At 39.7% G+C, this 72,089-nt stretch overlaps 2 protein-coding genes, 1 long non-coding RNA gene and 1 pseudogene across 3 annotated transcripts; 2 read left to right on the top strand and 2 right to left on the bottom strand.

Moving 5' to 3' along the window:
- The first annotated feature begins 4,900 nt into the window (after positions 1–4,900).
- On the top strand, positions 4,901–30,339 carry LOC109168323. Its single transcript, XM_019317336.1, has 12 exons — positions 4,901–5,356; positions 23,478–23,657; positions 26,634–26,744; positions 26,833–27,123; positions 27,435–27,617; positions 27,833–28,108; positions 28,210–28,332; positions 28,487–28,690; positions 28,796–29,049; positions 29,185–29,389; positions 29,548–29,832; positions 29,968–30,339. Exons 1-12 carry the CDS (start codon positions 5,168–5,170, stop codon positions 30,286–30,288), a joined length of 2,622 nt encoding a protein of 873 aa, XP_019172881.1. The 5' UTR covers positions 4,901–5,167; the 3' UTR covers positions 30,289–30,339.
- A 9,109-nt stretch (positions 30,340–39,448) lies between these two features.
- On the bottom strand, positions 39,449–40,324 carry LOC109168303 (annotated as a pseudogene).
- A 500-nt stretch (positions 40,325–40,824) lies between these two features.
- Positions 40,825–41,857, bottom strand: LOC109168325. The gene is made up of 3 exons (XR_002052072.1): positions 41,812–41,857; positions 41,545–41,721; positions 40,825–40,909 (listed from the first exon to the last, which is right to left on the bottom strand). It is a non-coding gene; the product is annotated as an uncharacterized LOC109168325 (long non-coding RNA).
- An 18,149-nt stretch (positions 41,858–60,006) lies between these two features.
- LOC109168322 lies at positions 60,007–68,250 on the top strand. The gene is made up of 12 exons (XM_019317335.1): positions 60,007–60,419; positions 63,959–64,138; positions 64,230–64,340; positions 64,405–64,740; positions 64,824–65,000; positions 65,104–65,385; positions 65,461–65,583; positions 65,662–65,862; positions 65,979–66,235; positions 66,298–66,502; positions 66,940–67,242; positions 67,798–68,250. Exons 1-12 carry the CDS (start codon positions 60,228–60,230, stop codon positions 68,107–68,109), a joined length of 2,679 nt encoding a protein of 892 aa, XP_019172880.1. The 5' UTR covers positions 60,007–60,227; the 3' UTR covers positions 68,110–68,250.
- Positions 68,251–72,089: the final 3,839 nt, after the last annotated feature.

Below are 72,089 nucleotides of genomic sequence, written 5' to 3' on the forward strand. Positions count from 1 at the left end.
GTACTTCTTTCTTTCCATAGATGCTTGATCTTCAAAATAACTTCATGCAATTTAGTTTGCTTCTCGTTTCTTCATATGAGATTCATCAGTATGACTTTTTCTTGAGTTGGGGCGTGTGGGCTTATTTAAGTATACATATCATATGCATACATCTCCTTCTTCTTCTTCTTCGTATTTTTCCCTTTCTCTATATTTGTTAATTTTCCTTTCATGGTCTATGACACGCCTAGACTTAATAAATAAAATTGGGGACTCTAAAATACAATTTGGCATATCAAAAACTATTACAATATATTCCTAACAATAATTAATGTTGTTGCCTAAGTGTGTAATAGGATGAGTAGCTTAGTTGGTAAGGAGGGTGTTAATCCTAAGATTAAGTTAGGGTTTGAATCCCCTTAGAAACAATTAATGTTTAATAGCTTGTTTTAACAATTGGCGTTGGTTTTTGGTTAGATAAGCGAATGAGGTAAGCCATGCTCTATAAAATCTATTTTGCCTACCTATATAATGATTTATTGGATTCTACATGTGATTTTGCTATGAAATGTGAGTGTTGATGCATTGTCTTGTGAAAATGCATATCTAGAGCTTGTTATTAGGGTTCATGTGTGCCATTGCTTGGCTATTCCTTTGATTCAAGTCATTTTGTTGTATTTGGTGAGATTTGGCATGTTTTGGACTTGAATTTGTGGTGTTGAAAATTCCCGAAGGGAATTTTTGGTTCAGGGTTTTGTACCCGCGGGCGGAACGACGGGTAGAGCTCCACCCCCCGCCCCACCTGCGGGGTACATGGCTGGTGGGAGTAGGTTCTCGCGGGCGGAACCACGGGTGGGGGTCCACCCGTGGCCCCACCCGCGGGGTACATGTGTGGCTTGGGCGGGGATTTGTTCCCCGTGATTCTTTTGACTCGGTATTTGGTCCTTTGACTTCCCGATGTTCTTTTGTGGAACTATTTGAGTGTCTTCTTGATGTTTTGTATGTCTAGAACTATATGGTAGGATTTCATGTAGGTTTTGGTGTCGTGAATCGTGCTAAGTGTTCAACCTTGTGATTCGTTGAACCATGATAAGTCTTGTGTGTTCTTCGAAACGATGTTTAGTTTACCCGTTTGATAAGCATGCTAGTTCGGTGTTTAAATGCTAGCATGTGTGGTTTGTCCTTTCCTATGGTGGATGATGACTTGTGTTAATCATCGTTGTTGTCGGATTGTGATCCATTCCTTTTTTTTGAATGGTTTCATATCTTCGTTGTGATCCATTGATTGCTTCCTATTGTGGTGTGGTGTGTGTGGTTGTACCTGGATTGCACGATTAATGGTATGGGACATTAGTCACCAAGGTACGGCAGTGGTCCTCGTGGTGGCCATGACGTGATTATGGAGGATGTGACCCGAGTGATGGGTTCACGTATTTTCTTGGGAGGCATGTGTTGCCATGCGTGTGATCGGTACCCTCGTGTACTATGAATTGGTGGAAATTCGTTGGTGGTTTGTTGGTGGATGGGGACGACGGGCCTCGGAGGGAAAAGGTTGGACTTGTTGTACAGGGGTCCTGGAGGTAAAGGTTGGAACTAGACATAAGGTGGGGGGTAGCCATAAGGTTGGAACCGGGCATAAGGAAGGCATCTCAATTCGTGATGGGTGATGTCACGAAGGCATGTGTTGCCATTGTTGAGTAATTCTCTATTCGTGACAAGTGATGTCGCGAAGGCATGTATTGCCAATGTGTGTCTCTTGTTATCTTGTGTTGTGCATGTCGAGTGTTTTTCTACTTAGTGATGTTAGAATACATCTTGAGCCGTTCTTGTGTGTCATTGTACTTCTTGTGGTCTTGGGATGTGTTCCCTTGTCTTCGTTGTGTGTGTATTGAGTCTTGTGATTGACTTCTACTCTTGGCTTTGAACTTATATATACTATATTCTGTTTCGCAAATGATTTTGTATATATATCTTATCTATGTATGATATTTCACATGTATTGGTGGGTTACCAGCATCATTCGCTGACCGGGCGTCGTCCCATATATTTATGTGTTTCTTTCAGGTTCCGAGTAGAAGAGAGCGCGGTCTAGTGGTGAATAGCATAGATCCCTCTGACCTTGTAGTTGTTTTGGCCTATGTGCCCTATGTTGGATTTAGACTTGTTGTGGTTAACCTTGTTCCTTTGTAGACAGATTATGTTGATGTTGTTTACGCCTGTGCGTTCACCATAGTGTGGACGTGGCATAACACTCTACGTTTTCCATCTATTTCATATCTAGACTTCCGCTGTTTATGCTTTTATGGTTAGATTATCTGCTAGATTAAGTTTTAAATCGGTATGGAAATCGGGGGTGTTACATTAGGCCTTGCGTCAACACTACTTACCATATGTGAACTCCACACCTATGTATAAATATCCCGCTGGGATCAACATGTAAAGGACTTTTGGTTGGCACTTTGAGGGCCAAACCCTAGAGAAATAACACCGCATTATTCTCTCTATATCGATTCATCTTTATTTTCACTATCTCATAAAAGATCTCTACTTTCTTTACGATAGTGTTGGCCTGCCGAGCAGCCATCGAGGTTGTACAAAACCAACAGTTATAATACAAAATAATATTATATATTTATTTATCAAGTATTTTATTAATACCATGAAAAAAAATAGTTTGAAGCCAATCATATTAACTACTTGGGGGATTTGTTGACAAAGAGAGTATTCAAATAACCCAACAAATTGAAGTGAGAAACTATCTTGTAATATCTTTGGACTACATCATATTTAAAATGTTCAAATTTCAACTACTTTATCTAATCTTATTCCTTAAACTATGGATTTCTTTATCCACAATAACTCATTCAACAATAATGGTTAAACCAAATGAACCCTGAGCAGAACACCTAAAGGAGTGGTATGCTTTTATAGTGATAATAATATGTAAATGTTAATTATATCATTATCTTACGTAGCTACATTTAAAACTCATTATTAAAATTGTTAATGTAGGGCAATAGAACATCGTAACACACTTGATGCATTGAAAATATGCCGAGACTACAACAATACTACAATCAATTTGGCAAACCTAGAACATTAAGAAATTTCAAAATGGCTACTGCTGATTCATTCATTTATCCTATATGTAAAATACTTATTGTGCATTTATTAAATATATTAGAACTAATATAAATTTACAATTCATTTCATCTTCTAGACTCAACCTACTTACAAGCAAAATGATCAACATCAACCTTCACAACAAAAATACTTGGTATATAGGATGTACTTACTATTTAAAAAAAAAAAAAAAAAAAAAGATTATGCACAAAGTGGAAAACAATTTAAATCGAAGGTTAATATCAATTCAATAAATAAAATTTAAAAAAAAAAAAAAGAAAAAAACACACACACACACACAAAATCAAGTACTACACTCATTCATACTAATTCTAAAAATATGAACTTGAAAATGAATAGGTGCAAAATGGATGTGAAAATTATTGATGAAACTGGACATGTTGCAGCATCAATATTCAGACTACCCGCAGAGTTATTGTTGTTACTATCAAGTAAACAAGTTATGAAAATAGAACAAAAGGTACTACTCATGAACCTTATACAAATATGATAAATATTAATATTTTATTCAATACTTCCACATGAAACATGTAGGGGAACGAACTTTCACTTCAAAATATCAAGAGGCGATTGCAAGATCAAGAGTTCATAGTATAACTAAGATCCAATTATATACAAAACAAGGAAAATCCACAACTTCCTACAGCATAATCTCATTGCATGACGTTGTCATCTATCCCACCAACAGTAACCCAATTGTAAATAACACACTACCAAGAAAAAGGAAGAGGACAAATAGTGAAGATGAAGACAATGACAATGTTATTCAAAAGAGAATTAGGAAGTTTTCAAAAAAAAAAAAAATTTAAAAAAAAAAAAAGAATACTTAGAAAAATTCAAATCAAAAGTAGTATTTATTTAGACTATATCGTTTTTAGACCAAGTATTTAGACTGTCGATTTTGCAAAGTTGCAAACATTTATTTTAGTGATAATTATAATGAATTTCCTATATTATTTTGCGTTCATATACTTTGAGTTACATATTTAAATGAACAAATTCGACATTCAATTATCTATGTATGAACTTCTCCTATACAATATTGAATTGATATACTTTCAAATATTTATTTAAATATAAACATGGGACATTTACCTTTTCGTGCAATGCGCGTGTAAAACTAGTAATAACAATAAGTATGGAGGTGGTTGTGTGGTGATGATATTTGTAGTGGTTATGGTGGTGATAGTGGTAATAATAAACCGAAAACTATCTTGAAAAGAGATAAGAGAGAAGATAAATACAAGAAAATAAGAAATTCATAAAATATCTTTCCACTAAAATTTTAATAAGACATTTTTTTTTTACTAAATTGAGTCTTTTTCTTCATCGACCAGAATAAATAATATTTTTTATTTTATTTTCCTTAAATACCAAATACGAAAAAAAATTCTAAAAAATATCTTTCGAAAGTCATTTTTCGAATTTACAAACTTACCTAAAACATGTATTAAAAAAAATTTACTCTTTTCACTTGTGAGTACACTTACCAATCTTACCATATTAGAGCATTAAATAAAATTGTATCATCATACATATTAAACAAATTTTATAACTTAAGTTGACGTTTTCATTGTATTAAAAAAAAAAAAACAATATTAATAATTTTATTACTTAAAATTCTCTTCAAAAAACAATTTAAAATACTAAAACATTTATTACTTATAGGCAAAAGTAAGATTACGTCTATCACATCATTAATGCGTTAAATTTACTTAATTTGTTTCTACGACCAAAACAGAAGATTTTTTTTTTTTTTTGGTCCCAAACATTCCTTTATATTTCTTTTTTCTCCCAAACTAACCATAATTCCCGATTTGTTTTTTCTTTTTGAAATATGAGAGGAAGGAATATAATTCGAAAACAATTCCTATATATGTATATGTAATATTTCTAAGTTCACCACAGGCTACCCTCAACTTTCTGTCTGGCTAAGAAATTTCATACCACATTCAGAGTAATAGCGATTGTAGGCTTTCTCCAAATCAAAGGAAGTTTGTAACCTTCAAAAAAATTGGTATCATTTTTTAGTGTTTTTGTGAATATGAGATTCCTGAATAGAGAGAAGATGGTGTTGCAGAGATTTGTGTTGATGGTTGTGGCGGCGGCAGGGGTGATGGGCTGTGTGGAGTGTCTTCCTCACCGGATTCTGTTGGATACCGATGCCGACACCGATGATTTATTTGCGCTCTTGTATCTGTTGAAGCTTAACAAATCAGAATTTGATTTGAAGGTATATAAACCATACTCTCTTTTAATCAGAATTCTATATTTCTTTTGGGAAAAAATAATTTCTGTCTAAACACTCTTTTCTCTGACGATATCTTATCTACTTGTGATAGGATCAACACATTCACAAATAATGAATAAATACAAATAATTTTCTTTTCTAAAGTATATAATATATGACGTGGCATTTATTGCATTATAAATAATTATTAAATGGTAGTGAGAAAATCAATATGTTTGACCTTCAATTACTTTTTGGTCCTTAGCTTTCAATTTCAACCAATTTAATATTCGAATTGTTTAAAATGTTGTCAATTAAACCCTTTCATTGACCAATTAGACAATATTTTATACAAGTTGATGATCAAATTAGTTGAAATTCAAAATTAAAAACTATACTGATACTTAAGAAACAATTGAGGAACCAAAATGATGACTAACTCGGGTAATTTTAGGGTGAAAACAACATTCGTTTAACAAGTAAATTATATATGTGATTTACAGTAACTTTATTATAATACATTATACATGTATATGCACATAATAACCTGTCGTTTTAATTACATATAAAAATAGATACTTTAGAGTATTCATAATTTTTTTACCTAATTATCATCGAATGAATATAAATTTATCCCTTTCCATAAAATTGATATATTCTTTCTTTAGTGTATCTTTTATTTCTAAATAATATTTAGACATTAATATACTATATTGCATAGCATTCGGACATGAGGATACACATTGCATATTGACTATGAATGTGATACCATATAGTTAGGGATGTCAATGAGGTTAGGCAATGCGGCATAGCCCCTGCCCACTGTTTCTACCTTAAGTCATTCCACGCACCTCTAAAAGTTAATTACCGATTTAGTCCCTCCATTTTATCACTTTAATCCTCGACTTTTAAAATTGACCAATTTAGTCCCCAACTATGAAAACATTAACCAAAATGGTCCTCAATTTATTTTACCGTCAAAATGCAAGGGTAAAATAGGAATTCTAATAATCTTCATCTTCAAGTCGACGAACGAGAGAGGCCCGGCTGTACCGCCGAAAGGAACCGTCGCTGCCACCTGCGCCCAGAAACTGAGATCGCCGAAAAATGGAGGGGAGAAGACCTCGCTCAGCTACTGCCCAGCTTCTCCTCCGCCATCGCCGCTCCGATGAAGACGATGTTAAAGGCGACAACGATGAAGGCAACGATGCCGAGTTGGAGTCCTAAGACTGGAGTCGGAATTGAAGAATACTGAACCGGGACCATGTTGAAGATGAAGACGATGATTTCCTCGAACCCAGAAACCTGTTCTCCTCCGCTGTCCCAGATAACTTGGAGTCCTCAGGATCGAACGAGGATTTCGAGGATGCCTGCCTCTTGTTTAGAACCGTCGTCTACACATCCGCTCGACCCTCCATCTCCCTCAACAATTTTGTCAACGGTGGCTAGGCGACGACCGCCGCTGCCACCAGAACTCGCTCTGCCTTGAATCCTTCACCAGCCGTTGCCACATCCGCTGACATGTGGATAGCCGAAACAGTAGTAACCATGAGCGCATTCTCTCTGTCATTTGCAGAGCAAATGTTTGTGAAAATGTGATTGTCAATGCAAATTAGATAGGTTCTAGAATCATATACCCCAATCTCGTCCCCCTTCACCTGAAATTGCAGCCGCTCAGGGCTTCTCCGGCAATCCGCCCTCTTCTCCGCCACACCTTCCACTCCACCACAATCCCCATCGTTTCCTCCACCTCGGCCCCCCTTCTCCGTCGATCCGCCCTCATCTCCGCCACAGCTTCCGCTTCCAACACAATCCCCGTCGTTTCCTCCACCTTGACCCCCTTCTTCGCCCCTCAAGGCTTTTTCGCCGATCCGCCCTCATCTCCGCCACAATTGTAACACCCCAGATTTTCAAGACATTTTAAGCTTATATAATAAAGGTAATATCTCATTACATCCCAAAGTATATCATAAGTGTACGGGGTGCTATGCCACACCTGGGCTAGAGAACCCAGGTGCACAGGCTGTCTAACTAATACCCATTGAAACATAATGCATAATATGGCACGCAGGCCGAAAGGGAAACTACTCTACTTCTACGCTCCAGTTCTAGCGCGCTCCAGTGCTCTAGTCCTCTGTGCCTGAAAGCCAAATATATCTGTTCAGCGAGAGATGCTGGTAACCCACTCCAACGCGTTGAAATACAATACATATAGAGATATATATAGATATACGAAAACCATTTTGAGCATGAAGATATATCCTACGAACACTAGCTTTAAAACCGGGAATGACTCGACAGATAAGGCCAGACACAAGCATAGTTATAACGAGCATATGCAGTTTACAACAGATAAGGCAGATAAGGCAAAGCATAAACAATGATCATAACCCAACATGAACAATCCCCAATATAGATCACATAGTCACATCCCCCAAGACACTCATGATCACAACTCGCCCATGTCACAACACATAACACACTTTGTTGGCGCCACAGGACCAATCGCATGCCCATACATGAGGGTCAGCGCATATGGCTCTGACACGGCCCCGCAGCACCCTGCCCCGCATCGCAACACGGAGGGGTCGATCGCAACCGACCGATGAACCGCAGCTCATCATAGTGTTTGATCGCAACCAAACAGTGGACCGCAGCCCAAGAGAATGTCATCTGACCGCAGCCAGGAAAAAGGACGAACCGCAGCTCGTATAGAAACGTTTGATCGCAACCAAACGGTGGACCGCAGCCCAAGAGTATCAATCTGACCGCAGCCAGCTTCTGAACCGCAGCTCAGGATAACCAATCCGATCGCAACCGAATTGGGGTAACACCCACATAACACATAGCAAGCACATGCAACCCATATTACACATTAGGAAGGGGGAGAAAACGTATAACAAAACCTATGCGTGATCCATCACTTACTAAGAATAGTCCTAAGGGGTTCATGCTTCTTCCACCTAGGTCAACGGGATACCAATTCAACTAGCATGCAATATAATAGACTCATAAACCTACGAACGGTACCCGAAACATCAAACTAGACATAGGCACGATAAACGGAGTCCGTTGGGCCACCACGGGGAACGGGGAACATCAAACGGGGAAGCCGGGATCCCAAGTTGGGATGAATTTCCAGCGGGTAGCCGGTGGGTGGGGGGCCACCCGTCGACTGCCCGCCGGTTTTACTGTTCCGGGCAGCAGGTCGCCGGCGGGCAGCTGCCCGCCCGCCGGCCACTCGCTGCCAGGCGGTGATTCTCGGCACCGGGTAGGTGGCGGGTCCCCTACCCCCCACTGACTCTTTTTCATCAATTGCGCCCCGGGAACCGTTGTGGAACCCGAAACCATGCTTAGACACTTTGCAACGCAATTAACGATTAACACGTAGACAATTAACGGATCAAATACGAGAAACGTACGGCACATAACCTATCATGCTTTTCTAAACATAATCGACACCCGAACATGCGATTTCCCCACCCGATACACCAAGAATAATATCATACGATACAACCTAGGGTTCTAATCACTTTTATATCAATAAGTATACGGTTCGTCTTCTAATTGCAAGATTCGGTATGAATAACACATAAACATCAAGATCATCACACAATCATCAAGAACAACACATAATCACCAAGAACTCTATATAATCATCAAGAATTCCATAATCATCAAGAATCTCCCAATATCAAGATCATCAAGATCCCTCATGGGATCATCACATCAAACATCAATAATAATATCACAATTCATCAATATACAATAATATGGGGAAATCATAGCTTTGAAAATAGGTTTTGTTGAGACATGGGTTACCTCTTAGCCTTAATTAATTCCTTGGCTATGAAGGGTCTTTCTCTAAGCTTCCTTGCTTTCTTGATTTCTCCTAAGGGGATTCTTGGAGCTCTTTTGGTGGTGGGGCGTTTTTCTTGTGGGAAGTTCTAGGTGCCTCCTAAGTCCCCTATTTATATATTTAGGAGTCCTAATTAGGAACTAATATTATAGGCTCGCTAATTCTATTCCTTTTGGAACTAAGGATTGGGTTTAGGGGTTGGGTTTATATATGAGGGCCCATGGACTATGGTGGGCCTTTTTCCCTAATTAATCATTATGATTTATTCTTTCTCTTGGGCTATTGATTAATTAATTAAATGGTTTTAGGGGCCGTAACACGGGGTGTTACACTCTCCCCCCCTTACAAGGGGCTTCGTCCCCGAAGCCCGGTGTTATAGTCCATCCTTTCACCCCTAGACACCTCGTAGCTCGGCCTCCTGATTAGGGTTGCGGCCTTACGTTTGTCTTGGCTTGGGGTAGGCTGAACTTTTGATGGTGTGGTGATAGAGAATTTTTCGGTTGTACCTCGGTTTCCTGCGCTGGAACTGGATGCACCGCGAGTGCCCAAGGCGGCCTCGATCGCTGCTACCCTTTGATCGAGTGCGCGTGTGGTGCGAATCTAGGATGAGAACCCTTCTTCCATGATTTGATTCTGCCGGTCGAGCTGAGCGAGTATGCGTTCGTTGACCGAACCCTCATTTTGTCCCCTCGGGTTCCCTCCTGGTTGTGGGTGCACTGACGGGTTAGGCCCGTCTTCCTCTTCTTGTCCCTCATTTCCCTCCGTACCTCCGCAATCTTGCATGGCTCGCTTGAGCTTTTTCTTGGAGATGTCCAATCGATCAACCAATTCCCTACGTTCCTCCTCGGGTTTTTGGCAAATTTCTTCGAGGGTGAGATAGTGTCCTCCCTCGGTGTAGTAGATGTCGTTGCGGCGGAGGTTTTGGGCATTGAAAACCATGCCGTTGGCGGTTTTGACCTCGGTGTGGCTTAGGTCCACCCCCTTTTTCTCCATGATCCAACTTAGGATCATCCCGTAGGGTAGGCTAAGCCGGTTGTTTGTTTTGCAGAACTCTATGTGCTTTAGCATGAGTGCCGGCAGGTTGAACTTGATTTTATGTTTTAGGAGATACGCAAAGGTGCACTCCAAGCTCCCCACATCCTTGCTCTTGTTATTGGTTGGCAAGAGGCTATCGGTTACAATCATAACCAATATCTTTTGCTCTGCCGATAGCCACTTTCGGTTTGGTCGAGTGGCCGAGGTGAACCCGTCCTCTTTCCCGAGTAAGTACCCAAGATAGTCCTTGTATCCCGTGGTTTGGGTATCAATCCACCCCTTTCGGTCATAGTCAGACACACCCGTGGTGGTCAATTTCAAGAGCTTGGCCAACCGGCCCTCGGAAAGCACAATTTCCTTGCCACGGACCTTGGTGGTAATTTCTACTTTGTCACCTCGTTTGGTGGCTACAAGGTGTTGGTAGAATTCTTTTACCAAGTCGGGGTATGTGTCCCCTTTGATGGCAAGGTAAGTGTCTAAGAGCCCTTGATGTCTAAGCATGTCAACCAATTCCGGAGAGAATTGGTCGGGTTCGAGTGCTTTACCTCCGATTACGGTGTAATCGGCATTGCTCCACTCCGGGGTGCGGATTCCGAGAGGTTTCTTTGGCATGATGATGATCGTTTGTTGGTGACGTTTCCCGGCGACTCCTTTTTCCGGCACGGCGGCGACGGCGATTTTCCGGCGAGCTTTCCGGCGGGTTTCCGGCGGTGGTTCGAGCTGCTACAAGGTGGCGATGGTGGGGCAGAGCTCGGCAATTTTCCGGCGGGGCGGTGGAGGCCTACGGTCGCGTGGGCGATGGTGGCAGCGGGCGAGGCTTGGGTGGATGGCGGGTGGCGTCGCTGGCGGGTAGGGAGGCAGCGGGTCGCCGCTGGGTGTTCTCCGGGCGGTGGGCGAGGTCGGCTGGGACGGCGGCGCGGCGGTGGTGCGTGGTCGTCGGTTCTGCTGGGGTGGGGCGGCGAGGTGTGTGAGGTGGGGAAAGAGTGGGGAAGAGGAGGAAGAAGAAGAAGGGTTTTTGATTTGGGGGTTTTGTGGGTTTTAGGGACTTGGAGGGATTTAACAAGGGGTCATCCCCCTTAAGGTTTCAAGAAACACTCATGGCTTAGTGGTTGGGACTTGGACTTGCAAATGTGAGGTCTAGTGTTCAATTCCTAATGGTGACATTGGGCATTTCTTGGTGGTGTGGTCCTCCTTTGTCTTTTTCCTTATTTTGTCCTTTAGTGGGGGAAGGGTTGGGTTGATGATATCACTTGTGCTTTATTTTCGTAGTGGAAATTGAAGTTTGACCAAAGATCCTTATTCATAATACTAGACATAATGTTTTCGAAGTATTTAAGCTAAATAGGTGGTCCATACGATACAAGGGGTGTGATGGTTTATCCTAGACAGAATTCGTTTTCTGGGTTTTCTTCGGTGGGATCCGTATGGTCCTCGTCTTCCGGGGTTGGGTTTTCCCCTTCTAGGTCTTCTTCGTTTCCGAGGTTGGCTTGAGTGTGGCTCATAACGAATACCTTTCCGGGAGCACCGTAACTTCCTTGATGACCGGTGCCCCCGTGTTGGCCTATGGTGGCGGGGCGTGGTCTTTGGGGTCGAGTGCACTGGAAGGCCTTGTGCCCCTCCTCTCCGCAGTTGAAGCATGGGGTTGCCTGCGCAATCCTTGCCCCTATGGCTTTTGTTGCATCTCGGACAAGGGAAGCTTCTTGGATTAGCTTCGTTGTTTCCCAGGGTCGGTCTTTGGTTGGTCGGGTTGTTCGTCCTTGTGCCGGTGTCGTTTCTCGTTCTTTTCACTGGCGGTGCCCCACTTCCGGTGTTTCTTCTTCGTATTTGTTCCTGAACTCCGCGTTGGAGTAGTTGGATCCGATAGAGATTCGCGGCACTGGAGTAAGCCTCGTTGAGGGTCCGAGGTCTGCTTACCACTAGCGCCTTTCGAGCTTCGAAGTTGAGGCCCGACACGAATCTCTCTATCTTGGTTACCTCGGTGGGGACTAGCTCTGGCGCGAAGCGTGCCAGCTCGAGGAATCGTTTATGGTACTCTACGACGGTGGTCGTTCCTTGTTTTAGATGAAGGAACTCTTTGTACATGGATGCCTTCACGTGGGTTGGATAGAATCTCTCTCGTAGTCGTGTCTTGAGGTCCCCCCAATTGAACCCCGGTTCTTGTTGATAGGTGGGTCCCTCGTGGATCCACCAGAGGTCGGCCTCGTGCCCGAAGTAGAACGAGGCTATCTCTACGCGGCGTTCCTCTGGGCATTCCACTACTCCAAAAATCTTATCAAGCGTCCGGATCCATTCTTCTAGGACCGCGGGATCCTCTTCTCCCGAAAACGTGGGTGGTCGGTGATTTGAGACTTGTCGGGCGACGTCCGAGTTTGCGTTTGATGGAGGCGGTGGGGGCCTGTTGTTGCGAAGGGCCGCGTCACTTAGTGCCTGTGCGACCCGTGTTAGTTGCTGTAGAGTTTGGGTCAAGGGGTCATTAGTGGCGGGTTCCGGAGTCCTTGATTGCCTTCTGTTCGGTGCCATGCTATCGTCTTTCTGGTCAGTGTTTATAAGAATGTTAAGTTAGAGTTCGATGCACTTCTGGTGAAGTGATAAGGGGGGAAGGGTTTTAGAATGGGGAAGGGCAACGTGTCGGGAAGTTATGTGTAGGTTTCACAATCTCACCGCGCGTCCTTAAGATTCCTGAGTCCTATGTTCCTAGGTACTTAGAGTTCAAGCCTAACGTCCTAAAGTCCGGTCTTAAGAGTCTTTTCCTAGGGTCAAACTTAGGCTCTGATACCAACTGTAACACCCCAGATTTTCAAGACATTTTAAGCTTATATAATAAAGGTAATATCTCATTACATCCCAAAGTATATCATAAGTGTACGGGGTGCTATGCCACACCTGGGCTAGAGAACCCAGGTGCACAGGCTGTCTAACTAATACCCATTGAAACATAATGCATAATATGGAACGCAGGCCGAAAGGGAAACTACTCTACTTCTACGCTCCAGTTCTAGCGCGCTCCAGTGCTCTAGTCCTCTGTGCCTGAAAGCCAAATATATCTGTTCAGCGAGAGATGCTGGTAACCCACTCCAACGCGTTGAAATACAATACATATAGAGATATATATAGATATACGAAAACCATTTTGAGCATGAAGATATATCCTACGAACACTAGCTTTAAAACCGGGAATGACTCGACAGATAAGGCCAGACACAAGCACAGTTATAACGAGCATATGCAGTTTACAACAGATAAGGCAGATAAGGCAAAGCATAAACAATGATCATAACCCAACATGAACAATCCCCAATATAGATCCCATAGTCACATCCCCCAAGACACTCATGATCACAACTCGCCCATGTCACAACACATAACACACTTTGTTGGCGCCACAGGACCAATCGCATGCCCATACATGAGGGTCAGCGCATATAGCTCTGACACGGCCCCGCAGCACCCTGCCCCGCATCGCAACACGGAGGGGTCGATCGCAACCGACCGATGAACCGCAGCTCATCATAGTGTTTGATCGCAACCAAACAGTGGACCGCAGCCCAAGAGAATGTCATCTGACCGCAGCCAGGAAAAATGACGAACCGCAGCTCGTATAGAAACGTTTGATCGCAACCAAACGATGGACCGCAGCCCAAGAGTACCAATCCGATCGCAACCGAATTGGGGTAACACCCACATAACACATAGCAAGCACATGCAACCCATATTACACATTAGGAAGGGGGAGAAAACGTATAACAAAACCTATGCGTGATCCATCACTTACTAAGAATAGTCCTAAGGGGTTCATGCTTCTTCCACCTAGGTCAACGGGATACCAATTCAACTAGCATGCAATATAATAGACTCATAAACCTACGAACGGTACCCGAAACATCAAACTAGACATAGGCACGATAAACGGAGTCCGTTGGGACACCACGGGGAACGGGGAACATCAAACGGGGAAGCCGGGATCCCAAGTTGGGATGAATTTCCAGCGGGTAGCCGGTGGGTGGGGGGCCACCCATCGACTGCCCGCCGGTTTTACTGTTCCGGGCAGCGGGTCGCCCGCGGGCAGCTGCCCGCCCGCCGGCCACCCGCTGCCAGGCGGTGATTCTAGGCACCGGGTAGGTGGCGGGTTCCCTACCCCCCACTGACTCTTTTTCATCAATTGCGCCCCGGGAACCGTTGTGGAACCCGAAACCATGCTTAGACACTTTGCAACGCAATTAACGATTAACACGTAGACAATTAACGGATCAAATACGAGAAACGTACGGCACATAACCTATCATGCTTTTCTAAACATAATCGACACCCGAACATGCGATTTCCCCACCCGATACACCAAGAATAATATCATACGATACAACCTAGGGTTCTAATCACTTTTATATCAATAAGTATACGGTTCGTCTTCTAATTGCAAGATTTGGTAAGAATAACACATAAACATCAAGAGCATCACACAATCATCAAGAACAACACATAATCACCAAGAACTCTATATAATCATCAAAAATTCCATAATCACCAAGAATCTCCCAATATCAAGATCATCAAGATCCCTCATGGGATCATCACATCAAACATCAATAATAATATCACAATTCATCAATATACAATAATATGGGGAAATCATAGCTATGAAAATAGGTTTTGTTGAGACATGGGTTACCTCTTAGCCTTAATTAATTCCTTGGCTATGAAGGGTCTTTCTCTAAGCTTCCTTGCTTTCTTGATTTCTCCTAAGGGGATTCTTGGAGCTCTTTTGGTGGTGGGGCGTTTTTCTTGTGGGAAGTTCTAGGTGCCTCCTAAGTCCCCTATTTATATATTTAGGAGTCCTAATTAGGAACTAATATTATAGGCTCGCTAATTCTATTCCTTTTGGAACTAAGGATTGGGTTTAGGGGTTGGGTTTATATATGAGGGCCCATGGACTATGGTGGGCCTTTTGCCCTAATTAATCATTATGATTTATTCTTTCTCTTGGGCTATTGATTAATTAATTAAATGATTTTAGGGGCCGTAACACGGGGTGTTACAACAATCCCCGTCATTTTCGTCTCTTTTTCGCTCTTGTTCATTCCGCCCTCATCTCCGCCTTACCTTACGCACAATTGAGGCATGAAAAGGGACATCAGAGAAGACAAAGAAAGGGAAATTACATTTCTATCCTTGTTTTTAACATCTAACAAACGGTGGTTGGGTCAAGGACCATTTCGGTTAACATTTGGATAGTTGGGGACTAAATGTCAATTTTAAAAGTTGAGGACCAAAGTGGTGAAATCCTCATAGTCGATGGACCAAATCGGTAATTAAATCCACCTCTAATATGTCAATTTTATTTTAATATTGAGTTAATTCCATTTTTGTCCTAAATTTATAGGTGACAGTCCACTTTTAATTTTTTTTTTCTTTATCAGAATATCCTTATTTGGTTCTAGTGTTGTTGTGACATAACAATTTTTGATCATCCGTCAGCAAAATCGTTAAGATGTTAAATACCTTGACATTTAGATCGTTTTTATACAAAGTAGGTTGACCCAATTTATATTTTTTTAATGTTTTTTTATATAAAAAAAATCAATAATTGAAGACCGAAATGCCCTTGTATTTAACAACATTTAAACTGTTTTGTTGATAGAGAACCAGAAATGGTCTGTCACAATAATACTAGGACCAAAAGTGGATGTTCTGATAAAAAATAACTAAAATTTGACGGTCACTTATAAATTTACGGCAAAAAATGGAATTAACTCTTTTAATATTATAGGCTATTACCCCAGCTCCTTTTTTTTTTTTTTACATGGGGGGAGGGGGATACCCAGGGTTAGTGGTTGACCCTCACAATGTTAGAGGTGCCCAGGAGCCCAAGCTCATCATCTCTCAATAAACGTTGCATGCTGGTAGTGGCATGATCATAGATACGTTCATCATTGGCATCATCAGAAGGTTGTCCTGAGATAAAGTCTGCAAGCCTGTTTTGTTCCCTTGGGATCGGACATGCTTAAGAAAACAGCGTTCTCATCTCTAATTACTCCTTCGCACGTCGCTTTGTGGTTTGCTCCTCGTGAGCTTCCGTCCGTATTCACCTTCTTCCATCCAGGCGGTGGTGGTGACTTGGGATTTCGTCTCATGTTAACGCAGCTCGTCTTCTCCTTTGAGCCCGTGGTTCTATCGAGGATCTAACGCTTCAATTTCTTTGAACTGCCTTCGAAACCAGTTAATCTTATTGTTGAAAGCATGGTTGTTTCTCCACTTCCAAATCCACCATGCTGTGATGGGAAATCTAGCATTGCGACTCTCCCTCTTCCTTCCGCTTTTGTCACCTACCAAGTTAGTATTCAACCAATTATCCAAATTGGTTACGAAAGACATACCTTGGTTTCCCAGTACATTAATTCTCTCCTAAACTGCTGGGCAATTTCTTATAACATGGTCGACGTCTTTCTTTTTGGCTCCACACTTTCCTCATCTCTCGTCTTGTGAGAAACCCGGTTTTTTCCTCTCCGCATTTCACATTATCTTACCTTGCTTGACAAGCCATAAAAACATGTGAATCCTATTCAGGACTCTCAGCTTCCAAACATCATTCCATCCCTCTTTGTTTGACTCACTCCTTCTACCGTTTGCGAAATCGTATGTTGATTTCGTAGTGAACATATTTGTCTCGCTGGTCTTCAATTGCAACCCAGCGTATCATGTTTGGTAGCGTCAGCCAGAAGCACCTTCATCGCTAGCTGCGCTGACTCCTTTTCTTGTGGTGTAACGCTACTCCAATTCGGTCCAAGTTCCAAGCTAGAGCCGTTATCATCCCAGACCTCGGCCACCTTTACGTTCTCATCATCATTGTTCAAAGGCCCTATCATCCAGCTTCTAAGCGTTGAATCACCGAGCCAGCAAATCTCGTCGCTTTCCCGTTTCTAACCACCATCTTTGCTCCTTCCTGAAGAATGTTGGAATCTTTTATTTTTCTTGTCATGGCGGCCATGCCCCATCTTTCATATACTTCTTCGTGACAACTTGAGCCCATATATGTTTTCTGACTTTCCTTTATCACCCTCCATCCTAGTTTCGCCAGAAGCGAGATATTCATATCTCGCATGGATATTGACAGGATAATAGGGCTGGCACCCGACCCGGATCACAAATGGGCATTGACTCAGCATCACATGGGAACCCAACGGGCAGAACTCCAACGGTTAGGAATTCCAACAGGTGTCACCTTTATTGTCTTTGAAGCCACCATTGATGCCACCTTTGATGAGAGAGAGTTAAAGCCTCAACGCCTCATTCATGACTCTTCATATTCTTGCCGTTAGCTCAGCTCCCCAATGATGACTCTTCATGTTGTTACCGTTAGGACCTAGCATAAATAGAACTTCCCTCAGCTGAGTAGGGGACACACTGTACTTTCTATACTGAGACAAGAAGCAATACAACTATTCGTTACTCTTATAATATTATATTTCCGGTAACATATTTACCGTCATTGGTGCTTTCATTGAGAGCCTGAGTCCAATACTCAAGCAGGCTACAACACTACTCTTTTTCTCTTTCAACAGCAAGCCTGAAAGAATGGCGTCCCGCAGCTCCCACGGTTCTCGCAACGTGAACAGTGGCAATGCCTCAGGTGACCTCCGGGACCAACTCACCAACAATCGCGGAGGGGACCTCCGAGAACAGCTCAACAACGGGAGGCCCGGGGACCTTCGAGACCAACTCAACAATGGAGGGGTAAACCAAGCCGTGAACAGGAGGCCCGGGGACCTTCGAGACCAACTCAACAATGGGGGGGTGAACCAAGCCGTGAACCTCCAGGCGACCGCCGATATCATTCAGCAAGCAGTGACGGCGGCGCTAAATCAGGTGGCGGTGGGACTGCAAGGCCAAGTGCCCACGCCGCGGCCCCAGCAAATAGGGGTAGAGGCCCAAAGAAGTGGACCGGCGAGACGACAACCAGGCCCTTCCCAATCTGCGCCAGAACGATTGGGACAGAGGGCGCCCGTGCGGCAAAGATTAGGATCACGGGCCGAGGGGTCCTCTACCAGAGGCCCTCGCCAACACGAGAACAGACAAGCCGAGAGATCACCCACAGAGGAGGTGGGCGAGTCTCGGGAGCCGACCCCACGCCGACACGTTGATGAGTCGGCCCTACGTCGACACCTGGAGGAGCGACGCGTCGATGAGCCGGCTCTGCGTCGGCACTCGGCGGAGAAGCGACGCGCTGATGAGCGGGTCCCACACCGACACTTGGATGGACGGAACGTCGAGGAACCCGCTCCGCGTCGACACTCAGATAGACAACACGTCGATGAACTAGCTCCACGCCGACACATGGAGGAGCGGCAGCCGGCCCCGCGTCGGCACCCTGACGAGTCGGCCCTGGTCGAGAGGCTGCAGAGAAGAATCGAGGAGTTAGCAAGAAGGGTGGAGGCACGGGAGCAGTCGCCGGAACCTGAGGTACGGATGGCAGCACCATTCTCCCCTAGCATCATGGACGTACCTTTGCCGAGGGACTTTAGGTTGCCCGCCATCAAGAAGTACACGGGGGCCACTGACCCACGTGTCCACATGACGAGGTACAAGGCTGCTATGGTAATGATCGGGGCAGGGGACGCCATCATGTGCCGAGCGTTCTTGTCCACACTGGATGGAGCGGCCCAAGACTGGTTTAACACCATCCCAGATGGGTCGATCAAAAACTTTGGGGAGTTATCCAAGAGCTTCCTAACATACTTCTCCGGTAGCATACATCGCAAGAAACCCTTCTCTCACCTCTGTGTAGTGAAGCAAGATAGAGGCGAGAGCCTCAAAGACTTCCTGATCAAATGGAAAAAGGAAGTCAATAATGTCTACGACTTCGACTCCAAGGCGGCGATCCCGATATTTATCCATGCCTTAAGATCAGGGTATTTCCACAAGCAGCTGAACGCTCACCACCCCCGCTCTTACGAAGATCTGATGAGGACGGCTAGCCGCTATGCCGAAGCAGAGGACGTCGACAGGAAGAAGAAGGACGAAGAGGATGGTAGGAAAGATGGGAAGCCTGGGAAAGCTGGTCCGCCCAGCCAGGCACCACTCTCGAACCACCCGACCGCAGGGAAAGGCCGAGACCACGAACGGCCTCGCCTGGTCCCCTTGCGTAATTTGAGTCCTCTTACCCATCCCGTCAGTGTCATTCTAAAGCAAGCTGAGGAGATGGGAATGGTAGAATTCTCCGAGGAGTGCATGAAGGTCTCCCCAAAGGCAGACCAAACAAAGTACTGCAGGTTTCATAGGCATGCCGGACACGATACGGATGAGTGTCACGTTTTGAAGAGACAAATAGAAGACCTCATCCAGCAGGGCTACTTCCGACATTTCGTCAAGCGATCCAAGCAGCAGCAACAGCCGCAACACAATCCACCAAAAAATGTCTGGAGGAATGAGTATGGCACCGAGCCGTCCACCTCAAACGCCAAAAAAAGAGACCATGACCAAATATCTGAGCAGAGTGATAGCGAGAAAGAAACCGAGGTGGCGCCCAGACGACAAAAGAAGCACACCATACACTTTATCTATGGTGGACCTGCAGGGGGCGACATGCCCGCGGAAAGAAAGAAGTGGAGCCGGCAGCTATACGTGGGAGAAGTGGCGAGTCTTCCCAGAGAAAAGAAACAGAGACAGGAGGCCATCACCTTCTCTGATGATGACCTCCCAGAGGGCCCGTTACCCCATCGTGACGCCCTGGTAATTGAGATGGACGTCAATGATGTCATTATCCGCCGCATCTTAGTCGACACGGGAAGCTCAGTCAATGTGATGTATTACGATGCCTTCACCAAGTTAGGGATACTTAGGAACCAGCTCAAAGAAGTACGTACCCCACTCTCTGGATTTACGGGTGATTCAGTGGAGACGGAGGGGTCAGTGGTCTTACCAGTGGAGATAGGCACGAGCCCTAACATTTGCAAACTTGACTTGGAATTCATCGTGGTAAAACTCACTTGCGCGCACAACATCATATTGGGGAGACCGGCACTGGAGAACCTCAAGGCCATAGTGTCGGTGGAACACTTGTGTATGAAGTTCCCCACTCTGAGCGGGATAGGGGTCGTCAGAGGAGACCAGCGAGCGGCCCGCAGTTGTTACGTTAAAGCATGCAAAAAGATTGGCAGAAATGATCTATAAGTCCACACCATCTGTAAGGATGATCGATCGGGTATGGAGCTAGGAACATTTGATTAAGTATTTTCCATAATATTCTAGTAGTCGTTTGGAACTGGTGTTTGGAAATCGCGGTCCGCCCCGCTTTGCATTCTGAAATCTTTTGGAAAAATATCTCGTGCTTGCGGTCCGCCCATGTTGTTTCAAAAAAAAAAAAAAAAAAAAAAAAAAATTGGCTGAGGGTGCGCCTCAGCCAAGGCCGAGGCACAAGCCTCGGCCAAGTGGCCGAGGTCGCGCCTCGGCCACATGGCCGAGGCCGCGCCTTGGCCGCCTCGGCCCAGTGGCCGAGGTCACGCCTCGGCCACAGGCCGAGACCGCGCCTCGGCCACATGGCTGAGGCGCACGCCACGGCCCCGAAAAAAAAAAAAAAAAAAAACCATCGGACGAGGCTACGCCTAGGCCGCGATCAGCCGAAGCGCACGCCTTGGCCACGATCGGTCGAGGCGACGCCTCGGCCGCGATCAGCCGAAGCGCACGCCTTGGCCACGATCGGTCGAGGCCACGCCTCGGCCACGATCGGTCGAGGCGACGCCTCGGCCACGATCGGTCGAGGCGACGCCTCGGCCACGATCGGTCGAGGCGACGCCTCGGCCACGATCGGTCGAGGCGACGCCTCGGCCACGATAGGTCGAGGCGACGCCTCGGCCCACGATCGGTCGAGGCGACGCCTCAGCCACGGTCGGTCGAGGCGACGCCTCGGCCACGGTCAGCCGAGGCGCACGCCTCGGCCACGATTGGTCGAGGCGACACCTCGGCCGCGATCAGCCGATGCGCACGCCTCGGCGATCGGTCGAGGCTACGCCTCGGCCACCTCAGCCGAGGCGCACGCCTCGGCCACGGTCGGTCGAGGCGACGCCTCGGCCACGGTCAGCCGAGGCGCACGCCTCGGCCACGATCGGTCGAGGCGACGCCTCGGCCACGATCAGTTGAGGCGATGCCTTGGCCACGCTCGGTTGAGGCGATGCCTCGGCCGGAGGCACGCACCTCGACCAGCCTAAGCCGCAGCCCGTCTCGGCCAGCATAAAAAAAAAAAATTCATGTGTGATTTGGAAAATAAAATCACATACTCGGATCAATCGGGATTCTCCACGATATCAAGCAAATTCAGCTTTATTCCCAAGTCAACTCAAACACATCCGTTGCCTTAGGAGTAGGGGGGACTGGTGACAGGATAATAGGGCTGGCACCCGACCCGGATCACAAATGGGCATTGACTCAGCATCACATGGGAACCCAACGGGCAGAACTCCAACGGTTAGGAATTCCAACAGGTGTCACCTTTATTGTCTTTGAAGCCACCATTGATGCCACCTTTGATGAGAGAGAGTTAAAGCCTCAACGCCTCATTCATGACTCTTCATATTCTTGCCGTTAGCTCAGCTCCCCAATGATGACTCTTCATGTTGTTACCGTTAGGACCTAGCATAAATAGAACTTCCCTCAGCTGAGTAGGGGACACACTGTACTTTCTATACTGAGACAAGAAGCAATACAACTATTCGTTACTCTTATAATATTATATTTCCGGTAACATATTTACCGTCAGATATAATACCAAGCCCCCTTCCTCCTTAGCTTGGGTAACAATGTTCCAGTTAACAAGACTGGTTTCCCTGTTGTTCCATAGTAGCCGCATGGTAAAATAAGGTATTGCGATCTCCCGACTGAATCCATTCCTCCTTAGACTTTTGAAACTAACTTAACTCCTCCTGATAGAGAGTCTCCTCAAGCTCGTTACAAAGCTTGTTTTCTAGTTTGGCTTGTTTCCCATACAATTCTGGATTTCGTAAGACGGTTTTTCCTCTTTGCAAGGCTGCCATGCACGTGCCACTATATTTAGTGCTCCAGCGGCAGCCTGTTATCCCAGTTGACTTTCACAATATTATGGAAGTCTGGATTGCTAGTTGAAAGGGTAGCTTGGCTCTCGGTATTAACAAGGATGGGGGAGTGATCAGATCCGATCACTCTAGTCTCCGAGAACTTGGTTAACTAGTCGGTATTGCACAGTGCTCTGTCAAGCCTTGCATGCGCCGGTAAAGGTCGAGCTATCTGTTCCTCTCGTCCAGCTAAATCTAGCTCCTGTGAATCCAAGATCAATCATACCCTCTCTCAATATCCAATCTCTCATTCCATCACATCTATGATTGTGGAAGTTCTCTTTATTGCTAACATCGTCGATAAGAGTGACAGCATTATATTGTAATTGTAGTCCCCGATAGTAATTTCCATGCGAAGCTTGCCTGATCAAGACAAGACTTTCCCAGAGCTTCTGTCTAAGATTGTGAGATAGACTGTTCGTTCCCTAGCTACTTGATTCTAACCAAGACGAATTGCGGGTTTGTGACTAAAATATCCACATCGATAAGCTGCCTCTAAAGATGAACCCAACTGCTTCTATTCGAACCCAATTCTCATAGCCAAACTTCTTGGATGCTTGATCGGCGACGAAACCAGAATCCTCGATTCCAACAGCCGGACAATGTCCGGCTTGTGAACCTTCGTAACCTCATCTTTATGGGAGACCCACAACAAACGGCACCCAATAGAAAACTCACAAAGCAACACCAGCACTGGTCGGTGCCGGATTGACCACATCGATAGCCATGTCGAGAGCAAAGGTGCCATCGTAACTAAAGAATTATCAGGGTTGGGGGGTTTTTGTGATGATTCCCATCCTCATCATGCTTTTATACCTCTTCAATCACCTGTCCTTCCTCCCAACCACCCCATTACTTGAGTCGTATCCTCTTATCACAATGTGCCACTCTATTTCTGCTGCCTCACGTGAAAAACCACAAATATTCAATCCATGTCTAGTACATTATTTATGAATGTAGTGTTTAGCCTCTTTATTTGAGATTATATTGATGAGACATCTCAAAATTTATTAATTTAATTCCAAATAATTGTTATTCTATTGTGAGCATTAATTTGGAAAAAAAAAAAAAAAGAAAAAAAAAGGCATGTATAAATATAGATCAGTGAATAGTTAGTTCAAATGGATTGAGATAATGTATTGTATCATATCAGGGAATAAGCATTAGCTCAAATGGATGGAGTGATGCAGGACATTCAGTGAATCACATATATGATCTGCTTTATATGATGGGACGCGATGATATTTCTGTCGGTGTGGGAGGAGAGGGCGGAATACTTGACGATGGTACCATTTTGTCAAATGTAGGTGGATATCTCCCTATCATTGAACAGGTAATTAATACATACGGAGTATTTGACTTTGATTCTTTTCTATTTTAATGATTGTGAATTTCACCATATATCACCCTATTACTTTTAAGTGCATTTTAAATGATTTGTACAAGAAGTGGAATATTTTAAAACTCGATGATCATTAAAAGTGAAAAATAAAAAATATAAATCAAACTTGTACACACTGTATATAAAAATGTGATATGATTCTTATACAAATTGTATCGATAAGCACATTTTGAATAGGTACAAATTCATAATATTACGCATTTCAAGCGTGTGCTTCGATCTCCAAGAAAAATAATAAGAAGTGAAAACAAGTATATGGAAAATGGAAATATCTTTCTTTATTTTTAGAAAAATTTGAGGGGTGAACCCAAAGACTGCCGCAGGCTTAATTGACGACTCCAACTCATGCCATACCAACCTCTTGTTCTCTAAGAATTCTCATGAAAGGCGTGAGGGTGTCCCAAACCAATTGTGATATGAGTTCTACTATGCCTACTCTCAAATTATACTCTCTTACTTATACTCCTTGAGGTGGCAAATTAAGATTAGTTATTTTCATCATATGGGTTCACAGAAAAATGTCTACATCAAAAACATGTGAGAGGGAGTAACAGTAAGGAGTATAAAATGGGAGCACACCAAGTATTTTCCTTGTTATACCATGGATGCATTGTGAATCCGATTAAAAAATTATGTGTTTGCACTTAATACATTCTATACTTGCAGTTAACAATTTCAATACTTGTAAACAAATTGAAGGTGTATAACATGGTAATTACAGACATATAGCTTGATAACTACAAACGCATAAATTGTTAACTGCATATATACATAATATGTTAGCTTCAGACACATAACATGTTAACCGGTGTCGTCTTATGTGTCTGCATCAGGTACAGAAATTGTTAATTGTAGGTACAGAATGTGTTAACTACATGTATAAAATATGAATATTATTTTTAAATTAAAGTCCACAATGCAAGAAAAACCTGATCCATGGTATAATTTGCGGTCCCAAACAATCTCATCCCTTTGTTGTGTGTCACAGCATCACTTGCAAGCATATTGGCCTTTATCGAATATATAATCATCATAAATAATAAATAATAATTATTATTATTATAGTGATATAAATAGATAATCATACTCCTTTAAAAAAAAAAAAAAAAAAAAAGAAAAAAAAAACAAAAAATGATAATCATACTCAAATCATGTCCTTGATCTTGAAAGATACTCTACTGATTATCATATGCATAAATCTCGACCTTGATCCTGATAATATATTCTTATGTTATTATATATATTGTCATAATAATTTGATTGTTTTTCCATTACTTTTAGTTGTTTACGTTCATTTGTAAAGGTAAGTGTTTAATTCGTTGCACGGAACTAAAAGTGTATCAAAATATCATTATTATAACTTAGAAGATACGTGGGCATAACAACCCCTTGCTAGTCCTTAGTTTTATGTTTCTTGAATGATTAATTTAACTTTTATTCATTAAACATATAGTGAAGATTTTACTTTCAATTTCACCACATTACTATTGGCATAAACTATTGTGAATTGTGATAGTGCATGTAATTAAATCTAGTCTTTGATAATATTTTCATCTACTAACCATCCCGTACAAGGGCCAAAAGATAATTTTAAATTGATGTCTTTTAACCTTCTTGACTTGAGTTGGTAAGTCATAAGCAACATAATTGGTTTATTTCTTTGTAGTCATTTGTTAGTTAAGGTCATAAGACCAATGGTGTGTTTGGCTGGCAGGTTTAATTTAGCACTCAGGTATGGATATGAAAGTGATTGTTATTGTTTGGTTGACTGGTTTTTAAAACACTACTATAGGTTTAGAATACTCCATTAATGGAAAAATTCATTCCCTTATTTTATAAGGGTTTCATCTCATTATTCATCCTTAGCCTAATCATTTTCATTCCACCCTACTACCAAACATGCAAAATACTTTCACCAAAACTTATTACCATTACCAAGTTTTTGATACTCATCCCGATTCTAATTCCCATGTGCGAACCAAACACACCCCAATTTCACCCATAACATAACGCACCTTTAGATATATAGCGGCTGCGGATTTTCTCATAAATAAAAAACACGTACTTTTAATTAAGCTGATTGAATTTACTTTTATTTTCCAAATACAATGGCATTATTTTCTCATTTGTTTCTCAAAGTTCAATTTGACTACATTGCTAGTTTGGTACTTCAACTATTGCCCTCTTTTGACAATAGAAAATATAGTGGCCGATAGTAATTTGGATGGAGCTTTGTGAATTGTGATGCATGTGTGAGAGCTATAAGGTAATTTGCAACGCATTCTTAAAGTACTAACCAAATTATCGATTGTTTAATACGCCATTTTATTGTTGAGAATAAGTTATTCTCATTTCATGAGAAATAACTAATTTTTCAAGGGTTGTATTATTATTATTTTTTTTTTTTTGAGTACTACTAAAGTCCCATGACCTCTCATTCGGGAGAACAACTTCATGCCACTAGACTACAATGTAGGTTATTTATGATTTTTTAAGAATAGTTTGCTTTTATAAATGTGTTACATGTTTTTATTATGTATATATTAGAAATGTATGTAATATAATAATATTATTGTTGTTGTGTATGGAATATGTAGATATTTTTAGAAGTTAAATGCTTATTTCTTAAATTAATAGTTTTAAAGAAGTATTTCAGTTTTATTAAGTTAGACCATCTCATAGAGCATGTACTAACTAATAGAATAAAATCTGTATTGCAAAACTCAACCTTTTTTTTATTTTCCAACTGGGGAAGAAGATACATTTAGAAATTGAAGTATGAAAACAATTTTTGTTTTTGTTTTTTTCTCATGGATGATATGGATTTTTTTACCCTGTTTAAAAATTTCCTGATCTGATTAAAACATGTATGTATGTAGCTAATATATAGCAGAATTGATTGATCAGGGAGTTGGTACAGTTGGATATTGTAGATACAGACAAAGTATTCCTGTTGGGCGTGGGGGACGTTTAGACGTGGACACAAATTTTGGCTTAAGAAAGAGGTTCCTCCCTCAGGTATATAGCTACTGTACTATATATAGTTAGCGGTTTTTTGGTTTGTAGAGTGACGTGCATGTTAATTAAAAATATATATATATAATAGGGAAAGAGAAGATATTCGCCACTTGAGCAGCCCACAGCTCAGCAAGTATTGATGGACACGATTTCAGCTGGCCCGACCACTGTTTTTATCATCGGAGTCTGTACAAACTTGGCTATGTTTCTCATGAAGAATCCTCATTTGAAACAAAATGTAGAGCACATATATGTGATGGGTGGCAGTGTGCGAGCAGCTGGGCAAGGAGGTGACATTATTGGCAATCTCTTCACTGATTTTGATAGTAACCCTTATGCAGAGTACAACATTTTTATGGATCCTTTTGCTGCATACCAGGTGATACATACATACATACATGCATCCTATCTATCTATCTCGCTTAGGATGTGTTTGAAAACTAGAAAAATGACGACTGATCCATTTATCGAAAAATGAACAGAATTGTCTGTAGTATATATAATAATTGTTTTGTTTATAATATAACATTTCTAATAATAATATAAATGGTGTGGTACGGTGGTTGTATAGTGTGAAATTTTTTGATATTCCAGAAATCATTTTCTGGGTAATCATCAAATTAAACACTTGAAGAAGATTTGATATTGAGATGAGATAGATAAGATGATTATTGTTGTGCTACGTTGTAGGTTATTCATTCTGGAATTCCAGTTACTCTTGTTCCATTGGATGCCACAAACACCATTCCCATTAGTGCGGAATTGTTTGATTACTTTGAGAGAAATCAACACACATATGAGTCACAATACATTTTCAAGTCCTTGAAAATGGCCCGTGATACTGCCTTTGCCAATGATGATCAATTCTACGCGGTAAGATGCATGCATGCTTCAATTCTATCCAAATTAATTAATAAATATGTAAGTTAATTAATATGAAGAATAGTAATGGCAGAAGGTAATTAAAGAGCACACCCAATAGGCAATAGCTAGCTAGATCAGAGATGCAATCAATGTTTAATTTATTATATGAGACAAATTAAACTCAACGGCGGTTTATGATGTTAGTATGCAATAATGCAATGCAGAACTACTTCATGTGGGACTTATTTATGTGTGGTGTTGCTACTTCAATTATGAGTAAGCTGCAGCCAGAAAATGAGTTTGCAGAAATGAAGTACATGAACATTACTGTAATCACCTCCAACAAGCCCTATGGTGTGTCTGATGGCTCAAATCCATTTTTTGATGGTCGCAAGACTCCAAAGTTCAGGCTAAGCAGAAATGGTTGTCATAGTGGACATGTTCAGACTGGTCTGCGTGATCCATTTTGCCTTGTCAAAAATGGCACTGGAAAATGCACAGTACGTACTACGTAGGGGTTTGGTTTGGTTTTTATATATGCATATTATTATATATATTGTAATAATTTTTTAACACATACATTATTGTTTATATTAATCAGGATGGGTATACGGTGATGACAGAGGGTCAAGAAGGTGTGCCTGTTCTCGTTGCAGTAAGAGCAAAACCCAACCCTGATGTTAAAAGCCCATTAAATAGAGCCTTCTATATCAACTTTTTGGATGTAAGTCTTCTGTCTAGTTTTATATTACTCCGTATTACTTTTTTAAATACGATCGATCGAGGGACTATCTTTCTGTTGTACTATACGTGCTGTAGCGCAGCTTATATTCAATGATTTTGAGATAGACAATACTGTGTGTATAATGTATGTGCAGGTAATAAACCGCAATGAACAAAGTAGCAGGTTCAGTTTTGCAACAGAATATCCTTATTATAACCATGAAGAAGTAGTTTACAAACCAGATCTCTGGGGAAAACAGGTTGGGAAAAATGTTGTGTTTGACATGGACATGAGTGCTGGAGACTTCCTAGCTCTCTTTTATCTTCTTAAACTTCCTGTGGAAGATATCAATCTCAAGGTTCCTTTCATACTTAGCTTGTAGGCAGGCTAGCTAGTAGCTAGTGTATAATACTATAATCTAATCTGATTTGCCTTAACTATATAATATATTCCCTGCATGCAGGCAATTCTGGTGAGCCCAACTGGGTGGGCAAATGCAGCAACAATTGATGTAATCTATGATCTGTTACACATGATGGGTCGTGATGACATTCCCGTAGGCCTCGGAGATGTATTTCCAATGAACATTGCAGATCCAATCATCCCTAATGTTGGAGACTGCAAGTATCAAAAGGTTATCCCACATGGTAGTGGTGGATTTATTGACTCGGATACTCTATATGGTTTAGCTCGTGATTTGCCTCGTAGCCCTCGGGGGTAAACTTCCTTAGCTTCTTCCGATCCGATCCTTATAGACTGTTTTCTTCAATTATATTCCATCATGCAATATGTAATCAGATCAGATGATGATTCTTTCCTCTTTGCTAATCTATCTATCTATCTTATTTGCAGATATACAGCAGAGAATTGTGTGAAATATGGAGCTCCAAGAGATACTGATCACCCTGAACTACGACAACCTCTTGCATTACAAGTGTGGGAGTCAGTGGTGAATTCTCTTCAAACCAAATCCAAGATTACCATTTTGACAAATGGTCCACTGACCAACATAGCAAAGATTGTTGGTGCTGGTGAGAATATGTCATCTGCTATCCAGGCAAGTACAGTAGGTAGTGTATATATATTTCGATCTAGCTATCGTAGATTTGGTGGAAAGAAATTCAGATTGTTCAGCTTTAATTTGGGGTTGGGGTACCATGATATCGAGATGAGATTTGAATATTTGATTGATTTTCTTTTGATAATTTGGTGCAGGAAGTAGTAGTTGTTGGGGGTGGGGGGCACATCAACGATCACGGAAATGTGACCATTCTGCCTCCAGAACTCAATTTGTTTTTGGATCCTTTGGCTGCAAAAACAGTTTTCTCTTCAAAACTCAATATCACTCTCATTCCCCTTGCCACACAGCGCAAAGTTACTTCATTCCCTGAAATCATACACACACTCATTCAACACAAAACTCCTGAAGCAGCCTTTGCTAAACGTCTGCTGTCAACACTACATCACTTGCAAATGAAGCATCCCAGATATCAACACACGGTAAAACTTGGATTCATTCCTACCTAGCTAGCTAGCTAGTAACATATACGGAGTATAATATATATACATCCTTAATTGACAGACATGTTTATCCATCTCAACTCAATTCATCATTTCAATCTTAATTGGTTGCAGGGAACATTTGTTGGGGAAATCCTAGGATCAGTACTTGTAGCAGGCGATGTTTCTGCCTTGAAACCAAAATTTTCCATCAAGAAAATCAAAGTAGCAACACAAAACGGGCAAGTGGTTATTGATGAAAAGCAAGGCAAAGCGGTTAAGGTGTTGGAAAATGTGGATGCATCGGCTTACTATCATCTCTACGCGAATACACTAGGTCACAACAGACACTCTACTGTGGTTGGAAGTTTTTTAGGGCAAATGTTATTGTTCTTTTGGTTGTTGTTATTACTAGTACTACTTCACATAAATAAACGCAGGTTATTGATTATGTAATCATCTCACTCGAAACATGCAGAATATGTGAAAATAAGGAGTATTATCTATGATTATCTTGTTTTAAAAACAAATAATTATGATTATCTTTTTTTTTTTTTTTTACAAAAACAAAAATATGTATATTCATATTAACTTGTAAAAAAATGAGAGAATACACGGCGGAGGGACAAGGTCCCAAATTTATTGGGAGTCAGACTGAGAGCCAGCCACCATTGCTAAATTAAAGTATGGGCGATCTGGTTCGTTGACCTGTTAATGAAGATACATGAGTGATGGACAATTTTTAATTATAATGTCCTTACAAAGGCACGAGTCAGTTGTAGTGATAATGTGCAATAGCAAATATCGAACTACAGGGAATTGATACAATGCAATTTAATAACAAGAAAATAATTGAAAAGAAATAAACTTGAAAATAATTGGAAGGAATAAAGTTTAGTTCAATAAGAAGTTTGAATTGCAGAATAATTAAATCAAAAGTACGCATAAAACTTAAAATATATATATATATATATATATATATATATATATATATATATATATATATATATAAAACTAAGGAACATAAAGAAATCACAGACAATTTGATATCTATATATATTCTATTCTATATATATATAAAAGTAAAATTCTCCTATTTCATTTTCCCGCCCAAACTTTTGTAGTCAAATTAATTAAATATTTTATATTTTATTGGTCAAATACTAAATAAAGCTTATTTGGTAAGTAAATGAGAAATGGAAATTTAGTAATATCAATATTATGAATTAATTAGGAATAATATTAATTAGGAATATTAATATAATGAATTGATTAGGAATATCAATATGATGAATTGATTAGGGCAATACCTTAAATAAATAAATACACTTTCTTTTTGAAAATTTTTACAAATTTATAATTCTCATATTTTTCACCTATAAATACAATGAGTTGATGACTACAAAAATTATAGGTCTTCATTTTATATTGCATCCCTTTTTTCCCACTATGTCTTCAGCCTTGATCATTCAGTTTAGCCGTGTTTCAAAATTAACGGTAGGTTTAACATTCAAGTAGTTTGATTGGATTAGATACAATACGTTTTTCATGGTTGTGTTGTCCAAATTTAATACTTTTTTCGACGAAAAGCTATTCATATCATATGCCTAGATTATGATTTATTCTGAATATTTCTTCGGTTACTCCAAGTCCATTTGATATATTGATTTTTTGCTTCTATTGAAGTTTCATTATCATTGACGAAAGGCAGCCTCATGTGAATCTCGCTTTGACTGGTGCCTACTCCTGTCCGTTTAAAGCGATGCTGAGTGCTGACTCCTCTAATCTCTCTCTTCATTTTTTTTCTATACTGTCATTGGTCAAGAATTTAAAGTGCCACACAATAAAATGTGTGACTCATGAGTGATTGGAGAATGGGGAGTGGTTAAGTGTTTCTGTTGTAATATACATGACAAGATATACCATGAATCGCCTTTAATACATCAATTGACTATTATTATATTCTTCTTAGTTCTTTGCGTTGATTATTGAAGTAATCGAACTTCTGAAATTCTGATTTGTTAAGTTGTTTTATTCTCATGGTGCCGGTTTTGAGAGTTATGAAGTCCATGCTCAATTCCTCATTGTATAGGTCAAAAGTGTATTTATTTTTTGACGTAATTATGGGATCGCCATAATTACTCAGTAATAATAATAATAATAATAATAATAATAATAATAATAATAATAATTGCTAATATTATTGTTCAAATATAATATTAAAAAAACTAATTTTAATTGGTAATCTATATTCTATATTAATCTATATTTATATTCTATATTAATTAATAAAAACAAATCCTCATTTACAAGTTCCTGCCTAAACAATTAATAATAATATGAAAAAATGAAAAAGAATGGAAGGAAGCCGTACGCCCAAACAATTAATAATAATATTGGGAAGAAAATTAATAATAATATGGAAATATGAAAAATAATGGAAGGAAATATTAGCCATGTGAATATTTTCTACACTCTGAAGAATGGAAAAGAATTAATAAGTAGTATAAGGAAAATAATCATTAAGATATTTTACTATTAATCTTTTACGGAAGATTTTGCGTAAAAAATAGAATAGAATTGGTTATTAATAATTTAGATTCTGCGTAAAAAAAAAAAATGTAATAGAATCGGTTATTAATAATTTAGCTTCATTTTACTATATTAATCTTTAAGAAAAATTCTGCGTAAAAAAATGTAATAGAATCGGTTATTAATAATTTAGCTTTATTTTACTATTAATCTTTAAGTAAGGTTTTGTTAAAAAATAAAATAGAATTAATTATTAATAATTTAAATTGAAATTAAAGTACATATATTTTTCTATCCGTAATACAATTTTACTTATTATTTTACAAAATTTTCAAATAATAATTGGTAATATTATTGTTCAATTATAATAAAAACTTTAATTTTAATTGGTAATCTATATTCTATATTAATTAATAAAAACAATATCCTCCTTTACAAGTTCCCACCTAAACAATTAATAATAATATGAAAAAATGGAAATTAATGGAAGGAAGCCGTACGCTAAAATAATATATAATAATATTGGGAAGGAAATTAATAATAATATGGAAAATGGAAATGAATGGAAGGAAATGTTAGCCATGGGAATTTTTTATACACTCTGAAAAATGGAAAAGAATCAATAAGCAGTATAAGAAAAAGAATCACTAAGATATTTACTATTAATCTTTTAGGAAAGATTTTGCATAAAAAATAGAATAGAATTGGTTGTTAATAATTTAACCTTATTTTACTATTAATCTTTAAGAAAAATTCTGCAAAAAAAAAAAATGTAATAGAATCAGTTATTAATAAGTTAGCTTTATTTTACTATTAATTAATCTTTAAGGAAGATTTTGCTTAAAAAAATAAAATAGAACCAATCTATATATATATATATATATATATATATATATATATATATATATATATATATATATATATAATTAAAAATAAAATCATCCTTATTCATTTTTATAAAATTAAAATTAAAACAAAAAAATAAGAAGAAAACAAAAAGGAGCCACGGGCTCCCTTTTGTAAATGATGTTGGATCATTTTGATCCCACATTGAAAATGTTTGGAAAATGAGCTCTTGAGCTCCTCTATATAAGAGGAGCAATGCTCCTCTTACAAATATAATTGTTTGTCCATCAATGTGGACAATTATTGAGAAGTTCAAAGGCAAATATTTTATTTTTTGAGTACTATTGACACGTCAAATTATGCTGTGGAATCATCTCCACCTAGTAAGGTAGACACGATTCTAAAATTGCTCACAATTATGCATATATAGTTCTAAAATTATGAACATAGTGTTGTGAACATAATTATGAATATATAGTTATGTAATTATGAATATAGAGATTCAATAATTGTGAATATGAAGTTTAAAAATTATGAATATATAACTTTATAATTATGAACATATAGTTTAGTAATTATGAACATAGAGTTTTGTAGTTGTGAATATAGAATTCAATAATTATGAATATGAAGTTCAAAGATTATGAATATTTAGCTTTATAATTATGAACATATAGTTCAGTAATTATGAACATAGAATTGTGTCAACATTGCAAAGTGGACACAGTTCCACAACATAACTATTCGATTCACCTTGTTACATGTAGTATCTGTTCATATAAACTTTCTCAACCTATCGAAGCGTTTCAAAAGGCTCTTATTTACGAAACCTTATTTTAATGGCTTCTTATTTTAGTTTTTTTTTTTTTTTTTATTAGGGGGTTTGGCTAAGATTAACCCAAAATGTATATGTCTTGTTTTAGTTTTTAGCAGTTTGGAGTAAATTGCTAAGTTATTAAATAATATTTTTGATGTTTTGATTAAATATAAAATGTTAAACGAGTGAATTTATTAAAATTTTGGAAAATTCTCCAAATAATCAAATTACAATAATAACAACAATAACAACAACAACAACAACAACAACAACAATAATAATAATAATAATAATAATAATAATAATAATAATAATAATAATAATCCAAACAAAATTATATACAAAATAAAAAAATAAAAAATAAAAAATAAAAATAAAAAAGAGTCATGGGCTCCTTTTGTAAATGATGTGGGATCATTTTGATCACACATTGAAAATGTTTGAAAAGAGATAGCTCATCTATATAAGAGGAGCAAAACTGCTCTTACAAACATAATTACTTGCACATCAATGTGGGCAAGTATTGAGAAGTCAAAATATTCTTATTTAAGAAGCTTCAGCGTCGTCTTCTTATTTTAGTTTTAATTAATTAATTATTTATTTATTATTAGTACGGGTTTGGAAAGATTAACCCAAAATGTATGTGTTGTTTTAGTTTTTAGCAGTTTGGAGCAAATTGCTAAGTTATTAAATAATATTTTTGGTTTTTTATTAAATATAAAATATTAAACAGACGAATTTCTTAAAATTTTGGTGAATTTGCCAAATAATCAAATTACAACAAAACAACAACAACAACAACAACAACAATAATAATAATAATAATAATAATAATAATAATAATAATAATAATCCAAAAACAAAACTATATATAAAATAAAATTAAAATTAACAAAAAAAAAAAAAAAAAAAAAAAAAAAAAAAAACAAACAAACAAAGGGGAGCCACAGGCTCCCTTTGTGTGGGTTCATTTTCATCCCAAATTGAAAATGTTTGAAAAAGATGAGCTCTTGAGCTCCTCTATATAAGAGATACAAACATAATTGTTTACCCATCGATGTGACGAGTATTGAGAAGTCAAAATGTTCTTATTTAAGATATCTTAGCTTTGTCTTCTTATTTTAGTTTTATTTATTTATTATTTATTAGTGGGGGTTAGGAAAGATTAACCCAAAATGTATGTGTTGTTTTAGTTTTTAGCAGTTTGGAGCAAATTACTTAGTTATTAAATAATATTTTTAATATTTTGATTAAAGATAAATTGTTAAAATGGCGAATTTGTCAATAATCAAATAATAATAATAATAATAATAATAATAATAATAATAATAATAATAATAATAATAATAATAATAATCCAAACAAAACGATATACAAAATAAAATTAAAATTTTAAAAAAAAATGAGAAGAAGACAAAAGGGGGTCACAGGCTCCCTTTGTAAATGATGTGAGATCAATTTGATCTCACATTGAAAATGTTTGGAAAGAGGAGCAATGCTCCTCTTACAAACATAATTGCTTCCCCATCAATGTAGGCAAGTAACTTGGAGGGTGTGGTTGAGTGTAAGGGACTCATCTATCGTTAACCAAAGGTCAAGGGTTCGATCCTTGGATTTGGAAATGGAACAGCCTTAAATCTCTAAGCCAGTTGTCCCACCAAAAAGAGGTGCAAGTTAGCGAGGGGATTAGTCACTTACTCACTTTGTCTAACGGTGGAAACTCTGGATTTACCAAAAAAAAAAAAAATCAATGTGGGCAAGTATTGAGAAGTCCAAAGTCTTTTTTTTTTTGTTAGAAGTAAAGGAAAATTAAAAATGGGAAGGAAATATTTCAATAATAATATTTTACATCATCAAATAGTAATGACATATTTTAAAAAATAGTAAAAATAAATTAAAAATGAAACGAAAATATTTCATTAATAATATTCTACACCATCAAATTAAAATGGAAAGAAAATTAGGTAAAAATATCACTGTATCTATATTCTAATTGACTAATTGATTGGAAATAAAAAAGAATAATTGATTGAAAATGAATATAATATTACTAATTTACTGAAAATACAAAAGGAAATGAATATTAATAATTGAATGCAAATAAAAAATGATCTATACTTGACTAAAAAAATGGTCAGATCATTGTATTTTAATTAAAAATGGAATGAAAATTTAAAATTGGAGGAAAATATTTCAATAATAATATTCTACATTATCTATAGTAAATGCATATTTTAAACAATAGTAAAGGTAAATTAAAAATGAAACGGAAATATTTCAATAATAATATCTACATCATCAATTAAAAATGGAACAAAAGTTAGGTAAAAATATTACTGTATTTGATATTCTAATTGACTGAAAAAAAAAAGAATAATTGGCTGAAAATGAATCTGATATTACGAATTGACTGAAAATATAAAAGGATAACTAATTGAGTGATATTCTACCATTATATATTTTCATTCAAGTAACCCGTCCGGATGGAGAAGATGTTAGCTCTAGACGAAGATGAACAAGATTGTGTTGTCACTACCAATGTCGTCTACAAAGAGGTTTCATATTTTCTTAATATATTACAACAAATCCATTCTGTGCATCGCACGGGTGCAAATACTAGTGTAACAAAACAATAAAATCTAGGAACATGAATTAACTACAAGTGAACTAAACGATAAAACCACATAATAAATCTTTAACAACTCATTGTAATAAAAAAATAAACAGCAGTAATCAATCATCCCAATTAGCAACATTAAATTGATAAATTCTTAAGCATTAAGCATTAAGCATTCTTATCTTCGTAATCAAGCATTGGGCGTTGTATTACAGTACACAAATCAACAAATTAAAATTGAAGGAAAGGTTATGGATTACTCCAAGAAAATAAAGAGAAGCAAGTAGCTAGGCAAATTAATAAAGGAAAAAGAAATAGACTTTGTTGCCGAGCCAAACAATGTGCTGCTGAAACAAGAACTGTTACCCAGAATTAATTAACCAAGCCGCGCTTAAGAATAATTAGTCGCTACCACCAAAGGTTGCTTGAAGCCAAAATTGCTGCGCCAAAGAGGAAATCGCACGGCCAGAGCTCGCCACCGCCGCACCTAGCCGTACCGGAATTGTTCCGGAGCAAAATTGATGATGCTTCTTCCTTGAAGCCGCCCTTTATTTATACTGCTCAGGATCAACGGCTTCTTCCGTAAACCTTCGGATCAATGACTTAAATGTGTGGTCAACAGGCCGAAATTCCCACTATGTGTCGTCTTTTTTTTTTTTGACAACAATATGCAAAACTCCTTTGGGAGTTGCGTTTTCGGTTGTGTCCCGGGTATTTTTTATTTTTCGTGTATTTTCGTAAAACGCAAGAGGTAGTTGCGTTTACGTATTCTTATACGTAAAACGCATTACCTTCATGCGTTTTCCAGCGGATACGGTATTGGTAAAAACGCAACTTACTTCTGCGTTTTCGGTATAATACGTAAAACGCAAAAGTAAGTTGCGTTTTTACGGTTTTTTGTACCGGCGGTGGGAGAATATTTCATCAGCCGGAGTTAAGTCGACGGCGGCGGAGATTTCGTTCTATCTGGAGCTGCTTTTGCAGACGGTTGATGGAGCGAAATGGTGAAGGAAAATTCATGCGACGGAGATGACGACGCTGACGGCGGTGACGCGGCGGCGGCGGCATTGCCACTACTCGATGTTTGCTCTTCCGCCGGCACCGGCGCCGCCGCCTCTTCCTCCTTTACTCTGTTGCGCCCTTGCTTCTCTTCATCTTTGTCGTCTCTGATCTCCTGATGCTTCTTGTCCATGACTCAATGATATACGGTATGAGTTTTTCTCAGATTTTCTCAGATTCTCTTTCTCTGTCAGTGAATTTTCCTTTGGGAAACAAAATGGAAAAAACTGAGGGGGCAGATGCAGAGATAAGAATATGAGAAGAGAGCAAAGGGGGATGGCTGCCAACCTAAAATGTCTTCTTGCGTTTTACAGAAATTCCGGCGAAGTAGCGCCGATCAAGAGTACGCATTTCGATGTTGCGTTTTACGTATTTAAAAGTATAATACGTAAAACGGATCTCCTAAATGCGTTTAAACGTATTCAATACGTCACATGAAAACGCATTTGGGAGTTGCGTTTTTCGTATACAATACTAAAAACGCAACTCGCAATTGCGTTTTAAGTAATTAACGAAAAAAAAAAAAATACAGCTGGGACAGCTTCAAAAACGCAACTCGTAAAAGAGTTTTACATATTTCTGTCAAAAAAAAAGTCAGCACACATTTTAGAAATTTCTCATGGCCTTCTACACATTTAAGTCATTGATCCTAAACCTTCACCGTAAATTACTCTAGCCGATGAAAGCATTTGGATCTCTGCACTGCTACTTTGACTGCCTTCCGCTGATTTGCCGCAACAAAGCTTTGACCCAATAATAATTCTTCACTTAAATTAAACACATTTAAGGCTCTGGACAGTGCATCGTGTTGTCCCCTCCTCACTACTTGTTGGAAGATTTGGGGGCCTCGGAACCTGAAGTTGTGGAGTAGATTATCACTTAACCCTATTCATGTGTTTGAGGACGCAAATACTTTCCTTGAGGCCTGGAATTCTATTCACACGCAGCTTCCTAGACGTACTCAGAATATTGTTACTGCAAAATGGGAGAAACCTTCTAGGGGTTGGCTAAAGGTTAACACAGATGCCGCAATCGACAGCCAAGGTATGCAAATTGGCCTGGGGTTTGTGTTCAGAAATTGCGAAGGTAATTTTGTTGCCGTTGTGACAAAGAATTGGCTAGGCAGTTACTGTCCCAAACTTGCAGAAGCCATTAGTATTCGTGAAGCTCTCAAATGGTTGAAGGAAAGGGACTATGGTGCTATTCAGGTAGAAACAAATGCTCGTTATTAAAGGACTAAACAACGTTTCCACAGACTCTTATTTTGATTTAGTTCTTGAAGATATTATGGTACGTTTGGTTCGCGGAATAAGCCTGAAATGGCATAGCATTCCCAGTAATAGACCTATTCCTTTGTTTGGTAAAATTTTTTATTCCCAGGAACATTGTTCCTGGGAAGGGCCTATATTCCCCATACGGAGGAAATAGCTATTACCAGGCCCCCCCAGTATTAACTTATCCCTGAGAACTCAGGAATAGATTTTATATTTTATTTCCTATTTTACCCTTTCTCTCGTCTTTTACCCTTTCTCTGTCTTTCATAATAGTTAATGATTTTCATAATGAGTTAATTCCAGCAATGGTCCTCCGACTATCGTGATTTTCCAAAATTGGTCCTTCACTTTTAATTTGGACGAAAGAGACACTTGACTTTCGAAACTATTCCACCAAAGGTCCTTCTATTAAAACACCGCGTTTATGTAGGGTCAAATGTGTCTTTTCATTATATTGCTTTCTTCTTCCTCTTAGCCTAACAGCCCTGACTTATTTGACGCAAGAAGCAGCGAAGAACTCCCGTACGAAGAAAACAATTGTTCCTCATTTTCCTCTTTAGCCAATCTTTTTGTAATATCAACATCTAATGGTTTGCAGAATCGGGCGTCAACCACAGTTACTGATATGTCAAGGGAGTTGAGGAGCATTTCTGCAGCTCCCAGACTTGGACTATAGAACCGTATCCCAACATTGCAACTCTTGATCTGCTGCCTTCTCTCAGTATTCTTCCCTTTCCAATATGTTCAATGAGTAAATTATTAATTCTTGTTTGGCTCTGTGATGAATATTCTGAAATCTGAATTGAATAAACTAGTAACTTGGTACCTCAAGTGGTGTTCCTATGTTGTTAGGAGGCCTATCATCAATCGTTGCTGTTGTGGCAACCATGTGCATCAGCTCTGCTTTATCTGACGGAGCCATGGCCACCATGTTGGGCAAGCAAGCCATGAATGTAATGTCAAATGCTCCACGATGTGTAGGTCCATCAGCGTCAACCAAACCAGCTCTGTCCATTGCAAACCGTACTGGCAACTTCTAAAGTATTCAAATAATCAGTTTCCACTGTAAGTATTCTGCAGAGGAATGAAACACAAAACTGAACCACACCATCGCTCGCTGCTCTCGCTATTAGGGTTGAAATCAGTATTAGGATTAACAAATTAGATGATAGAATTGGGGATTTTACAACACTCATTTCATTTCAGACTGAATAAGTAGAAGACCAAGCAATTTACCCTTGTACCATTCACTTAAGAGACACAATTGCCCCTTAAACTAACTGCCAACAAACGATTATCTAACAAAAGGACCTTTGGTGGAACAGTCACTAGTACAGATCTGCACATCCGCTACCCTTGTATAAGGCTTTCTGCTACCCTTGTACAAGGGCAGCGGATGTGGGGGACGCGGAAAGCCTTGAGGTTTCCGCGTCCCTTGTAGGACAGTAGCGGAAAATTGACTATCCGCTACCCTTCTTCAAACAGAAGGGTAGCGGATTCCTCTAAAATTTGTTAAGCATCCTCTACCCTTCTATTGATAGAAGTGTAGCGGATGCTATTATATAATTTTTTTTTCTAATTCATCCGGTACTGGTAGCGGATTTTTATTTTAAATTAATTTATTATTTTCAAAATCCCCAAATTTTTTTGAAAATCTTGTACAAAATTATATTCACAAATTACATATCAACACAATATTATAAACACAATACTAATCATTGATCAATACAATATTTTCAACACATACAATACTCTCACAATCCATCCAAATATATAAGTTAACACATTAGTACATTACCTAAACAATTTTAACCAACAGTGAAAAAAAAGGTAAAATTAATTATAAAATATGATGACTGCCACTAAAGGAACTTCAATTCACCTCTTCTCCAAGCATTTTGCTTTCTTGATTGCAGATACCAAAGAAAACTCCTAGAACAGCAAGAATAAACCAATCATAATTCAGAACAGAAATAAACAGAATGATTCAACAAAAGCAAGATTAAGCAATAGTTTATATGTTTAATTGTTTATATAGTAACAAATATTGCAGTGCTCTAAAAGTAGCAGTAAACAACCTCATAAATTCCAACTGCCTCTACACACTGTCCAAGTCATCCAAAAGTTCACTTCAAGACTAAACACATAGGCTAAGTACTTGTGTCTTTTAATGTAACTCAATTTTTTATTTTCAGTTTCAACTTCTCCATCCTTGAAAGTTATAATGAATAGTCATGGATTTAATCCTAGGTCTGGAATATACACGAGTGAGTACTATATACACAATTATCCATGCCACAAGAACAGAATGTGGTGACGGTGGAGCTGGATTGTTTATTTGCCACAAAATTTAGTCAATGTAGGCCAGCATGCACTAGTACAAGATGAATCTCCAAAGAAACATAGAAAGAAATCAAATAAACAATGATAAGGTAGTAAGCATAATGCAAATAGAAATAGTAAACAACTATCAAATTCGTACCCAATAACATACACTCAAAAAGCTAGTAATACAAAATCAGTTATTAAAGTAACAAGTAAACAGAACAGGCATGTGGAGAAACTACCTCAAGCCAACACACTGATTCAGTGTCACCACGAAGATTTCTCTCTGCCATTACTGGTTCCTTATCACTGCCAACATTTTGCCTCAAATGACCCTCATTGGGACCAAGAAGAGAATTGAGAATATGAATGACACAGCACAGGATTCCAGAATCAAGTAGAGACTGCTTATCAGTGGGCTGTAGGAAATGTATACCAATTACAATTCAGAAAGGGAATGCCCAACATTTTCTTATTGGTAGATATAGAAAAAAGATGAGATTATATACCCCAGAAACAAGGACCTCCACTGCATATAATAAATTTGCACCAGGGTTAATACCATCCTGTGAATATAATGATTGAATATTGTCACAATTAGACCAGCATAACTCATACAACAAATGGGGTTCAAATGTAATATGATGTACAGACAAAAGGATTCACATACATATAGATTATCAAAGCAGTGAAAATAAAAGTCAACTGTTTCTTATCCTAAAGTGCTTGACTTTGAATCCATGCATGTGTGTATACTCCATTAACAATGTAGCTTTCTACAGTTCTATTAGCTCTCCAAAGCATACTGTGTCTCTTTTCCTAATCCTTACTAAATTTTGGATGAGATCATTGAGATGCAAAATATTGGCAAATGTGCTGTGAAGCAACACAGCATTCAACTCTCACAGGTTGATCAATTTGGAGTTACAGGAAACATCTTCATAATTTGAAGTTCAATATTATATTCCTTAGAATCCTACCTATATATTTTGTCAATTGACATCTCATGTAGTTGTGCAATTCATTCATAGTGTATTGATCTTTGGCATTGGGAAATTTGAGGATGACAACAGAACTTATAGCTTCAATCAAAACAATCCAAGAGAGTATAACCTTTTTAAGCAGGGAAAATGTCCTAAACTTCCCACATTGCCCAATAGATACTATACACAAACTTAGTATTAAGAGAAAAAAATTACTTACATTTGGGATATAACAAGTGTGGATTCACCTAATCACCTTTAGGCTGACAACATGCAACACCCTCCCAAGCAACCCATGTAGTAGGGGCACAGGGGTCACCATTCCAACCTATTCTGTCAGGAACACAAAGGGACACAGCTCCTTCAAGGCTTTCGTGGCAACAATTGGAGAAAAAAGGGAGCAATGTATTTAGGCCCAGTGAGAAGACATCTCTGCACAGCTAATAACATTGTTGTATCTATTCTTCTAACAATAACTTTATGTTGTCAATGTTTTCCTCAATCCATATATAGCAAAGTCCACTAGTAAATTAAGAACAAATGCATGAAGAATCAAAATTAGTGTGATCTTGAATGCAGATTTCAAAAAATTATTGGTGCACCCACCACTGGCTCAAGCCTCACATTCAAAGTAGTACTATTCAAATTCTTGACAACATAGTTCCAATCATAGGCAGCAAAGCCAACAACTTACCCTCGACAGAAACATCAAAGACCAAATTACCCTCGACAAAAACATCAAAGGATGGGGAGTGTGACTTCCTGTCGAAGTTATCGTACACAGTAAAGGTGCGGAGGAGGTACTTCCCAGAGAGAAGGTCAGTGATGATGTAGCAATTCTTCTTACCGGAGGTGATGGGGAAGTAGCGGAGGGTCTTCTCCTGCTGGTGCTTGAACTGAAGCGGCTCCGACACAATGGCGATGTCACCATGTTTATAAAAAAAAATATAATATATAATATTTATTATAATGATAATTATAAAAAATAATTTTAACCAAAAAAAAATACCTGGCTCCAGATGGCGGATCGGAGCAGCTGGTGGCGGTGAATCGAAGCAGCCGCTGAGAGGAGTCGATGAGAACGATGGAACTCGCGGCGGCGACGGCTGAGGAGAACTATGGCGGTGGAGATGGCGGATGAGGGAGTCCTTAGCTTGGTGTCGGCGATGGCGTTTGATCGAGGCTGAGGGAGTCGCGGTGTCAGCGGCGTCGTGGGAAGATGAGTCCGGGAGGCAGTGTCAACGGCGGAGATCTGGTGAGGTGTGGCGGCGGTGAGGCGTTGAGGCCTGAGGGTTGTTGTGAGAGAGCTGATCGATTTCCGCTGCCCTATTTTGAGGGTTATTTTTTTTTTTTTTTAAAGATATGGTTTCCGGCTTTCCGCTTGCGGATAATTATATTAATTAAAAATTAATATAATTATCCGCGCTACCCTTGCTACAAGAAAGGGTAGCGGAAACTCTTTCCGTCATTTTTTATTTTTAAAATCGCTACCTTTTTAATAGAAAGGGTAGCGATTTCTTATTGATTTATTTACAAGTATGCCACCGTCCCTTTTTTTTAAACAATACACTACCCTTGTTTAAAGAAGGGTAGCCTAAAGTCGTATTTCTTTGCTCTATTTTGTACTAGTGAGTTTAGAAAGTCAAGTGTCTTTTTCGTCCAAATTAAAAGTCGAGGATCAATTTTGGAAAATTGCGATAGTCAGAGGACCATTGCTGGAATTAACTCTTTTCATAATATTAGCTTTTCTTTTGTGAAACGATCCGCGAATTCGGCCGCCACTTGATTACACGGGAAGTCGTTTTCAACGCTAATTGTAGGACGTGGCTATCATCGCCACCTCCGTTTCTTTCTGATGTAATTGTTTCAGATTCTTGTTAAATAAATTATGCTTTTCTCTTTAAAAAAAACACATTTATAACATTAATGGCGTGTTTGGTTCATGGAATATGTCGGGAATGGAATACCATTTCCAGGAATAGACTTATTCCATTGTTTGTTTTGTCATTTTATTCATGGTAATAGCGTTCCCGGGAATGAGCTATTCCCTTTGCAGGGGGAATAGTCATTCCTAGGGGACTACCCGTGGGTCCACCCGCGGGAACATGGTTGTGGTGATGTTGGGATTTGTTCCCAGTGATTTGGTTGTCTTGGTGTTTGATCTTTTGGCTTCCCGATGTTCTTTTGTGGAACTATTTGAGTGTCTTCTTGATGTTTCGTAGGTCTAGAACTATATGGTAGGTATCCATGTAGGGTCTTTGGTTTCTTGATTCGTGCTAAGTGTTCAACATTGTGCTTCGTTGGACCAAGAGGTGTCTTGTGTGTTCCTCGGAACTATCTTGAGTTTCCCCGTTGTTAAGCATGCTAGTTTGTTGTCTTAATGCTAGCGTGTGTGTTGTTCGTACCTTCCGTGTGGTTGATGTTAACTTGTGTTATACATCATTGTTGTCGTTGGGCTGTGACCCGTTCCTTGATTGAGTATGTTTCATACCTTCATTGTAATCCGTTGTTTGACTCTCGTGTGAGTGGTGGTACATGTGTGGCTCTACCTGGATTGCACGATTAGTGGTATGGGACACTAGTCACCAAGGTATTGCAGCGGTCCTCGTGGTGTCCGTGACGTGATTATGGAGTTGTAGCCTGAGTGATGGGTCCACGCGATTGGGGGATAACATTGTGTTATCCGGGCATGTGTTGCCGTGATTGGTGGTGGTTCGTTGGTGGTTATAGGTAGGGGACGACGGTCCCGGCGGAACAAGGTTGGACTTGGCTGTACAGGGGATCTTGGAGGTAATGGTTGGCTTGAAGGTACAAGGTTGGGGGTAGCCATAAGGTTGGAACAGGGCATAAGGAAGGCACACCAAACTCGCGATGGGTGATGTTGCCAGGGCTTTTAAAGCCGGCGTTGTGTGATCTTCTCTCGTGACGTGTGTAGTCACGGAGGCTTGTGGTGTTTTGGCATGTGTTGCCGTTGGGTGAGTCTTTATCCTTGTGTGTGGTTAACCTTTGTGGTTGGGATGTGTTCCCGGTGTTATCCTTGAGAGTGATGAGTCTTGTGTTGACAATTGATCTTGGTTTTGACTTATATATATGTATTCCGTTTCGAAATTGGTTTTTATATCTTATATCTACCTATTTATGATACTTAACGGTATTGGTGGGTTACCAGCATTATTCGCTGACCGGGCGTCGTCCCAATGTTTATCTTTGTGTTCTTTCAGGTGGTGTTTAGACGAGAGCGATGTCTAGAGCCTGGTAGCTTAGCACCGTTGTGTTTTTGTGGCCTGTGCGTCAATGTTTTTAGACTGTTTAGATTGATGTATTAGGATAGTATTATACACTTGCAGATTGTTGCCTTAGCGTTACCTAGTGTGGTATACGTGGCATAACACCCCTTTTGGATTTCTTTTATCCAGTTTCCGTTTATCTTCCGCTGTGCTAGTTTTGTTGTTAATCTGCTTGTGTTAGGGCTTCAATTGGGCCTTGTTTTTGGGGGGTGTTACAGTTGGTATCAGAGCCTAGGTTTTGAGCCTAGGAAGAGTTAAGTCTAGACTTTCTAAGCGGTTAAGTGTGTTTTGAGACCTCTAAGCGACCTTAAGAAGCTAAGTGTTAGGCTTAGGACTCTAGGTTGCGCGGTGAGATGTGTGTTGTTTGCTGTCTTGCTTGTTTGCTCTTTTTGGTAATCTCGTTGTTGTTGTAGAAGTCTGCGATTCCTCCCCGTCCCCGCGCTCGCACCCTAGAGACCCCGACCAACGAGCAGCTCGCTCAGAATCTCCATCAGCTGACACAGACGATGCAGTCGCTCAGTGAAGCCTTGCTGAACAACAATCAAGCTGTGCCGCCTCCGCCTCCTGCTGGGCATCGCGATGTAGGTCGTTTGGTGTCAGGGCATCGGCCGCCATCCTTCGCTGGTGAGGAAGACCCTGTAGTCCTTGAAGAGTGGCTACGGGTGTTTGATAAGATCTTCATCGTGGTGGGCTGTCCCGAAGAGAGGAGAGTAGAACTGGCAACGTTCTACTTCTGCCAGGAAGCGGATTTATGGTGGGTCCACGAAGGTCCGACCTTCCTTGAAGAGCCTGGGTTTGATTGGACCGCGCTCAAGGACAGAATGCGCGAAAGGTTCTACCCAGCGCATGTGCGAGCCGCCATGTTTGATGAGTTCCTTCATCTGCAGCAAGGACCTCTATCTGTGGTTGAGTACCACAAGAAGTTCTTAGAGCTAGCACGCTTCGCGAGGATGTTGGTGCCTACAGATCTTGCCAAGGTTGAGCGTTTCGTTGCCGGTCTGAATTATGAAGCACGAAAAGCGTTGACGGTGAGTAGGCCCAGTTCCCTTAAGGATGCGTATCTGTGTGCCGCGGATCTGTTTCGTGTTTAGCAGCTTCAGAAGAGTTCGCTTGAGTTGGCTAGGAAGAGAGTTGAGAGTGGAGGTTCTTCTGCTTTCTAGAAGCCCCGACCGAGTTTTCCGGCCAGAGTTGTGTCGTCATCTTCTCAAGGACCTGTCAGATTGGAGCCCCAGGTTCAAGCTAAGTCGGTTGGTTGTCGCAAGTGTGGGAAAGTGCACGCGGGCCAAGATTGCTATGGCCAGGCGTTTAAGTGTTTTTGCTGTGGGGTTGCTGGTCATAGAGTCGCGGAGTGTCCCCAGCTTGACAGTCAGAGAGCGCTGCCGCCACCCCCGAGAGCCGGAGGAGCACCAGGAGGGAGTTCAGGTCGCGAAGCTGTCGGAGCTAGGCCGTCTGGGAGGGTTTTCGTGATGGCGCGTTCGCAGGCGGAGTCGGAGGGTCTGGTGGAGGAAGAGTTAGCAGGTAACCCTTGTTTTCGAGCCTATCCTTGTTTCCCGAGAGTGCTGTGTCCTTTGTTGCCTTGAGTGCTATCTTGTGTTTCGTAGTTGTCTTTGTTTGGCAATCCTCGGCATGCTTTCTTTGTTAGTATTTCGTTGGATGCTTAGTATAGACTCTTTTCTTGCTAAGTGCTTTCTCTAGTTGGCTTCTAAATCTTGTCTTGTGGTAGCCATCTATCCTTGAGTTATCTTGTGCGTAGCCCAATTCTTCCACCCTTGTACTTGGTTGCTCTTGCAACAATTCCTTGTGCATTTCCTAAAATTTTTCCAAGTATTCTTTGATTTGGAAAATAGCAAATCCATACCAAAAAACCTCTCCTTGTGTAGCTTAAAAGCTAAGCCTAATGTTTGAATGTAGCCTTAGAATTTCGAACCTAAGCATAATCTTTGTCAACCCAACCTCTAAACCACTTGAGCCAATTGCCTTTCTTGAAACCTAACCAATTTTAATTCCACCTAAACCTTAAATTCCCACTTTGTTCAAAATCCCCAAATTTAATCATCTTTTTCCCCAATCTCACCCAAATCCCTAATTTCTTTTCCCAAATTCTCTTCTCTTTTTCCTTCTCCCTACCCGTGAACCACCCTAACCCCATCCCCAACCCGTAGCATCCCTTACACCCGTCGCCGGCCACCACCGAACCGCCACCCGCAGCCGTCGCCGTTCGCCGGAGCCTCGCCGCCGCCGCCGAGCCGCTGTTGTTGTGTTGCCGAGAGAGAGAGAGAGCGCGAGAGAGGGAGAGCGTGCGAGAGAGAGAGGAGCAGCGAGAGTGTGGGTGTGTAGAAGAAGTTGTGGGCTTTGTTTGTTGAGCTTTGGATCATCTCCTACCATGCCTAGAAGGTCAAGTTTGGCTAGGAAAGCGGAATGGGTGGATGCCCACTACCTTGTGCTTGAAGGTAAAGCTTTTGATCCGGAATCTTTTTCAAGTTCCTTGTTGGATTTGCTTAAGTTTCAAGGTTTGTTGGATGGGTTTCTCGCCATAAGGGCCGAGACTTACCCAAGTTTGGTGAAAGAGTTTTACCGTCACATGGTTGTGACGAAGGAAGGTGAAAGGCTTGAGATCACTTCTAAGGTGAGAGGTGTGAAAGTTGTGTTGTATGAGAAGATGTTGGCTCAGTTGTTGAGTTTGTCTGCTACCGGAGTGGCTTAGTACAGTGGTTATTCTTGGATTAGTACGGATACCATGGGGTACCGTGACTATTTGAGCTATCTGTTGGGCCGTACGAGTGGTTTCACTCAGGCTTCGAGGCCGAAAAGGAAGTGGTTGTCTGCGGAACAAAGGATCTTGGTGATGTTGGTGTCAGATTGTTTGTTGCCTAATAACAACAAGAGCAGTTTGTTGGGTAAGTTAGAATGCACCTTTGCTTTCTGTCTGAAGAATATGGTTAAGTTCAATTTGCCTGCTTTGATGATGCAACACATGGTGTTTTGCCGGGATCACAATCGGAAGAGCTTGCCGTATGGGATGGTGCTGAGTTGGATCTTGGTTAAGAAAGGTGTTAGTGTGGATGGCTGTCTCCCGAAGGCTGTGGGAAAGATGGTGTTGGATACCGCCAATCTCCGGAGTTGTAATCTGTTTCAGTTGGGTAGTGGTGAGTACATCACGCTTGAAGAGGTTGCAAGGAAAGCACCTGTGGAACGGGCAGAGTTAGCTGCGGAGCTTGGAGTCCGTGCCGGGAAGTTGAGCCTCGCAGTCCAGAGTTTGGGCGGTGATGAAGAAGTTGAGGAGGAAGCGGATCAAGAAGAAGAAGTAGGAGCACCGGAGACCGCCGAAGCTGAAGTAAGTGAATCAGACAGTGAGGAAAGCCGGAGAAGGAAGGAAGCTCGCACCAAGAGAGAGCAGGACGTCGTCTCTTTGCTTCGTCAGCAGAACAGTTTGATCGCCGAGGGCTTTGCGTTTGTGAAGGCGCAGTTCGTCGCAGTGCATCAGAGGCTGGACCAGATTGAAGCCAGTTCAAGCCACAGAGACGAAGACGAGGAAGAGTCTGAAGAGGCCGAGGAGTCGGAGAGTGAAGAGTTCTAGTTTGTGTTGCGGTAACCCCGTTCACTTCTTTCTTGTTGTTTCTTTCTTGGCCGTTGTTAGCTTGGTGTTAGGTTGTTGTGTGCTTTGTGTGTTTGCTTGTTTTGCTTGTTGCCTTGTGGCTTAGCTAGTGTGCTAGTTGGTGTTTGGAGTTAGTTGTTGAGTTCTTGGTTGTTGTCTAGAAGTTGGTTGTTGAGTTGAGGTTAGAGTTCTTGATGCTCAATCTATCCGTTCTTTTAACTCTTGACCAATCCTTGAATTCGTAATGTCTTCTCCTTTGCTTTGGAACCCTTGTGAGAACTTTTGGAGTTTTTGACCAAAAGGGATATTCTTGAAATTTCTTATCACATTTTCGTTTCCTTGTTACCATTTGCTTTTAATTCGTTGTACCCAAGTTTCGGGGACGAAACTTCTTTGAAGGGGGAGAGGACGTGACACCCCAAAAATCCACACTCCAATCCATGAATTAATTGAGTAATTAATTCTATTTCTTTTGAGGAATTGATTCCTAAAATCCTGATTTTTAATACTCAAGGACTAGAATTTGACTAGTCAACCTTTAAGTTGTGTTGTACCTTGTGCTTTGAGGGGAGTTCTCTTGTTCCTTACACTTTCTAAGGGTTAGTAAGGGTAGCCTTGTCTTTTCACCAAGAGTTAGTATTGTATCCTAACCTAGAAGACTTCTTCATTTCATTCCTTACAATTCCTAGAAAAATATCTCTACCTTCTCTCTAGAATAGAAGTGTAGCTTATTCTCCAAGCCAAGTTGAGACCCTTGTCAAGATTCCAAGTTTTGCTTCCAAGATTCAACCTTTCACCTATTTGGGCATCTAGAAGGGTAAGATCTAAGCTTGTCTAGTCTTTTTGGTTCCATCTTAGTTGTCTTTTTCTTAAAGGTAGGATCTTTATGATCTTTTGGTTTGATCTTGAAGTGGGTTTGAGAAGTAAGCCTTGTGGAGAGCTTGTTGTGGTGTAAGAGAAGTCTTTTGGTCTTCAAGAGGTAACCCATGCTCTACAAAACCTATTTTGCTTACCTATATATGATTTCTTGGATTCTACATATGTTTTGCTATGAAATGTGAGGGTTTTATGCATTTATCTTGTGATATTGCATATCTAGAGCTTGTGTTTAGGGTTCCTTTGTGCCATTGCTTGGCATTTTCCTTGAATCAAGTCATTTTGTTGTGTTTGGTGAGATTTGGCATGTTTTGGACTTGAATTTGTGTTTGGAGAAGAAAATTCCCGAAGGGATTTGTTGTGGAACAGGTATGTTCCCGCGGGCGGAACGCCGGGCGGGGCACCACCCGCCGGCTTACCCGCGGGTACACAGCCTCGTGGGATATTGTTCCCGCGGGCGGGACCACGGGTGGGGTACTACCCGTGGGTCCACCCGCGGGTACTTGGTTGTGGTGATGTTGGGATTTGTTCCCCGTGATTTGGTTGTCTTGGTGTTTGATCTTTTGGCTTCCCGATGTTCTTTTGTGGAACTATTTGAGTGTCTTCTTGATGTTTCGTAGGTCTAGAACTATATGGTAGGTATCCATGTAGGACCTTTGGTGTCTTGATTCGTGCTAAGTGTTCAACATTGTGCTTCGTTGGACCAAGAGGTGTCTTGTGTGTTCCTCGGAACTATCTTGAGTTTCCCCGTTGTTAAGCATGCTAGTTTGTTGTCTTAATGCTAGCGTGTGTGTTTTTCGTACCTTCCGTGTGGTTGATGTTAACTTGTGTTATACATCATTGTTGTCGTTGGGCTGTGACCCGTTCCTTGATTGAGTATGTTTCATACCTTCGTTGTAATCCGTTGTTTGACTCTCGTGTGAGTGGTGGTGCGTGTGTGACTCTACCTGGATTGCACGATTAGTGGTATGGGACACTAGTCACCAAGGTATTGCAGCGGTCCTCGTGGTGGTCGTGACGTGATTATGGATTTGTGGCCTGAGTGATGGGTCCACGTGATTGGGGGATAACATTGTGCTATCCGGGCATGTGTTGCCGTGATTGGTGGTGGTTCGTTGGTGGTTATAGGTGGGGGACGACGGTCCCGGCGGAACAAGATTGGACTTGGCTGTACAGGGGATCTTGGAGGTAATGGTTGGCTTGAAGGTACAAGGTTAGGGGTAGCCATAAGGTTGGAACAGGGCATAAGGAAGGCATACCAAACTCGCGATGGGTGATGTTGCGAGGGCTTTTAAAGCCGGCGTTGTGTGATCTTCTCTCATGACGTGTGTAGTCACGAAGGCTTGTGGTGTTTTGGCATGTGTTGCCGTTGGGTGAGTCTTTATCCTTGTGTGTGGTTAACCTTTGTGGTTGGGATGTGTTCCCGGTGTTATCCTTGAGAGTGATGAGTCTTGTGTTGACAATTGATCATGGTTTTGACTTATATATATGTATTCCGTTTCGAAAATGGTTTTTATATCTTATATCTACCTATGTATGATACTTAACGGTATTGGTGGGTTACCAGCATTATTCGCTGACCGGGTGTCGTCCCTATGTTTATCTTTGTGTTCTTTCAGGTGGTGTTTAGACGAGAGCGATGTCTAGAGCGTGGTAGCTTAGCACCGTTGTGTTTTTGTGGCCTGTGCGTCAATGTTTTTAGACTGTTTAGATTGATGTATTAGGATAGTATTATACACTTGCAGATTGTTGCCTTAGCGTTACCTAGTGTGGTATACGTGGCATAACACCCCTTTTTGGATTTCTTTTATCCAGTTTCCGTTTATCTTCCGCTGTGCTAGTTTTGTTGTTAATCTGCTTGTGTTAAGGCTTCAATTGGGCCTTGTTTTTGGGGGGTGTTACAATCGCCACCGCCACCACAACCATCGCCGGCACTACTACCACCGTCGCCACCACCACCTCCACTGCCACCACAACCACCGCCGCCATTACTACCATCGTCGCCGCCACCGCCACCGCCACCAAAACCACAACATATTTTTATAAGGGTATTTATGTCTTTTGAAACATATTTCATTCTATTCCTTAAACTAGGGGTGGAAATAGGCCGAGCCGAGCCGAGCTTTTGAAAATTTGGCCTGGGCCTGTTACGAAAATTTAAGGCCTGGGCCTGGGCCTGAGCTTGTATGTAGGCTTTTTGTTAGGCTCAAGCCTGAGCCTACAATTAGCCTGACCTAGCCTGAATTCTTTTTAAAAGCCTGTTTAATATTTAGGCCATTAAAAAGGCTTCAAAGTAAGTTCTGCTTTGAGCCTATTTAAAACCTATATATTAAGTCTTTTTGAAAACTTTAATAAGTATTTCTAAATAATTTAAGAAATATACCTAGCTAATAAAAAATTAATATATAACTACATAAGTATATCGCCACAATGCAAACATAATAGTATTAAAACATATATAAAATAAAATAAAACAAGTCACAACTTCAACATGCTTGTTAACTTGTTTAGGATCGAATTCAATTGTATTATTGATTGTCATCCTATATAATCTCATAAATAGTTAACAATCAACTCACATAATTAAGTCGTGACACTTCATTAAATATTTAACAGTAAAAACTATTAAACAATAAGAACACTTATAATAGGATTAACAACAATGTTTATAGTTGAATAAGAATTTAGAATGCGATTTTGGAGGTGGAGGGTTAGGGTTTGATAATTATATATACTTGGAGAGAAAATTACACTTTTGGTCCTGTAACTATTGTGGTCTTGTTAATTTGAGTACTTGACTTTAAAAACTAACAATTTAGTCCTGTAACTATGCAATTTTTAACACATTTGGTCCTCCCGACCAAATTGCCGGCTAAATGTCACCGGAATATTTTTAATCCATTTTAATATTTTTTAATTCGGGGGCAAATAGGTCATTTCCTTCTTCTTCATCATTCTTCTTGGTTTTCTTCTCCTGGTCTGCAGATCTTGGAGACATGGGTCTGTGAATGGAAGACCAGAATGGTTCTTCATTTCCTTCTTCTTCATCTTATATTGCTCATTTAGTTCACATTGCATTCCATTTTCCATTTCCGTTTCATTAATCCAAACCTATAAATTCCGTATCCCAAGTTTAATTAATTACCCAATTAACTTGTATAATCCAAAGCTGCGGGCAAAGCTCAAATAATGGGTCTCATAGCGCTAAGTATGGGCAGCAAAGAAGCAGAGAGCGAAGAGTCGTTGCAGTAATTCTTCTTGCGCAGCGGTAGCGGCGACAGAGGGAGGCCGGGAGATGCCAGAAAGGATTTCCACGACGGAATCCCGCCGGAGAGAAATTAAAGTTCAGGCTGATTCCAAGAAACATGAGGTTCTGCAACTCCGACAAGCTTTCCGGCAATGCACCGGTTATTCTCCCCGGAACAACGCTAAATTCTGCCAGCCCAAAAAGTTTCCCAATCGGGCGACCCATCCCTGAGATTCAATGTGACCACATTATCCCCATCGCAAAAATCTCTGGCGAAGTCACAGGGATCAAAAGTAAAATCCCAGGAATCAAAATGGTTGGACCCCTGCAAATCATCCAAGCATTTTTTTTTTTCAACAAACAGAGCAAAGAAAAGAGTAGAAGATGAATAAAATAAAGAATTTTTTTCCCAGATTTCTTCCTCCTCTTCTTTATTCGCGTAAAACATGATGCAATGACGAGGAGAGAAGCAGAAAACAAGAACAAATCTCCCCCCCCCCCCCCCCTTTTTAGCTTACAATGACTATTTTACCCCCATAAATAAACTATTTTAAAGGAATTATCTTTTTCAGGCAACATTTGGCCGACGATTTAGCCGGAAGGACCAAATGTGTTAAAAATTGTATAATTACGGGACTAAATTGTTAGTTTTTAAAGTCATGTACTCAAATTAACAAGATCACAATAGTCACAGGACCAAAACTGTAATTTTCTCTATACTTGGAATTATATTGTAAATATAAAAATATATTAGGTATAAAATAGAATATATACTAACTTAAGATTACAAATAAATTATATATATGTGTAAATAGGCTAGGCCTGTAGGCCTGAAGGCCGAGATTGGTATAAATAGGCCTGGCCTGTTTAGTTTAATAGGCTTCAAAATGGGCTCAAGCCTGGCCTTTTTACTAAACAAGCCAGGCCTATGTATGCCTTAAATAGGCCGGGCCGTAGGCCCCTACGAAGGGGCATAGCCTATTCCCACCCCTACCTTAAACCAACCGAACACTGTAATATAATTTCTAAAGTCTATTCCTTCTGCGAACCAAACAATAGAATAGAATTCATATTCTACTCCTTGCCTATTCCATTCCATATGGAATAGCATTCCTATTACCTCAAAATTCATTCTGTGAACCAAACGTGCTCTAAATAAATTAGAGACCAATTATAATTAGTCTATGTTTATTAAAACTCCGGCCTACTAACCATATACTAATAAAACTATTATTATTGTTATTATTAAATTAGGACCAATGAATTATTAGATTCTTGTTAAATGAATTATGCTTTTCTCTTAAAAAAAACATTTAAAACCTTAAATAAATTAGAGACCAATTATAATTAGTCTATGTTTATTAAAACACCTACCGACCATATACTACTAAAACTATTATTATTGTTATTATTAAATTAGGAACAAGGAATAATTAGACTGATAGATTTTAAATAATAAAACAAATTTAATAATTTAAACAACTTAAAATTAAATAATATTAACAAAGTTACTAATCACAATAATAAATAAAAAATATATATAATTAATCAATTATTGTAAATTAATTATAAAAAGATTATTAAAAAATAACAATAGAAATAATAATTTATCAAGGAAATGGAATCAAATGAGGACAAAAGCCTATGACAGTGATGTAAAATAGTCCCAAGCGGAGAACGAAATGTAGTGGATCTATTAAGACTATGAATTTGGACTTGACCTCTATCTTTGAGCCAGGTGAGAGCTTCTGTACAACCCATTGCTTCCGCCAAGATGGGGGATTGGGGGTAATCCATGCATCCATTTGTCGCGGCCATGAAAGCTTCGTCACTAGCTAGTAACACGTACGACACCAAAGGAGGTCCTGTCAGTACGAGGAAAAGTAGCTACATCGAACCAACAGACAAAGGGGGTAGCTGGGGGAGGTTGAGGATTAACAACGGAGGAGGTTCTTATTGGGCGCCATTAGCATCCAACCAACTTGCTACTTGAGCCTTCATAGAGTTCCAGACCGCCATCGGTTCCAAGTTTAGCTTCTCCCACCTCCTTTGATTTCGGGCATGCTATATACGACTGAAGACGATGGCCGCCTAAGTTAATGCTGCGCAATCATTATTGTCAACTGCCATTTGTAACCACTCTGCAAAACTATGTACTGAAGCCATTTGATCTGCATGGGTTGTAAAGCTCCATATGTTCCAGGCAACATTACACGATAGTAGTGCGTGATCAAGAGTACTTTTTAATTCCTCATTGCAGTATGGGCAAAAAGTCTCAACATCCATACCCCTAGCAGAGAGTTTCATTGTGGTTGGGAGTATATTTCTAGTAGCGCGCACACCATAAGAAATTTTTCAAGCAAGGGGGGGGGGGGGGGTAGGGGAACATCCATCTTCCACAGTGAGTTCCATTTGGTAAAGGCGGGGGTTGGGCTTCGCCTTAGAGAAGTCGATAGTCGGACTTAGTAGAGTAGATACACCTCGGAACCATTCACCCTCGAACTCATTGCAAACCGGCACTATACGAATCTCATTAACATCCCTGCCTTCGGAAAGTTCTTCCAACAGGCTCAAATTCCAGCTTAATCCACAAGGTAGTAAAAGAGAGTTTACCAAGGCGTTTGCCCATTGTGGAGTCGGGGTAGAAGTAATGTAGGAATTGTCTTCGTTGAGCAGCCAAGGGGAATGCCAGATAGGTGTCTGCCTACCGTTGCCAATTCGGGTTTTCAACATCATCAAAAGATCAACTAAGTCAAAAAGTCAACAAACATCTAATAACGAACATCAGTATCTAGTCTCAACATCCAAACATAAACTATCTAGAATCTAACAACTCATTTACGCACTACCACTAGACTCGTGCGCGCTCAACAACTGGACCCACCTAAAAGGGGTTATAAAACAGTAGAAAATAAACCCGTTAGCACGAAGCTAAGTATAAAACCACTCAACCCTGTAAAGTACTATAGAATATAGGTTTTGAAAATCATTTGGCAAACACACATAGTTACAAGTATTTCAACACTTAAACAACAACTCAACAATTCATAAACAAATCTATATGCTTGCAACCTAGTCAACATATAATCAACACAATAGTCATGCCTTGTCAGGTACTCAACTTAACACAACACTCATACTTCAACAATTACAAGTAAACATAGCTTAATATACAAACTCATGTTGTCATGCCAAACAATAAGCAATAATAAGATATACAACTCGACATAATCTAAATGCAACACATGTAAAACAAGTGAAAGGAAAAGCCAAGATGCAATAAGTATAAATATATACTCTCATGCTAAAAAATGTATACTTTTTCTTTGGAGGTTCCTGTTGAGTCACAATAACCCACTTTCCTCTTCTTTCTCTTCGAGTCACACAGACTCACGTTCTCTTCTTTCAAACGTGGGCGAGGCAGGAACTTCACCACGTGTGAATGGACCTGTCCGGGCTCGGCATCTAGCCGGCCTAATACCAGTCTCGCCCATAGAACCACTCTCTCGGGTTCTAAACTCAAACTCTGTGGAATCAGGTATCGTACTTGTCAGTGTGCACACCCTCTGACCAGGATTCCATGCCCGGCGGGTAGTATCCAACCTAGTAATCCAGGAATATCGACCAAGTTACTTCACATCGGACTGCAATGTTTGTTTCTTTCTCAAACTTTCTTTCTTTCACTTTTCTTCCGAAAGGACATAGTCCTAACGACCTCCGAAAAACCTATTTCCCTCACAATAGATACATATAGATATGCCTCATGCAACATCCTTCTCACAACTTTGGAAGTCAAATATCATGCAACTCTCAATGCAAATAGATAATGATTTTTCAAAATAGATATAGGTTTTTGAAATAGAACTTAGGCTTATATAGAGCCAATAATAATGCACTTAAACAATGAAATGCACTAAAACAACCCTTCACTGTGAAACAAATCTCAATTTCTCAATCACTGTAATCTCATAAAGTCATATACTGTTTATGCAAAAATTCTAAAACATTTACCAAAACTCCTCAATAAATACTAACAAGTATTTAGGCATGCTTTTCCACTCAAATCTAGTACTCAAAAGCCAAAACTTCATTTACTAGAATCAACTCTCAGACAACAATTTCAACAACATTAACAGAGAATTCAAAACTCAACAATTCAACTATAAATCATGCTTCACAACTCCAAATTCATCGAAACGAACTTCTACGAGTGCATTGTAACCAGCCCAAGTGTCTGAGTCTCAAGGGCCCACGAGTTCCAATCTGAACAACGCGTAGCTTAGCCACAAAGGACCCTGCCAGTACTGCAGTTGGCCTAGCGAAGCTTGGTAACGGGGCTTGAGAAGCCCCGCCACTAGGCTACGCCAGGCCACGGGTCATGGCAATGGACCATGCCAAGGTCCGTTGCCCTGATCTGCTACTCCATGGAGCAGCCCAACGGACCTTGCCAAGGTCCATTGGCTAGCTCCGTAGGGTGATCCGATGCACCTTCTGTGTGCACCAGACACCTCCAACCCCACCTACAAAGCAAAACCAGTGCAAACCAAACCTTCCAAACCACAACAAATCAATCCTAGATCATCTACAACACACAAATAGCTCAACCACAACATTTATCTAGCATTTCTACACATCAAACCACAAGAATGACAATTAACAGAGATGAAAATAATACTTTGGGAGTCCATGATTTATACATTTTCTTGTTCTTCCTCCTTGTATGGATCTCTACCTCCTCTCTATTCAACTTCCACCACTTCCACTTCCTAGACTCCACAAACAACAACACACAAGAGAAGAAACCTCAGAGATTGAAGACTAAGAGAAGAAAACCAAAAGATAGGATGTAAATGAATGGAAGAGATAGGCTTGGGAAACTTACTGTAAAATTGCTTCTTCTTCTAGCAGACACAAGTTTGCGAGAGGCAAGGGAAGAGATCAGGGAAAACCAAGTGAATAGTGCTGAATGTATAGGGTGCAAAACCCTAGGTAAAAAGGCCAATGATTGGTTGGGGGTGAAATTGGAATTTTGGCTTGCTTTAAACAAGATCATATAAAGGTAGGAAGCTTATGGTCCACCTTGCCTCATGGACCAATGTCTACAAAGTGAATTTTGGATAACTTGGGGTCAAAATAGATTTTCTAAAAATGTTTTCTAGTTAAAACACTTGGTTCAGGTTTCTCAGGTTCCTTTCTAGTTTCACTCAGATTGGCTTTTCGGGTCAAAACTTGGTACATAAATGTACCTGAATTTTAGGATTCTCGAAATAGAATAAATCTCGGCTTTGAATTTATTTAAAACTCGGTTTAAAATATTTAATTCAAACACTGTTTTTGAAATAAAATTTTAGAGGAGTGAAAAATGGCTATTTTGAAATTTCGTAAAATAGAATTTAGAAAATTAAATTTTGGGTTGTCACATTCTACCCTCCTTAAAAGAAGTTTCGTCCTCGAAACTTAGGATAAACGGACAAATTTTCTTAAAACGGAATCTTTCAAGAAGATAGCAAGATTTGCAAGAATTGGCTTTGAAATTTTCTTGAAATGCTTGAAAGAATAGAATTTCTGAGTTTCAAACTAGCACTCAACAACTAAAGCACTAAGCAAACTAACAATTAGGTAAAGTCTACTAACTAAACTAAAATTTAACGGTTACCTTGATTGAAGTCTCCAGGAGCACTCAATAATTTTTATTGGAGTTAATGCCACATGGGATCCTCCGAGTATAGTGGTTTTGTCACGTTTAGTCATAAACTTTCAAATTGACCATTTGTGGTCCTTCAACTTTCCAATTTAACCATTCGTGGTCCAAGTTAACCACCCATGGTCCTTCAACTTTTAAAATTTAACCACTCGTGGTCCTCTTGAAAGGACTATAGTTGGTTAAATTTCGAAAGTTGGAAGACCATGAGTGGTTAACTTGGACCATGAATGGTTAAATTTGAAAGTCGAAGGATCACAAATGGTCAATTTGAAAGTTTAGGACTAAGCGTGGCAAAACCACTATACTCGGAGGACCTCGGATGGTAATAACTCTTATTATTGATATATAATTATTGTAAACTATCACGTTGGCTAGTACATATTGGACAGATCGAAGTACATATAGTTGTCTAGTGGGGTGTATGCTTGAAAATTTTTTATTATTTAAATTGGAAAATAAATTTTTAAACATTTACATCAATACATCAAATGATGATTAGTATAATATTCAATACTCTATCTGTCCTACTTACTATTTATTGGTCAAATCAACTCTTTCTTCTTTGTTTATTTTCATTAGTATTTTTTACTCATTTTTAAATTTAATTTTTTATGTTTAATAGTATTTTTAGTATAGTTTCTAAATATATAAATTTTGTATACTAATTTTGAACTTAATATTATAAAAAATTAAATTAAAAATAACTTCAATCAAATCTCATTAACAGAGACACATAAAATAGGATTGAGGGAGTAGTAATTATCTCTTCGTAATCAAGCTGATATTAAAAAAATATCTTAATTTCAAAATAAATAAAAAATACTCCGTAAGTGTCTAATTAATTACACGATTTATATATACATAAAAAAAAAGGGCACAGAAATTAAAACTTGACGTGACACGTCACCGTCATTCCCACCATCAAAAGGAATTGACATAGAAAGGACTTCACTGGCAAGCCTCTTCTTATATATATATATATATATATATATATATATGCTATATAGTCAAATCGTTCCCTCCGCTCCCTCTTCACCATTCCTTTCTCGATACGGAGTAAAAACGATTGAAAACGTTTCTACCCTTTTTCTCAAATATCTGATCTTCATTTTCTCTCACAAAAAAAATAAAAAATTGGGTTGATGTAAATACACTTTGTGAGTGATCAAAAAAGTTGGTACGTTTGACGCTGCAGGTATTAACCATTATTTTTTGTTCGTTGTTGTTGCGAACATGGGAAGTAGGAGCAGAGAGAGGATGGTGGCGGCAGCGGCGGTGGTGCTGGTGGCGGTGGCGGTGGCGCTGGTGGGGGCTGTGGAGAGTCTGCGGCCTCACCGGATTCTGCTGGACACCGACGTCGACACCGATGATTTCTTCGCGCTGTTGTATCTTCTGAAGCTTAACAGATCAGAGTTTGATTTGAAGGTAATCTAATTATTTTGTGCTCAAATAAGTTTTCTTTGAAATGCTGTGTCCTGCGTGTGTAGTACGTAGATTATAAAGAATTAAATAAATAATGCCCCGCTTAGTTTAATTGGTTCTTCACCTGACTTAGAATTCTTGACTTAGAGGCTTGGATTCATTTTGTGCACATGAAGATTAGATCTGACTATTAGACCAATTGCACACCTTTGCATTGGCTTTAAAAGTTAGGTCCTGTAGACTTAAAATTAGTCCGGTAAAGTTAGTACCACTTAATTTTTTTTTTATTTTTTTTTTTATTTTTATTTTAAAGCTCACCTAAGTCTTTTTTAAAAACAAAAGAATTAAAGAAATAATGGTGGATCTTCCGTTCCCATTAACGGCAGATTCTATTCTGTCTCCTCATTCAGTGGCTGAAAGAGAGAATGATGAAACTGTGCTATATTCAAATGCTGGACCCGGGGCTGGGGCACTGCCCTCTTAATTAGTTTCCCCATACAACACCTCGTAAGCAGTTAAGCCTCGTTTGGTAGGAAATTGTTTTTCTCAATTCTATTTTTTTTTTTTTCAGAATTTTTGTTTTTAACTGAAAAAAAATTAGAAAATATGTTGAAATTCAATTATTTTTAAATTTTATTTACAATTTAAATAATTTTTGTATAAAACAAGTACTAATGTGTGCGGAGTGTAACTATTTTCAATCATTATTGGTCCTCACAAGTTGTGGATCATATTTTGTCTATTATAAAATAATGTATATTCAGTACAAAAATAATGTATATTTAGTACAAAAATAATGTATATTGTATACAGGGGATATATATTATTTTTGTTCTGAGTATACATTATATTGTATAATGTACATTAAGTACAAAAATAATGTACATTTAGTATATTAAAAATGTACTTTTTGTTATGGTCCACATAACATTGTGTGGACCATGGTCCATACAATAATTTACCGACTATTTTGACTATACAATAATTTGCCGACTATTTTGAATAATTGTAGTGATAGTGATGATGGGTAGAGTAGATTTGACAAACCGAGGGGAATAATAAGACTAAACAAAAACTTGAAGGGGAGTGTAAATAATAATAATAATAATAATAATAATAATAATAATAATAATAATGAGGAGGAGGATAATTATGATAATGACAATGATGATGAAGGAAGTAATGGTGGGAGACTGGGAGTTAAGTAAGACTATAAGCCGGTGGGGATCAGAATACTAGGCAGGGTAATGACAAATTATTTTGTGTATTTGGGTTCGCCTTACAAGGTAAATTCAAATTTAAAATATACAATTTACATACTGAATGTGTACAATTTACATACAAAATGTTTATAATTTTGTATGTAAATTATGAACATTTAGTATATAAATTATGTATTTTGAACCCAGATCTACTACACCTTGTAAAGTGGACACGGATCTATAGTATACCTATTGGCAGGTAAATCATGTGGTTTAAGTAGGAGTGTGGAACAAAAAGGTTAAACAATTTTGCAATATTATCGTTTAAATACATTGTACTGTTATAATAATTTGTTAAATTCTAAAATATTATTTTATGAATTAAACTGAGCCTAAATAAATTGTTATCAGATTTTTCAAAAAAAAAAATTGTTATCAGATTAAATTTCTAATTAAATACTTGGATTCGAAAAGTATCGACCAAACCCAATAATTAGGGTTGTTATTATTTATTTTCGTTAACGTCATCTTTGGGTAATGGGATTTACATTGTCGCTACAAGAAAATATTAAAATACCAATAAATTTAGTAACAAATTAAATAGCTAAGCTTAAATATCTATAGATTTTTTGAATACTATTGACTCTATTACAAGATAGTATCTGTTCTCGGGATTCGATCTTGTGACCTTCTCTCAAGGACATCTCAAGTGCCCCACTTATAGAAATAAAAATATCTATAGATTTTACTATTTTACTAAGGAAAATTTGTTGGTAAATTAAATCTCTACAGCTTTCATAGTTTTATCTTTAAATTTTTTCCATTGACAAATTTGACTTTTCCTGTATTATATGATCTACTATAAAAATATATATGATATAAAACAAAATTTCAATTAAATCGGTAAATTGTACCCGTATTTTTGTTTAGTGAATAATTTCACCATAAAGAAAATTCAATTATTCAAGTTTCAGTTGATTCGGTCAAAATTAACCAAATAAACACCCCAACCAACAAATATTGAATTCTATAACTTAGATGTATTAGAAACATGAAAGACTTTAGTGTTCTGCATCTGACAGCGTCATGTTTAAAAAGAAAATATGGGATAAATAAATTTTTAAAAACCATATCTTTTCTTTCTCTTTTCAATACTTGATATGATCAAAATACCACATTTTTAGTGTACTTTATTTCTCTTGAGTAGTTTTTGAATTATTATATAGAAGATGAATTTATCTAATGTACACTTTGAATAATAGTTATGAGTTTTTCTCATCACTTAAAAATATTCACTTTAAAAAAATTAAATAAATAAAAAAGGTAGTACCAATTTTTTCTATTAAAACTGGCGTGACCAAAATTTTGGCACCTACCTTTCTCTTAAAAAAAAAAATAAAAAATTTGGCACCTACCCTCATGTGCCATTAATTAGGTGGGATTTCATGGAACGGTCAAAGATATGTGTTCGATGAAAATAATTGTTTATTAAGAATGAGGATTGTTGTTTTGACATTTTGGTTTAGCTAGCAGTTCATATAGAAAAGTATTAGGCCAGATTTTCACCCCTTTTGCAGTCTCAACAATATTCTATGTTTATTCCAAAAAAAAAAAAACAATATTCTATGTTATTTAACATGATTTGACTAGTGATTCTCATCTTTAAAGGGACAAACAACCAGACAAGGCCATTGTCCATTATCTAGGAGTATCTTTTATTCTTAATTAATTAATAGTAAATTTAACTGGGATGTGGTTGAAGAAAAATGGACTCATCTATTTTTAATCAAAGGTCAAGGATTCGATCTTTAGCATTGTAAATTCAGCAAGGAATTAGTCACGGTATCTGGTGAGGGTGGAAATATACCAGAAATATATTTTACAATTAACAAAATTAAAGAAATAGTTCAATTTATACAACTTTCTGCTTAAATGTGATAGAAAATTAAAGAACTAGTTCAATTTTGACAACTTTCTGCTTAAATGTGATAGAAAATTAAAGAAATAGTTCAATTTTGACAAATTTCTGCTTAAATGTGTTAGATGCCTAATTTCATTCCAGTGGGCGTAGGCACCACGTAAATCTTGCATTCTTTACTTCTAGCCATTATAATGATTGCTTGTTCTTGTTGGGGCAATTTAACAAAATTAAATAAATAGTTCAATTTTGTCAAATTATAGAACGTAACATTGTTACAATTGTATTTATAAGGAGCGTGTTGAACATAAATGTGGTGTCACTTTCTGCTTAAATGTGATAAATGCCTAATTTCACTCCGGCTTCCAGCCATTATAATGGTTGGTTGTTGTTGTTGAAGAATAATGTATTTAGTGTTGCAGGGAGTAACCATTAGCTCAAATGGATGGACTGATGCAGGGCATTCTGTTAATCAAATATATGATCTGCTTTACATGATGGGGCGCGATGATATTCCGGTTGGTGTGGGAGGGGAGGGCGGAATACTTGAAGATGGTACAATTCTGCCTAATGTAGGTGGATATCTCCCCATAATTGAACAGGTAATCTGTCTTTCAAATTATTCAGTAGATTATAGTGACATTTCTATCTTTATACTGTTTGATTTTAATCTAGCTAGAATTGATTGATCAGGGAATTGGTACGGTTGGATACTGTAGATATAGACAGGTTGTTCCTGTTGGGCTTGGAGGACGTTTAGATATTGACACAAACTTTGGTTTTAGAAAGAGCTTCCTCCCTCAGGTAAAATTTCATTTCATACATAGTTGTTTTGGGTGGTAGAATGATAGTTGAAACTTGAAAGCAGGGAAGGAGAAGATATTCACCTCTTCAGCAGCCCACAGCACAGCGTGTATTGATTGACACGATTTCTGCTGGACCGACCACTGTGTTCATCACGGGAGCTCATACAAACTTGGCTATATTTCTTATGAGCAATCCTCATTTGAAAAAAAATGTGGAGCATATATATGTCATGGGCGGTGGCGTTACATCAGAGAACCCGACTGGCTGCTGTCCTAAGAATGCCACTTCTTCTTGTCAACCTCGCCAATGTGGTGACCGTGGCAATTTGTTCACTGATTACACTAGTAATCCTTTTGCAGAGTTCAATGTTTTTATCGATCCTTTTGCTGCATACCAGGTAATAATTTTATACTTGCTTATCGTTTGTTTTTTTTTTTTTTTTATGATTTTTGAGTTATCATCGTGTTCTTTGTATTACAGGTTATTCATTCCGGAGTGCCAATTACTCTTGTTCCATTGGATGCTACAAATACCATTCCCATAACTGCACAGTTTTTTGAAAACTTTGAGAATAGTCAGCACACGTATGAGGCGCAGTACATTTTCAAGTCCTTGAAAATGGCTCGGGATACTTGGTTTGATGATCAATTCTACACGGTAAGATAGATAGATAGATAGATAGATAGATGTTGACCCTAAATAAGTAGTGTAATACCTTTTAGTTGAGATTAGAGTTAATGAATCACCTTATGCATTGCAGAGCTACTTCATGTGGGACTCATTTCTGTCAGGTGTAGCTACTTCAATTATGAGCAAACCACTAAATCATGAAGGTGAAAATGATTTTGCAGAAATGAAGTACATGAATATCACTGTAATTACCTCGAATCAGCCCTATGGTGTGTCTGATGGCTCAAATCCGTTCTTCCATGCTCGCAACACTCCTAAATTCAACTTGAAAAGTAAAGTCCATAGCGGGCACGTTCAAACTGGTCTTCGTGATCCATTTTGCCTGCTCAAAAATGGCAAGGGAAAATGCAGGGTGGGTAAAGCTTGTTATCAACTGGGATTAAATTGGCCCAATTATTTTCGATCTGACACATTTTTTATTAATCAGGATGGGTATACAACAGTGGTAGAGGGTCCAGAAGGTGTGCCGGTTCTTGTTGCAGTAAGAGCAAAACCCAACCGTGATGTTCATAGCCCGTTAGACAGAGAATTCTTTATCAACTTTTTGGATGTAAGTTAGCCTAAATTTTATTACTTGAAATGGTATCTGAATTGAAAGACCTGATTTTCTAATATATCCTATTTCCAGATAATAAACCGCCCAGAACAAACTGGCAGGTTCAATTTCACAACAGAATATCCTAACTATAAACAAGTACTGTACAAACCAGATCTTAGGGGAAAACAACAAGTTGGGAAAAATGTTGTGTTTGACATGGACATGAGTGCAGGAGACTTCCTAGCTCTCTTTTATCTTCTTAAACTTCCTGTGGAGGTTATCAATCTCAAGGTGCATTTCATAGATTTGCCTTAACTATATATTCTTTTATTTTGTGATAATGTTCACATATATATATATATATATATATATATATATATATATATATATATATATATTCCCTGCAGGCAATTCTGGTGAGCCCAACTGGGTGGGCAAATGCAGCAACAATTGATGTAATCTATGATCTGTTACACATGATGGGTCGTGATGACATCCCGGTCGGCCTTGGAGATGTATTTCCAGTGAACATTACAGATCCAGTTATGCCTGGTGTTGTTGGAGACTGCAAGTACCAAAAGGTTATCCCACATGGTAATGGTGGATTTATTGACTCAGATACTCTCTACGGTTTAGCTCGTGATTTGCCGCGTAGCCCTCGAAGGTAAATTAAGCTACGTCTGCACATCATTCTTAATTTCCTCTTTGCTAATCATTAATTTGCAGATATACAGCCGAGAATTCTGTGAAATTTGGAGCTCCCAGAGATACTGATCACCCAGAACTTCGACAGCCTCTAGCATTACAAGTATGGGAGTCAGTGGTGAAATCACTTGATCCAAAATCCAAGATTACCATTCTCACTAATGGGCCGCTCACTAACGTAGCAAACATAATTGCTGCCGGTGAGAATGTGTCCTCTGCTATCCAGGCAAGTCTACTCTATTAATTTCCCGTAAAAATCAGCCTATGCGCCCCTAAGTCGAGGCGATTTCAGCCCTACGCGGCTTTTAGTCGACCGGCCGACTAAGCGCCGAGTTGGGTGCCTAACTCGGCCAAGTCGGTGTCCAACTCGGCAAAATTGGCGCTCAACTCTACCGAGTGGTTTATTTTGCAGTATATTTCTCTAGCCATGCACTGTGCTCAACTAACCATCTAAAATATGCAGTTGACTAATTTGACGATTATACTTGAATTACTCGGCTGTCTAAGCATCGCCTAGACACCGCCTAAGTGCTCTAGGTGCTAAACGCCCCCTACGCGCCCCTAAGCGCCTATTGGCTTCTACAACATCCTTCTTAGTATAATTAATTTGCACAAGTGCTGGGGATGGAAATTTGAATAATTATCATCTTATTTTTGGTGCAGGAAGTAGTAGTTGTTGGGGGGCACATCAAAAGTGACACCTCTCACAAGGGAAATGTGATCAATTTTCCTTCAAATAAATTTGCAGAACTCAACATGTTTTTTGACCCTGTGGCTGCAAAAACAGTTTTTGCTTCAAAACTCGATGTCACTCTCATCCCCCTTGCCACACAGCGCAAAGTTAGTTCATTCCCTAAGATCATACAGGCACTCGCTCAAAAGAAAACTCCTGAAGCAGCGTTTGCTAAACGCCTGCTATCAAGACTATATCATCTGCAAATGAAGCATCACAGATATCAACACACGGTAAAAGTTTCCTAGCAACCAAACACACCGTTTATATTTCTACTGCAATGTTCAATGATTTCTGCAGTAAGAATTTAGTTTTTATTCAATTTAAGATAAGATATACATATAATTTGTGCTGCAATTGTGCAAGAAGTACAATCAAGTCTAGGGATGGAAATTTACTCCATTCCCAACGAGGATTCCGGGTTCCCTCCCGACGGGACAGGGATAAGAAAAATTTTCCAAGAACGGGAATGGGGACAGGGAATGTGTGTAATTCTCCGTCAGAGACGGGGACGAGGATATCCCTCTCCCGTCTCGCCCCGTCCCCGAATATTCCCGAAAAATTATATATATACTTTAATTTTTGAAATTAGGACTTCAGTTTTTTTTTTTTTTTTTAATACTGCCGATGGGGAATATTTCTAATTCCTTCCTGATGACGGGGATAGGGACGGGTCATGGTCGCGATGACAGGGACAAGGAGTATACTCTCCACCCTGCCTCGCCCCGCCCCATTGTCATCCCTAGTGAGGTCAGCTGCTGATCATTTCAATCTTTTCTTGGTTGCAGGGAACATTTGTTGGGGAAATCCTAGGATCAGTAGTTGTAGCAGGTGATGTTTCTACCTTGAAACCAACATTTGGCATGAAGAAAATCAAAGTATGTGCAAGAGGGGTAGAATCTGAAGATGGGCAAATGATGATTGATGAGAAACAAGGGAAAGCAGTGAAAGTGTTGGAAAATGTGGATCCATCAGCTTACTATCATCTCTATGGGCATATGGTAGGCAATTGGAATCAGTCTGCTGTAGTTGGAAGCTTTTTAGAGCAGACAAGAAGGTGGAGTACACCATTGAATACAAAAAGGCATTATATGTTGTAATATCTATTAAGCCCAGGATATAGTCAGGTACCTCTCCAGCTTCATAGCAGATTTAATTTAACATAAGAGTATAGTTATATTCATCACATTTGATTGGCATATGATTCAATGGCAATAAATAAATAGAGGTCTTGATTTACACCTGCAGGTGCCAACTGTTTTTTTTTTTTTTTTTGTTAACTTTTTTTCAGCTTAAATTCTTCCATATAATCTGATTGGCTTATGTTTGAACTTTGGAGTTTGAAAGTTTTGAATGTTTGAAATGAGGTAATGAATTATTAAAATATTGAATTAGTTGATTGTCAATATAAAGAAGTGTTGGTTTTACGGCCACGGGGTAACAGGGCGGCGGGCTAACACAACCATAAAAGTATGAAGTAAAATTGAGAGAGAATGTGCATAGAGTAATCACACTAGAATTGAGCTTAGAACCCTTTACAATGTGACTCCAGGGAGGTATTTATACAAGATTTTGAATTTGGAAAAAGGAAAGAAAGAAGAAATTAACAAAATTGAACTTAAAAAAGCTTCCAAACTACCTTATTTCTTTTCTAATATTGAGAAAGGAAATCCCGCGCCAAAAATGGAAAGAATCTCTGCCAAATCTTCATGCGCCACCCCTGAGTGCAGCACCTGGTCAGGATCCCTCCGACTGCCTACACTGGTCGCTTAACTTGGCCGGCCAACAAGCCACGCAAGTGGACTGGGGCCGGGTTACGGGAATCTACCCGTCCTCCAAACAAGTAGTAAAATCGTCAACCCTGACCACCTAGAGGTAAACCTATCTGGATACCCTAATAGGGGGTATCCATCACTAGTCCCTCACTTTCCCGAGATCTAGCAAGGCGACGACTTGGGAAAGTAAGCCTGTGAAAAGTGAAGAACCCCAGAACCTGATTGCTGAATGTAGGTTGGATCCTTCCTTCCCCTGTTAATCTTGCAGTGTAGCTAAGGATAGGTTCGCAGACGGTCATGCTGTTGTCGTAATCGCATCAACTCCTTATGAATCTTGACTGATTCCATTTTTTCTGTATGGTTCCACAAAAGTTATCATAAATAAAGAGTATTCAATACGCCTCCTCGACACCTCGTTTCCCACCGGTTATGTTTTAACAAAAATTTAACCTAGTGTAACCGTCACGTCGCACGTCACGTCCGCCTGCCAGTCGTCGGATGATGTCATGTGTCGCCATCTAAGTACCCAACCTCCCTATAAATACCCATTCGTTTCTACCCTTCCGTTCTTTTCACTTTCGCTTCTACTGCCCCTCTTCCTTTCTGGCGCTCCCTCTACTTTCCCCTCCCCGCCAGCGATCACAGCTTGAGCCTCCGGTCATCCTCTCCGCCCAGTTTCCGGCCCACTTTTTGGTCAACCTCCCTTCTCCGTTCTTTCTAAGGTTAGCCCATTCTCGTTTACTTCAATGTGTTCCTCCCATACCCCCCCCCCCCTCCCTTCCTCTTCTTCCCTCCGCCAAGGCGTCACTTCAAATCCACCGACTACCACTTCCCCGCCGGCGAACGCGCCGGGACCAACCTCTGGTGCCCCCGTCGAACTTCCAATCTAAAGAGAGTCGGGTCGTTATGAGGACCTAGGCTGGCCAGTGGGCCATCATTCTATCCTCTCTGCCACCGACTACCACCACGCCCACCAGCTACTAGACCCAGCGCCAGCTACTAGACCCAGCGGCAGGCTGCTGGAAGGCGTTGCCCACCGCACCTACCAGGTAATTCCATGAACAAGATCTTCTCCTGACTGCCTTCTTCAAATTTACTTAGACTCATTCACACTAATTCTCTTGCTGGCCCTGATGTGCCTGCTCGCCCTCTGCTAGCGCCAAAATATCATCATGTCTGAGTTGGAGGTCCTTCATGCTGCCTGCTCTGACCATGCCAAGCATGTAGATGAGCTGAACCTATAGATAGGGCAGGCAACCTCAACCTCGGAGGCGGAGAAGAGCCGTGCTGAGCAGCTGGTTGTGGGGCAGTAGATCGCCCGCGAAGTCTCACTAACTGCCTACAAGGGTGTCGGAGGACTTCAAGCGGGACGTCGAGGAGTACGTCAAGGAATACGACCAGGCCCACACGGAGGAGGTCGCCAAGGGCTGGTTGGGGACCACTACAGGCCAGGAATACTTGGTCTTGATCACCGTAGAAGATTGCCAAGCGGGGATGGTAGACGTTCAGAAGGAAATCTACATCAGCCTGGCTGCCCGCTTCCTTGACTTCAGCCCGCATCGCTACTGTCTTCTGGCTGCCTTGGAAGATTACCGATTAGCCCCAGCTACCCCTGCACCTGACCATGGGGCCGACGACCTAGACCAACAAGCCGCAGGACAAGGTGGCAACCAGTAGATCCCGCTGGACACTGAGTATTTGAATTCAACTGCCAACCACGAACATCTGGATTGGCCCCTGAAGCTGCCCTTTTCGACCTAGAGGGAGAAGAGGAAGAGCCGGCCGCTAGCTTGGAGAGACTCCGCCAGGCGACGGTTTCCCCGACTGACAACGCTCCTGCCCCGACTAAATCCTCAACTAGACCAATGAAGGAGGTTGCTTGATGCGGACCTGGTTGGCTCGATCTTCTCTTCACGCTCGATTTACAAAAATATTTTAGAATGGTTTATTCAGTTAGGTGAATTTGAATTGAAGGTTTAATTTAGGTTGAGAAAAGTGCTACTTTTTGGGTTTTGATAAGTCCTCGGCTAGGCCTGTGCATAACCCGCCCAACCCGCCCAACCCGACCGACCCGAACCCGACACACAAGAATGGATCGGGAACCGAACCCGATCAGGCAAAACCGAACCGAGGAGGAAAACGACGCCGGTTTAATTAGGTCGGGGAGGGGGGTATATTTTCCACCCGAACCCGTCCGATCACCCGAATAAGACTAAGCCTACGTATAATGCGACGTCGTGTAGCCTAAGTATATATAGAAGAAGTAGCGGAGAACTCGCAAACCCTAGTCTCATTTGCGCAGCTCTTCAGTCTTCGCATCTTCCCTTCTTCCAGAGAACTCTCTGACTTCTCTCTTCTCTCTACCCTAGTTCTCTCACAGTCTCTCGTTCCCTTCTTCCAGAGAACTCTCAGTTCTCAGAATCTCAGCTTCTCTCAGACAGTCTCTCTGAGACTCTGAGAGTGTGAGTGTCTGTAGTGTGGAAGCTATTATTCTCCGGTGGAAGCTCTCAAGCCCCATTCGTTTCCGGTAGCCCTCAAGCCCCAAGCGAGTCTCCGGTGGGAGCGATACTCCGGTGGATTGCAGTTTGCTGGCTAGGAATCAAAGCCCTTTGTTCTCGGGGGTTTAATTTAGAGAAACGAAGTAATCTCTATTCTCTAAACCCTAGTGTAACACCCCGTGTTACGACCCCTAAAACCAATTAATTAATTAATCCATAGCCCAAGAGAAAGAATAAATTATAATAATTAATTAGGGAAAAAGGCCCACCACAGTCCATGGGCCCTTATCCCTAAACCCAATCCTTAGTTCCAAAAGGAATAGAATTAGCAAGCCTATAATATTAGTTCCTAATCAGGACTCCTAAATATATAAATAGGGGACTTAAGAGGCACCTAGAACCCCCCCACCACAATAAACAACTCACCACCCCAAAAGAGCTCCAAGAATTCCCTTAGAAGAAATCAAGAAAGCAAGAAAGCTTAAAGAAAGACCCTTCATAGCCAAGGAATTAATTAAGGCTAAGAGGTAACCCATGTCTCAACAAAACCTATTTTTATAGCTATGATTTCCCCCGTAGGATTTCCCCATATTATCGTGTATTGATGATTTGTGATATTATTATTGATGATTGATGGGATAATTCCATGAGTGATCTTGATATTGGGAGATTCTTGATAATTATGGTGTTCTTGATGATCATGTGGAGTTCTTGATGTTTATATGTCGTTCTTGATAATTGTATGGCATTCTTGATGCTTATGTGTTATTTATACCGAATCTTGTAATTAGAAGACGAATCGTATTC

The sequence above is a fragment of the Ipomoea nil genome, unplaced genomic scaffold, assembly GCF_001879475.1.
Source record: "Ipomoea nil cultivar Tokyo-kokei standard unplaced genomic scaffold, Asagao_1.1 scaffold3195, whole genome shotgun sequence".
NCBI classification, from domain to species: Eukaryota; Viridiplantae; Streptophyta; class Magnoliopsida; order Solanales; family Convolvulaceae; genus Ipomoea; species Ipomoea nil.

Bases quoted from the DNA above. Each gene is read 5' to 3' on its own strand.
- LOC109168323 (XM_019317336.1), top strand. From the start codon at position 5,168: ATGAGATTCCTGAATAGAGAGAAGATGGTGTTGCAGAGATTTGTGTTG. The intron at 27,124-27,434 runs GTGATACATACA...GCTACGTTGTAG, and splicing joins ATCCTTTTGCTGCATACCAG to GTTATTCATTCTGGAATTCC. The intron at 28,333-28,486 runs GTAAGTCTTCTG...ATGTATGTGCAG, and splicing joins TCTATATCAACTTTTTGGAT to GTAATAAACCGCAATGAACA.
- LOC109168322 (XM_019317335.1), top strand. From the start codon at position 60,228: ATGGGAAGTAGGAGCAGAGAGAGGATGGTGGCGGCAGCGGCGGTGGTG. The intron at 65,584-65,661 runs GTAAGTTAGCCT...TCCTATTTCCAG, and splicing joins TCTTTATCAACTTTTTGGAT to ATAATAAACCGCCCAGAACA. The intron at 67,243-67,797 runs GTAAAAGTTTCC...TCTTGGTTGCAG, and splicing joins ATCACAGATATCAACACACG to GGAACATTTGTTGGGGAAAT.